The sequence below is a fragment of the Gobius niger genome, assembly GCF_951799975.1.
Source record: "Gobius niger genome assembly, chromosome: 8".
Classification (NCBI taxonomy): Eukaryota; Metazoa; Chordata; class Actinopteri; order Gobiiformes; family Gobiidae; genus Gobius; species Gobius niger.
In genome coordinates, this window is record NC_136859.1 from 32,551,988 (window position 1) to 32,624,076 (window position 72,089).

General features: G+C 40.8%; 4 protein-coding genes and 1 long non-coding RNA gene across 5 annotated transcripts in view; 3 read left to right on the forward strand and 2 right to left on the reverse strand.

The window, feature by feature from the left end:
* Window positions 1–6,963: 6,963 nt before the first annotated feature.
* Window positions 6,964–10,069, reverse strand: LOC306967058 (cathepsin S-like; the record flags this gene model as incomplete). Its single annotated transcript, XM_079561961.1, has 7 exons — window positions 9,947–10,069; window positions 9,564–9,686; window positions 8,282–8,431; window positions 7,974–8,201; window positions 7,732–7,888; window positions 7,167–7,275; window positions 6,964–7,060 (listed from the first exon to the last, which is right to left on the reverse strand). Exons 1-7 carry the CDS (start codon window positions 10,064–10,066, stop codon window positions 6,964–6,966), a joined length of 984 nt encoding a protein of 327 aa, XP_079418087.1. The 5' UTR covers window positions 10,067–10,069.
* An 8,139-nt stretch (window positions 10,070–18,208) lies between these two features.
* On the reverse strand, window positions 18,209–23,301 carry LOC306967089. The gene is made up of 3 exons (XR_013793154.1): window positions 23,268–23,301; window positions 23,064–23,186; window positions 18,209–18,567 (listed from the first exon to the last, which is right to left on the reverse strand). It is a non-coding gene; the product is annotated as an uncharacterized lncRNA (long non-coding RNA).
* An 8,080-nt stretch (window positions 23,302–31,381) lies between these two features.
* On the forward strand, window positions 31,382–32,851 carry LOC306967085 (protein CTLA-2-beta-like). Its single transcript, XM_079561994.1, has 3 exons — window positions 31,382–31,455; window positions 31,537–31,659; window positions 32,495–32,851. The coding sequence occupies exons 1-3, from the start codon at window positions 31,387–31,389 to the stop codon at window positions 32,567–32,569; spliced, it is 267 nt and encodes an 88-aa protein (XP_079418120.1). The 5' UTR covers window positions 31,382–31,386; the 3' UTR covers window positions 32,570–32,851.
* A 20,342-nt stretch (window positions 32,852–53,193) lies between these two features.
* Window positions 53,194–56,192, forward strand: LOC306967084 (protein CTLA-2-alpha-like). Its single transcript, XM_079561993.1, has 4 exons — window positions 53,194–53,247; window positions 54,710–54,777; window positions 54,859–54,981; window positions 55,857–56,192. Exons 1-4 carry the CDS (start codon window positions 53,232–53,234, stop codon window positions 55,929–55,931), a joined length of 282 nt encoding a protein of 93 aa, XP_079418119.1. The 5' UTR covers window positions 53,194–53,231; the 3' UTR covers window positions 55,932–56,192.
* A 5,691-nt stretch (window positions 56,193–61,883) lies between these two features.
* LOC306967057 (cathepsin S-like) overlaps window positions 61,884–72,089 on the forward strand; it is a 15,479-nt gene continuing 5,273 nt past the window's right edge. The window contains exons 1-2 of the mRNA XM_079561960.1: window positions 61,884–62,006; window positions 62,267–62,389. Of these exons, the coding sequence (XP_079418086.1) occupies window positions 61,887–62,006; window positions 62,267–62,389 (243 nt within the window). The 5' untranslated portion in view covers window positions 61,884–61,886. The remainder of the gene's footprint in view (window positions 62,007–62,266; window positions 62,390–72,089) is intronic.

Sequence of the window (72,089 nt, forward strand, 5' to 3'; positions counted from 1 at the left end):
TCACCCGTCGATTATCACCCGTGGCTTATCACCCGTCGCTTATCCCCCGTCGCTTATCCCCCGTCGCTTATCCCCCGTCGATTATCCCCCAACGCTTATCCCCCGTCGCTTTTCCCCCGTCGCTTATCCCTCGTCGCTTATCCCCCGTCGCTTATCACCCATGGCTTATCATCCGTCGCTTATCACCCATCGCTTTTCACCCGTCGCTTATCCCTCGTCGCTTATCACCCATCGCTTATCACCCATCGCTTTTCACCCGTCGCTTATCCCTTGTCGCTTATCCCTCGTCGCTTATCCCTCGTCGCTTATCACCCGTCGCTTATAACCCGTCGCTTATCCCTTGTCGCTTATCCCTTGTTGCTTATCCCCCGTCGCTTATCCCTCGTCGCTTATCACCCGTCGCTTATAACCCGTTGCTTATCCCTTGTCGCTTATCCCTTGTCGCTTATCCCTTGTTGCTTATCCCCGTCGCTTATCACCCGTCGCTTATCCCTCGTCGCTTATAACCCGTCGCTTATCCCTTGTCGCTTATCCCTTGTCGCTTATCCCTCGTCGCTTATCACCCGTCGCTTATCCCTCGTCGCTTATCACCCGTCGCTTATCACCCGTCGCTTATCCCTTGTCGCTTATCACCCGTCGCTTATCCCTTGTCGCTTATCCCCCGTCGCTTATCACCCGTCGCTTATCCCCCGTCGCTTATCCCCCGTCGCTTATCACCCGTCGCTCATCACCCGTCGCTCATCACCCGTCGCTCATCACCCGTCGCTTATCCCTTGTCGCTTATCACCCGTCGCTCATCACCCGTCGCTCATCACCCGTCGCTTATCACCCGTCGCTCATCACCCGTCGCTTATCCCTTGTCGCTTATCCCTCGTCGCTTATCACCCGTCGCTTATCACCCGTCGCTTATCCCTTGTCGCTTATCCCCCGTCGCTTATCACCCGTCGCTTATCCCCCGTCGCTTATCCCTTGTCGCTTATCACCCGTCGCTTATCCCCCGTCGCTTATCCCCCGTCGCTTATCCCCCGTCGCTTATCCCCCGTCGCTTATCCCGACTAAAATATTTGTTCATAATTTTAGTCAAAGTAATATTGTGGCTGATTAAAATGAGACTAAAACTAAATAAAACATGTTGTCAAAATGAACACGAGGTGGCTGAAGTGTCTTGCCCATGGACACAGTGACAGTAGTGCAGTAGATGGTCCATGCAGTAATAGACAGTGTAGAAGGAGTACTTTCTTTGAATATTTGCTTTGATATTTGCAGCAGGATCACATAAGTGTCCCTCGGGCTCTAAACCATCCCATGGCTGCTGGATTCAACCAACTCTCAGTGAGTGTCGACCACAGCCATTCAAAGCCTCGCATCACAAATCACAACACAGGGACTTCAAAAGTCACAACTAAAAGGTGTTTGAGATTATCGTGAGTGGCGAGAATTGATCAAATCCTTATTTAGTTATTCTTTATTTTTCTCTGTTCCTCTTGTTGTGCAGCTTGTTACACTTTGTACCCCTCCCTTGTTCCACTTTATTAAACCTTACAATGGAACAATAGGGAAGGGTTATGTCTTATTACATTATGTACAACCAAAGTATTAATACACATCATTCCATTGTAGCCTGTAGGTACAAGTTATTACACAGTGTTACAGACAGGGGCGGACTGGGACTGAAAAACAGCCCTGGACTCTGACTAGCCTGGCCCAAATTAGCGTAATTGTGACTTCCACAAATACATATTTTAACCTCTTACCACCCGCCTTAACCGAGTGCATTTTCGACTTTTTATTATTTATTTTTTTATTGGTATCATCAGCAAAAAGAACGGGAAATGTGGTCATAGAAACAGAAGCAAAGTCATTAATATAAATAATAAATAATAATGGTCCCAAAATTGAACCTTGTGGCACACCATACTCCACGGAATTCCTTTTAGATTCATATTTTTTTTATACTGGGCTTTACCCAAATCTATAAGCTTCTCAACTGGAGAGCAACAATGTAGCGCCTCCTTTGAAAGCTAAGACCTACAAAAGTGACGGAAACTTTTTGTCACGTCATTTTTGTCATTATTTTTCTATGATTTTTTGTTGTGTCTTTCTCATGTTTTTGTTGCCTTTTCATCACATTTTTGTCACTTTTTTGTTGCTTTTCCAGCACATTTTTGTTTTGTTTTCATCCTCTATTTCTCGCTATTTTGATGCTTTTCTTTTTAGCTTTTAGATTTGGGTAAAGCTCAGTTGAGGTGGGACTGGTGGCCCTTAGAGCCAGTGGCCCTTCTGTGCTCTTCCAGAATGGACACATGGCCAGTCCGCCCCTGGTTACAGACGACATTACATTGTACTCAATGTGGCAGGTACAATGTGTCAAGGGTAGGGCTGCAACTAACGATTATTTTGGTAATCGATTAATCTACCATTCATTTTTGCGATTAATCGATGAATCGCTTGACTGTGAAAGGTGCATGGAAATGGTATTTTTTCAATTTTTTTATCACATAGAGCTAAAGTGGCGCCGCTTGAAAACATGTTGATGGAGTAAACTTAAAGTAAACATTTGTAGGAGGCTCTTTGTGCTAATTCTGCTTTCTGATTGGACGAGACATAGATAGCTGTTTATGAAATTTACAATGTACAAAACACTGCAGACCCTAACTTTAAAAACAAAGTAGAAATACACAAAGACGTTGACTTTAACTGTAACTAGGGATGCGCCGATACCGCTTTTTCTAAAACCGATACGAGAACGAGTACTTTCATTTAAGTACTTGCCGATACCGAACACCGATACAAGTACAAGGCATTTTCCTCAGAATACTTTTTGAAGTGATGGTTTATAGACTGACTTTTTCACAGCAGATTGGTTAGGTTTGAATTTTTGTAGCTTTACTTTCAGCTTCCAAATATTCCAGTACTATTTTAGAGGACTGCTGCTGTAGATTCTACTTTTACTCCACAAAGATTCATCCTAAAATCTACGTGAATTAACCTCTTAACCCAGGACTTAACCAAGCACGTTTTCTCCAGTTTGACTTTACCCAAATCTAAAAACTAGCAACAAAAGAACAACTGACAAAAAAAATGACAACACAGCAACAACACAAAGAGCAGTTCAGCATTCAAAAGGTAAAAGTGTTTTTGTGCTTTTATTTATATTTTTACTTTTCGCCAATATTTATGAAAGACCAAAATCCTTCCTTTCACTGCTCCAGAGAATATGGTAAATAGTCGCAACTTATATAGTGCTTTTCCACCTACATCAGGCACTCAAAGCGCTTTAGAGGAACAAGGAACCAATCACCCATTCATACACCAGTGCACACAGCCACTGGAGGCAAGGTGGGTGACGTGTCTTGCCAAAGGACACAATGACAGCGTGCATCTACAGGAGGCGGGATTCGAACCCCCAACCTTCAGATCATGAGACAACCCGCTCTACCATCTGCTGCCATCCACTGTCGCCTACCAAAAAACCACATATTTCTGTCGATTACTTTGCACTTTTATTCTCAAAGAGGCTCCACTGAGATTAAGAATCGCTTTTATCAATCTTTTAAATATAACTGAGCAAAATGTTTCATAAACACCTCACAGGAAAACAGGATTTTGGATTATTTATTGGAATATTTCACAAAACACATAGTGCACTTTTTAAAGATTATATTTAAATTGTTTTAAGCTGATGTTGGTCAAGTAAGGATTAAACAACTCGGAGCCGTGCATTAGACGGTTATAATGCACGACGCGGAGTCAAGAACACCACGACGCGCAGCGGAGTGGTGTTACTCCGCGAAGTTCTGAGTTGCAGTTCTCTCTGCAGAACAGAAGGCTGAGGTTCTTTAGGTCATGCTGTGGTTTCATCATAAAATATAAAGTGGTTGAGCCGTGTGTAAAAAGCATGTCCACTTCTCATCTAACCCCCGCCTTCACCACGCACATTTTCTCCAGTTTCAGCCAAAAATGAAAAATCTAAAAAGCTTCTCGACTGAGGAGTGTCCAGACTATGGGCCAGTGTCGCGCCTCCTTTCAAAGCGAAGACCTGCAAAACTGAAAACTAAGCTTCTTCCTTGTCCTTGTTATCACGTTATAGTCATCGCCGTCGCATTTTTTAAATCATGTTTTCTTTGCTTGTTAGTCTCTTTTTTGTCACATTTTCATAGCTTTCCATGTTTTGTTTTGTTTCTCCATGATTAAACACCAAAAACGTGCTGAAAACACAACCACAAAACTTGACAATCATAACGAGGAAGAAGCTTAAATCAGTTTTGTAGGTCTTAGCTTTCAAATGAGGGTGGTTACCCCGGCCTTTATAGTCTGTGAGCTCCAGTTGAGAAGCTTTTGGACTTGGGAAAAGCCAAACTAGAGAAAATGGTTAAGGCGGGTGTGAAGGAGTCATAACTCACGAAAGCCTGAGGGGGGAAAACTCTTCCCAACGAGTATTCATTGTAAAGCTGTGCATAATGAGCCAGTTCATGGGGCCCCTTGTCGACTCTGCAGGCATGTGGACCTCTGTGCCAATAACGGCTTCGAGAGTGTCGCACTTTGCAACAGTTTAAATTTAACTTAAAGAAATCAGGTGGTCAGATTTGTCATCACGAGCACAAATCTTTATAATCATGGTGTTTTAATCTCTTAACGCTCACCTGACCCACTACATTTTCTCCAGTTCGGCGTTACCCAAATCTAAAAGCTTCTTGGAAAAAGCATCAAATTAGTGACAAAAACAATATACAACGCAAACCACAAAAGTCCATCCATCCATCCATCCATCCATCCATCCATCATCCATCCATCCATCCATCCATCCATCCAACCATCCATCCAACCATCCATCCATCCATCCATCCATCCATCCATCCATCCATCCATCCATCCAACCATCCATCCAACCATCCATCCATCCATCCATCCATCCATCCATCCATCCATCCATCCAACCATCCATCCATCCATCCATCCATCCAACCATCCAACCATCCATCCATCCATCCAACCATCCATCCATCCATCCATCCATCCATCCATCCATCCATCCATCCAACCATCCATCCATCCAACCATCCATCCATCCATCCATCCATCCATCCATCCATCCATCCATCCAACCATCCATCCATCCAACCATCCATCCATCCATCCATCCAACCATCCATCCATCCATCCATCCAACCATCCATCCATCCATCCATCCATCCATCCATCCATCCATCCATCCAACCATCCATCCATCCATCCATCCAACCATCCATCCATCCATCCATCCATCCATCCATCCATCCATCCATCCATCCATCCATCCATCCATCCATCCATCCAACCATCCATCCATCCATCCATCCATCCATCCATCCATCCATCCATCCATCCAACCATCCATCCATCCATCCATCCATCCATCCATCCATCCATCCATCCATCCATCCATCCATCCATCCAACCATCCATCCATCCATCCATCCATCCATCCATCCATCCATCCATCCAACCATCCATCCATCCATCCATCCAACCATCCCATCCATCCATCCAACCATCCATCCAACCATCCATCCATCCATCCATCCATCCATCCATCCATCCATCCATCCATCCATCCATCCATTTTCTTCCACTTGTCCGTTGCCGGGTAAATCCCACTGCACCAGCCTCTATGGCTCCTCCTGCAGGTGGTTGGTCCACGGCAGGACGGCCTCATGATTCTGGGCCTGTTGGTCTCTCATAAGGGGCTTCTGAACCGCTCTTTGTCTGACCCGTCACCTATAGGACCTTTTTGCCATGCGAGACCCAGAGCTCCCAGGATCTCTCAGGCGCTCAAACCCCTCCACCATGTTAAGGTAGCGGCTCCGGGAGGGGACCACAAAAGTTAGACAAGGAATTTGTTATCATTGTCATTATTATGCACACACTGAATAATGGCATGATCTTTTTCATCATAAATGGCGCAACAGCTCATTGCCTGGAAGTGTGAAAGGCGTGACCGGTTTCTGGAACAGCGTTATGTTAGATGTTGGGACATGTGAGTAAACCAGGGGTGTGATTGTTGAGCTATTTCCTTAACAAAAGCTGAATTGTCTATTATTTATTCATTTGTTTGACAGGGACACTGCCCGACAAATGTGTTGCACAGACAATGCAAAAATAAAGCCACAAAATACCAACAAAAACCAAGATCAGTTTAGATTAATTTTGTCGCTTTCAAATGAGACGTTACACCGTCCTATCGGCTGTAAGCATCAGTCAAGGTTTAAGGTTTGGGTAAAAGTCGAACTGGAGTAAATGCACTCTGTGAAGGTGGGATATTTTATCTGTATTTTATATTTTGTTATAGACCTAAGTAAGAATGCTCATTGTGCACTGTATAAACCGCCTCTGAACAGGGACGACTGATGAACATGCAGTGTCCCTGTCAAACAAATAAATAAATAATTAATTCCGCTTTTATATAAAAAATAAAAGACTCAACAATCCCCCATTTCCCCTGTGTGAAGCTTATTTGTTCATACTTGCCGGCAAAAGGGAAAACACCATGACTATTCTATCAAAACTGAAACATTTTAATATTGTATTTAATGCCAGATCAAGGCTGTAGAAAAACCCAAACCTTCTGAAATGATGTTTTATAATTCAACAGAAAGAATGTAGTAAAAAGATTATTTAACCAAGACAATTTTGATGCAAATATGTTTTAATGATCAGACACAAATCAACTTTAAATGAACAGAGGTTAATGCACAACTTAATGATTTATAACCTGAGCAAAGGAAATAATTGGAATAAACGAAAATGTGAAGAAGCAGGAGCAGCACTTACAGTATCAAATGTTCCTCAAACACATGACACTGTAAATTCATATTCATAAAACTGTTGTATTTGCTGTGTTTCGTTTATTTTAGTGATTGAGAGACATTTTTAAAAGACAATGTGATTCATTTTGAACACTAAAGCCAGGGACTGGGCTTGTGTTTACTGAGGATAAACTGAATGCAAGGAGATGCCGCACATTTGACCCTGGTTGCGCGCCAGCCTCATGTAGCCGCTTTCTCCCCATCCAGTTCCCCAACTAGAGAAAGAGAAAGCAGAAGAAAAACACTGTTAACAATACAATCAGAAAAATAACATTTTATTTAACTTATGTGAAATCTAATAATGTTGCTTGTGTTCTTCACCTGTTTTTGATCAGCCAGTAGTCCAGTCCAGTAGCTTGATCTTTGCCATAACCCACGAGCAGCACTGCATGGTTTTGTCCCTGTCCACAATTCCTATTGTAATACACACCTGAAAAGAAATAAATGTGAAATTACATGTAAAGTCTAGTCTGACTATGCGGCTTTACTGGACAACGGCATATCTGAAGTAGCTTAACAGTGTTGTGTTGATGTTCCTTGACATTTACTTCCAGGGCAAAGACAGCATGTGCACAAACTTTGATTGGGTTAGGCTGGTCCATATTGCTCTAGTCTGACTACAGTCGGCCGCAGGAGGTTGCTGATTGGCTTAGGGGAAAGGCGGATCCCACCCTCCTAATGGAACCTGCTGTGTTGGGATTTGGCAGTTCATGTAACCGCGATGACTGTTGCAAAAAGCTCTAAATCGCTGCAATTGTGTTATTTTACATTATGAACAATACCAAACCTTTCAATGTCTCTATTACTCTAAACATTATTGTTGATTTTGCACATAACATTTAATATTGTATATCACATTTCTGCTGACTCACAATCTGCTACTCACCAGATGTGTAATGGGAAATGGTTGTTGAATCAATGAGAACTGATATTGGTCCAATAGTGGCGACTGCCTGCTGAAGAGAGAGCTCATCCTTTGGCACAAAACTGTATGAGGAACAGGAAGCTGCGGAATATATGGGATTGTAGCGACAAGGACCATCCTAAAGAAGTAGTGAGAATGATCCAGATGTGATTTTCACAGACAAACAGGCGATTGTGACAATGTAAATAAAAACATGTTCTCACCACTCCCTGATAAGGGTAGGAAGCTTCTGAGTCAATGCCTTTATTCTTTATGATATACGTAAAAGAATTGTGCATCCATCCACCTTTACATCCAACATTTCCATATTGAAGTGTACAGTCCACCAGGTTCTGGGGGCTGAGGTCCACCAGTCTCCCTGTGGTCTTTGCCCACAGACCCTCCAGAGCTCCAGCTGCACTGAAGGCCCAGCACGATCGACACGTACTGCCCTGAGCATTCATACAGATCAGATCGAAAGTGACACCTGTACCTTTTATGCAAACAAAGTCACATGACAAGATGTTTTTACCTGATTTTTGACACTGGTCACATATCCAGATTGTCTCCAGTCCACACTGTCTGGTAAAGCCACATCTGTTTCTTCGAGAGGGGTTGGGGTCATTTGGAAGTCTTCAGGAAGCTTCAGGGGGGCAATGATTTGCAATTTTTCATCCTCAGTCTAGAGTGAAGAGAAAACATCATTAAAACATGTCGCTAAACCATTCATAATTGATGTTAGGTTTGAATGTACGCCTATGGCTCCACTCATACAGGGTTTGAAAGTATAATTTCAAGTCCAAGTGGAAGAATCAGAACAAGCCATGTGAGGGACGGAGACGGTGAAGGTCAGTTGATGTTTAGGCTTGTGTGTGTGCACCTTACCTTGTGGTGATTGGTTGGTGTACTAAGCATGGCCTGTAAAAACTCTGTGGGCGGTCCGCGCGCACTAGACGCCGCTGTGTGGTTGCGGTGGCTGCTCCGCTCAGTCGCGTGGTCCTTTGTGTGGACACGCTGGTGTGCAAACTATGTCGTAATAAGTTCTGGACCAACTGTAGAGACTGGCCTCGGATCTCTTTGGGATTTCTCTCCTCTCGCTATCCCAGAGCGTGCACTCTTTCAGCGGCAGCCAGTGAGCGGGCCGGAGTGAAGGCTGCTGCCCCTAGTCCTATGTAAAAGAAACTCCATGGGTGGAAAGTAACCCCACTCAAGCTGGCATGTGGCACAAGTGAGGAACGTTCAGGCGCCTTGGCTTCCCCCACGTGTGCTTGTATGGGACTAGTTCTGGTTCAAAATTGACTTTTAAAGTATACTTTTTCCTGTTTTGGTTTGTAATATTTATTTTTAACGTTTTACTTTGGTTACCTGTTACTTCCTTAGCATGTTTTGTTAACCTCTGTGTTGCATGGTGTGCATTCTTTGTTTACATATTTTGCCTTGTTTATTTTGTTTTCCAGTTTGAGATTTGTTTTTTTGCTATTTGTTTTTAAATTATCTCTCAGCCTAATTAAATTATTCATGAATAAATTGACCTATATTTTTGTATCTGCTGTCTCATACTAATGTCCAGACCTCGTGCAGACTTACTTTAACTTATTCCAAATTATAAAGGATTTCAGAAGTGTCAGTAGGTCCTGTAGCCACACCTCCAGGTGGCGTTGTTGAGCGATAGCTGTCTAAATTTAAATGTAGTGCCAAGAATTAAAACAACCCATTCAGTCACACATGCAACCGTATTCATCAACCAGTGGTTGGTCACGTCACTTAAATTTGGTCAGTGACATGTGACAAATGAGACAGAGACAGTGCATTACCAGGTCCGACAGGTGGTTGACCCCCAGAGTGTAGGTGTGAAGGCCCAGAGACGCCTCCAGGTTGTGATGGTTGATGTGATTCAGGTTTTTCTCAAACAATCCTCTGCGGCCGAGCTCCTCCACCTAAACAACATTTACAATTATGTATTAATGACTCAATACACGTGAGCAACACAATGAATATTTACTAATAAAACCAGAGAATTCAAATATATACTTTTCAAAGAGGTATAATAATAGATACTACATGTAGCTTTCTCATGTTGTAGTAAGTTGTATTACAGAGTTTCACCTGTAGAACTGGAGTGTTAAATCGTGATCTAAAATGTTTACTATTCTGATAATTAATCTTGTCTTGTCCTGTTCTTTCTTACTACACAAACCTCATTCTGGTATTTCTTGTGGTGAGTCGTCTTCCACAGGTCCCACTGCTTGTCCAGTCTGGAGTCAAACTCAGCCCAAACTGTGGCACAGAGAACAGCCAGCAGAGAGGCTCCCAGCATCAGGCCTGTGACAGAAGAGGAGTCAGTGACATCAGACACTGCCTGATCAAAAAAAAAAAAAAAAAAACTTGGTTGGATCGCCTTTAGCTTTGATTAGACGCCCACATTTGCTGTGGCATTTTCATTGAGATCTTGCATTGATGGTGGGAGAGTGTGATCACTGTGCTAAGCCCTCTCTAGCACATCTCAAAGAATGTCAATAGGGTTTAGATCTGGACTCTGAGGGGGCCAATCCATCTCATGCTCCCTGAACCACTCTTTCACAATGTGAGCCCCATGAATGCTGGCATTGTCGTCTTGGAACATGCCCGTGCCATCAGGGAAGTGATGGTGTGCTGTTCAAACACGCTCATGTTCTGGAGGCGTGTGTGCAACACGTGCTGACTTTTTTCATGGCTCTGCAGCCACTGCTCACTTTTTTTTGTGTGTGTGGTGAATCTATGATTTGCTTTATTAACATTTAAACAATTTCATTTTATATTTTATACAAACATTTAAGCAAATTGCACTTGTTCATGGACTGATAACAATAATACTAATAATAATAATAATAATAATAATAATAATACTAATACTAATAATAATAATAATAATAATAATAATAATAATAATAATAATAATAATAATTTAAAAAAAAATAAAGATGCTTTGTCTACTCCCCTGCTAGCAAAACATGAACCTCTAATTCTGCCTCAACAGAGCTGTCGGAGAAAATGGGGCTCTTACCTTTCCTTGTGGAGGTCATCGTTGAAGTTTTGAGTACAGGTGTAGTTTTGAGGTTTATATATCCCACCACGGCGTCACATGGGCCGGTTTGAAATTCTTTGGAACCTTCATCAATGATCAGCGCCCGCCTGACTCACAGGGAGCGGCTTCATTTGAGTTTCGGACTCACCTTGACTCTAGACGACTTACATTGTATGCACTAAATTGAGGTTAAATTTTAACAACAAACTGATAACAATGTCCTTTGTGAAATAAAGTTCATCCAGGGTGGCAGGGAAAGTTTTAAACTCTTGGTTCAGTTTTGGCAATGTGGATGAAAGATCTTGAATAAACTGGACAAATTTAAAACATCTTCAAATTGTTCACCCACTGCACTGAAGCCAGAGGTGACCGCATAGGCGCCGATTTATGTTCTTCCCAGTGGTTGTCCAGTCAAGAAAAAAAAAAAAAGAGTCGAAGTCGAGATCGAACCAGCAGTCTCGCGATTGGGCCCCCGGCCATGTGAGCCCTGCGCTCCACCCGCCGCAAACGCATGTTTATCAATTGTATCCTGAAAAACTGAAACATGTGGGAATTAATTAACTCAAAGAAATGGTTGAAAGACAAATCAGGTAATTTGGAGAAAATTGTAAAGTCTGAGATTGTAATTTTAAAGCTTACTAAGGAGCTCTTCCTTCTAGAGGCCATAAGCGCAACTGCGGGTGTAGTAGCAAGTTACGATTTGTTAACTTATTAATTGTCTTGAAGAGTAAATACTACGCTGACAGGAAAGGCGAAGGGAGAGAGGGTTACTGTGCATCCAATTATACAATGGAAATATTTTTTTTCACTCAAACTTGGCTGTAAATACTGTTTAAAGTGACGTTAGCCCGCAGTTAGCTTTGCCCGTTAGCATGTTAGCTTCTTTTTCGTGATTCCATTAGTGTGTATTGGTTGCTCCGGACCGGTGGCAGTCAAGTTACAAACATGGTTTTCTGTCCAGAGACACCAGGGGGAGATGAAAGACCCTCCAATCATCCCATAAACACTTGTATTACCCCCACAGGGACTACGAAAAGGATTTATTCAGATAAACACGTTACTTTGTACTGCTTTAACTGAGGGGGAAAAAAAATCAACCCACTTCAATTTGCCCACCAGCAAAACAAGGGTGTGGAGGACGCTACACTCTTCTGACAGAACACTACAAGCACCTTGACAAAACTGCCTGGCCAGCCAAATGCTGCCATCAGAGTTTTTACAGATTACTCAAAAATACGTGAATGTGCCAAGGCAACACTTCAGGTATTTTTTTTAATGAGGGAATGACATAATAACATGATGTAAAGCTTGAAAAAGTCGATTTTGCATAATACCCCCCCTTTAAGACGACACATGAAGATCTTACTTTCAAGATCTGAAATTGCGTTGGTGCCATGTCATCGGTCTGACAACCCATTAGTCCGACGGCTCATTCTAAAAATGTACCATTGAGTGGAGGTGCCGTTGTGTTGTTGATTAGAGAGACATACAACCACTGGTCCGGACCTTAAAGGAGCTATATCATGCTATTTTAGCCATTCCAAAGTTAAGTATAGGCATTTATATGATATATTGTACCTCTACCATTATGGAGCACTCATTTTTGTGATAAATATAAGTGTTTTCTGGAGGTATTTTTCAAACCCGGAAGACACAACGCTTCGATTCAGTTAACTCCGCCCCCTCTCTCCGCACATACTTTACCGTAATATAAATAAACAGCAATAAGTGAAATTGCTTCACGATGCAGTTATAAGGAGTTGACATCTGCAACACAGCTTCATAAATGGCTAACACACATGCTAATATGCTAACACACAAGCTAACCCGCGTTTGGATTGACTCACCGCTCTGGTCCATCGCTGTTTACATTGTGGGACTTGCGTTGGTTATAAAAGTTAATCCACTTTGGTTCTGGCGAAGGTTCACCAAACATCCATCAGTGACAGTCACAGAAAAACAATATTTTGGCTGATAGTCGCTGAATCCCAGAGAAAAAAACAGCTGAGTGGCCTCTTCCTGAAAAAGGTTGAATAAACTCCGTAGCCAAACGCGCTTCTTTTTCTCCGTGACATTATCGTTAGGTAAGAATAAAGAACAGGTGTGTCCAGAAATAATGAAAACGCTGTTTTACAAATTAAAATCAGGCCGTAAGCATAGAATTAAGACACAACATTACAGACGTTGAGCACTTCCGTTCCGCTGTTACGACACAACTGAACACTCAGTCTTTCACCAGGAGAGGGCGGAGCAGCTGCTCAGAGAGCAGGATTCAGGAGGATTGTGGAGAGCTGCGTGAATGAAGCCACAAACCACTCTGGGGGTGTTTTTGATGAGGAATTAGCATAACAACATGGCTAAAAGCTCCAAAAGGTCGATTTTGCAGGATATAGGACCTTTAAGACCAAGTGACTTTTATTTTTACGGCAAAGAAACAAATCTGGTAATGAAATATACTGAAACCTTCAAGCACACGTTAAGTTTTTATAATGGCATGTAAATGTTTTTTCTAATGAACTCTGTCAAAGTTACGTAACGCCGAATTTACACCAGGAGCTATTACTGGATGTGACGTACGCGGCACGTGATACACGTGCATTTTCGAAAGCGCAAATTTACACATACGGTGTGAATACTTGAAAAAATACTTTTAAGGTGTCAACATTAATTAGCTTGTCTTATATTGTTAAAGTAGACAAAATATGGATTTTATTGACCTCACAAGGGAGAAATTCCGTAGAACAGAGGGTGTTTGAACACTGGCATGAGCCACTTGTTTACACAAAGTTGCTTCAGGTTAATATTTAAATGAATGACTTTATCTATCTCTCAGTATCCGGCCTGCAACAACAGAGGAGTCGGTGAGGGCTTTGAGTGACGTTAGTCATTGTGGCTCTACCATCTGAGCCTCATCTATCTTCATGTATCACCAAACATCTTGTTTGAATCAATTCACTTTAAGTTAAGAACGTCAGCGTCATACGTAGACACTGTCCCCTGTAACCAGCCTGCACCAACAAAGATGTAGGTGAGAAGCCCACCACTGCACCACATGGGGCGGTTTGAGATTCTTTGGAACCTTCATGAATGCTCAGTTCCTGCCTGACTCACGGGGAGTGGCTTCAAGTGAATTCCAGACAGAGATCAACTGAATTCTAGAGAATAGGCATGTCACACACTAAAGGTCAGCACAGACTCGAAAGACTAGACTCCAGTCGCTGGAAATCAAACATGTTTGACTTTCAAGCCCAATGTTGGAAGCACAGGAGAAGTGTGACTGATTATATTTATTTGTTTTAATTTGTTATCATTATGGATCACAGCTTGTAAAAACCCCAAACAAAACATCTCAGAAAATTTGAATATTTTGAAAATGGACTGTAAGCCATTCAACCTGGATAGACTCAAACAGACAAAAACAGCGATTAGGAAGATTTATTGGCATGTACATTAGTTTTGCCGATCAGACCCCGGTGGTAACATCGATGTATGAAAGTCAGTATGGATGAACAGCTTGGGGTTAGGGATGTCTTCCCCCCGGAGCCTGGACACTGGTGGTTGTATGGAGACCCGTGAAGATGCAGCAGGGAGAAGCCGTGGACGGAAGAGGTGGAGACGGGGCGGAGGTGGGTCGCAGCACAGCTAGGAAGCGAACGAACCATGAATGCTGGAGAGGGCGATGACTGGCTGCTGTGGAGGTGCTGCTTTTACGCTGATGGACATGTCACTTTGCATGTCACAAGTCTATAATATTAGTTTCACATTTTAAGTTGTATTGCAGAAATAAATTAGTCTGGCTAACGCCAATTCATTTTTTCGTAGGAGAGGTGTGGTTTATCATGCGTCTGCACGTAGCACAGCCAATCGTATCATCGTATCCGATGACGTATGACGCACCCGCTGTAAACTTTCGAGCTAAACTATTTAGAACACGGCCTAAAACTTGATCGAAAAATAGCATCGCGTCTGCTGCTGTCATGTTTGATCTGTAAATAAACTTTTTTTTTTTTTAAATCCGTAAATAAACTACAAGCTTCCGTATATCGAATAGCTCGTCATCGTCTTGCCGTCCCTCCTCGTTCTGTGATTGGTTCCCAAATCCACTCGAAATTTCGGCCATGGTCCCCAGGCTGCTGTGCAGTTCCAAATGATTCGAGCGCACACAGCAGTCTGGCGTTAGCCAGGTTAGAAATAAATGACCTTTTGAAAGATATTCTGATTTAACGAGTTTCAGCCGTATGTCTCCCAAAATTCTTTTATTTTAAGATCTGTAAAAAAGACATTGGATAGAAAAATGGCTCTGTGATGACAACCGAATGTCACAATATGCTGACTGCGACTTCTTAAACTCCGCTTCTGTTACTTTTGTCACAGCCCCAGATTTCTTGCACAATGATTTCACACAACTTCAAAAGTTCTCCAGAAATCGACTACGCCTTTCACACCTCCTGGCAATGAGTAACAGCCTGTTGCTCTGAATTGTTGTGACATTCATGTCATTTCACTTTTAGTGTATGTGCATTGAAATTGTTTTCGGACTCCTCATCAAAAGTGACCACATGTTATTTTTTTTATTGGTTTATTTGCTCGGGACAGTGCATGTTAATGAACATACATGGGTCTCATGCATGTAAACACGCCACACCGGATTGTAGTCATGGGCTAGTTTCCATCCGTCGTCCCCCATGTGCACTCTCTAACACACTCTCATTCATTCTGGTTGGGGAAACCGGAGTACCCGGAGGAAACCTACGCAGAAAACAGTTCTACTTAGCTGTACGTATGCCAACTGAACTCTTTGCTTTTAAACCCACTTTGATTTATAATACATGATGCATTAATAATATCTGAGGCAAATATTTATTGATAGCTTTACTTGTATATGTTTTATATTTACTTAAACACTGTCCTCCATGCTTCCACTCTTCCTCATACTCAATACAATAGCAAGGCAGCATGGCTTTAGAAGCGCATAGCTTTCTAATGTTATTTTTTATAACAACAATGAACTGTGTGGGAATGGTTACAATAAAGAGTCACACGGTGAAGGGATTATTGATGCTGATGTTTTAATGATCAAATGAGAAAAGAAGTAAAACAAGAGCAAAAAGATACTTCATCAAAATCATTGTTATAATTCCACCAAAATAACAGTTACATGTCCTGCGGACAGTCAAACCACATGACATTTTTGGTTCTTGGACAGAATTTTCCTAGAATGTTTTTTTATGTTAAGATTTTGAATGTACTAAGATTACCCATATCAAGGCTTCTTTAAATTAAATATTGAACTATTTTACTTAACATCTATGTCACTGATCTATTTGCTACATGTTTATAGTATGCTATTTTAAACACATATGATTATACATCACTACTTATACTACTTAATGTGATCAAAGCAAGATAATAGTGAAGAAAAATATGTATTTGGATCATTAAGGTGAGACACTGCAGGTGAATAGGGAAAAAAATTATATTTACTGATATCAATTTGAAACTGTTGCTGTCGATCACTGGCATAAACGTGAAAAAAAAAATACATTGCAAGTTTTCTGTCATTTTATCTTGTCATATAAGAACAAGGTGTTTTATGCCTAAAAATGCCCCAAATTTCCCATCTTTTCAGTGACGAAATACGGATAGAGCTACATTCAAATTTATGGTTTAATTTTATTGATAAATGAGTTGCCAAGACTTTCTCAGAGCAGATTTTGGATTTCTTGTTTAGTTTTAAAATAAGCTGTTTTTAGTGGAAAAATTTGTCAAAATTAAATTTTTGCCTTATTTTTTGACATTCAAAACTCAGTAAATGGGGCCAGGGATTAGATAATAAAAAATCCCTCTGAAAAAAATCTTCCAAATATTTTTCAGTCCAAGGCTGGAAAATGTGAAGTCTTTAGGTCCGACTGACGTGGAAATAGTGTCGCCACAATGACAGAAAAATGTGTTTTGAGAAAAATGCCCTTGAAATTGTGTTCTCCCATATAAGTCTATGGGGGAACATTGAATCAGCGCAATATTTAAACATGTTATTGTGAAGATTAGGCATATTTTTGGTTTCCGGGTGAAAGCTTATATGTTCAGAGACCAATTTGGCCCAAAACCTGAAAACTGAAAAAATTGAGTTTTGCCTGTAGTGTCTCCCCTTAAGGCATGTTGTTTGTTGGTTTGGTGTTTACATGGGGAAGACTGAATACAAAGAGATGCCGCACATTTGATTCTTGTTGCGTGCGATCCGCATGTTCTCCCCAGTCTGATCCCCAACTAGAGAGGACAAAAGAAGTTAGTATTACCATCTGCCACCATCTACAGTATACTGAATTAAACATATGCATGTAGTGATTACAGAGAATATAAACAAAGCCACGAGTCACTCTGATGTCTTTCAAAAGGAGAAACATGTTGATCTGAAATTGATGTGAGTACAAGTACTTTCATTTGAGTACTCATCGATACTGAATACCAATATGAGTGTATATAGACTTCATTCAGATCATTTTTTACTGAATATCGCTTCATTATCACTTTTTTTCCAAGGCTTAAAGTGATAGTCTGGAAGTCTATTCTTAGTGCCTCATGAATTTTGTTCACCTCAGCTCCAAAGAAATGAGTCTTCTCCGTCTCCCCCTGGTGGATTTCTAATGCATGTTCCTCATGTAAAAAACAACAACCCACAGTTTGCAGGTCAGACCCTATGACGCTTTTATCTTTTTCGACTCAGTAGGTTGGAATTTTGTAGCTTTACTTTCAGCCTCCAAATATTCCAGTACTATTTTAGAGGACTGCTGCTGTAGATTCTACTTTCACTCCACAAAGATTCATCATAAAATCTACGTAAATTAACCTCTTAACCCCGGCCTAAACCGAGCACATTTTCTCCAGTTTGACTTTACCCAAATCTAAAAACTTTTTGAACAAAGGCGTCAAAATAGCAACAAAAACAAGGGTGAAAATGCAGTAAAGGAGCAAAGCAAAAGCAATAAAAATGCCACAAAAGAACAATGGGAGAAAAAAAAAGTTAAAAAAAAAGTTACAACACGAAGAAAAAGATCAGTTTTGTAGGTCTTAGCTTTCAAATGAGGCGTTACTCTGGCCTAGAGTCTTTGACGTTTTAGATTTGGGCAAAGCTGAGCTGAAGAAAATGACTCGGTTAAAAGGTTAAAAGGAATAAAAAAGTGTTTTTTTGCTTTTATTTATATTTTTATATTTTTACTTGTCACCAATATTTATAAAAGACAAAAATCCTTCCTATCACTACTCTAGAAAACACCACATATTTCTGTCGATTACTTTGCACTTTTATTCTCAAAGAGGCTCCACTGAGATAAAGAATCGCTTTTATCAATCTTTTAAATATAACTGAGCAAAATGTTTCATAAACACCTCACAGGAAAACAGGATTTTGGATTATTTATTGGAATATTTCACAAAACACATAGTGCACTTTTTAATGATTATATTTATAGTGTTTTAAGCTGATGTTGGTCAATGGACAACATTTGCTAATTCGTGCTAAAATTAATCTTTCAATCTCAAAATTCTATTGTGATTCTGTGTGAATGTTTTTGTAATACTTTTGTGTAACAGAGCTCGTGCAGTCAGTGGAAAACATATACGGTGGTTATGTTTCCCAGTTGTCCATTCACAGAGGGGACCTTGCAGCTGTTCCTCTCAGTTCAATAACTACTGCACAATCCTTCTTTTGGAGGATGAGACGGACGAAGTCCCCCACAACCCAGTTCTTCTGACTTCTGCAAAAGCACAAAAACAAAGAGTTTACTGGTTGCAAACTGACTTTTCTTTACATTTTTGTTGTGCCTTTTCTGCTACTACTCTGATCACAACATTACCATCGAATAACATAATCGTGGTGGAAGAAACAAATATTCCGGCCGGCACTTACAATTTCATCCTCACACAATAATCTAAAGCAGTGGTTCCAAACGTTTTAGAGCCGTGCACCCCCTGAAGCTTTGGGGGACCAATCGCTCACCCCCGTCTCACCTCCGATACATATAATATCTTATTATACCTTTATTACAGTGAACTCAAGCAGGTTTTCCACATTTCATATTTTTTGCTCGTCTGGGTGATGGGCTGTGAAGAATTTGTTTGCCAAATGAATTACAAAAGTATTAAATGAAAATGTATTTTTTTATTGTTTTGAATACGAGGCTGTTAGTGTGGGGGTGTTTTGCTTTGTCCCAGTGACCGGCTCGTTCTGAACATCAGACACTGGTTTGGAGCTGGAGTCTGTGTTCTGGCCCTGCCCCCTTTTCCTTCTCCTTCCCCTCACTCCTCACTCCTCACTCTTCGCTCCTGGGATCAGAATGAGAGGGAAACTCCTGTTAGCGCACAGGCTCCTCTCTTTTTTTTTACTTTGAGCCATTTGACTTTCATTTTATCTTTTCATACAGTGTGGCTGCTCAACATGGAGTCGGCTGAAGCTTAGAAGTGTCTTCTCCATGTTCAATTCAATATACATTTATCTATTATAGAAAACGCTATCTCAATGGCCGCCGCCTGGGCGCCGCCATGTTTATTTCCCATACCGACTTTGAAGCTAAGCAGGGACGGGCCTGGTTAGGACTGGGATGGGAGACCGTTTGGGAACACCAGAAAGCCGCGGTGCTGCGGTGCTGCTGTCCGAGGACAACCCACCGACACAAAAACGCGAGTGCACGAGATCTGACTGCCGTGCGTGTGCGCGCATTCAACCAGGGCGCTGTGTGTGTGCGCGCGTTTGTGTGTGTGCGCGTGTGAGCGTCCGTGCGTGTATGTGTGCGCGCGTGCATCCAAACAGGGCTGTGTGCGCGTGCGTGCGTGCGTGTGTGTGTGTGTGTGTGTGTGCGTGCGCAGGCGTGTATGTGTGTGCGCGCGCGCATCCAAACAGGCCGCTGTGTGCCATCGTCACTCACCCTAAACTGCAGCTGTAGACGCTCCGCACAGGTACAGGTACATCCTCCAAAACACATCTGCGTGTCTTTGTTTAAGTCTCTCCTGCCCAAAACCTGCTCCAACACGAGCCTCTAATCAAACGCGCTGCTCCGACTGATTTATCGTCCGTGTGAGTGAAAGCGAAAATGAAACTACAACTTAACGAGCGCATGGTCTGCACTGCGTAGTTTTTTTCTTTTTTTTTCCTTTGCTGCTGGACCATTTGTTTTCTATTTTGCTTTCACGTATTGTGAGCCCAGAGGTACATTTTATTCTAAAGCAGCTTTGAAAGCATTGCCCATTTTAGTGTAAGGTTATAAATACTGTCTAACAACTATCATTAGGCTATTTCAGTTCTAAACCTACTCATTATTTGTTTTATTGTACACTACCGTGATGCACCAAGCCACGGGTCCTGCACCGTGACCCAAACCGTTACAGCTCAACCCCTCATATTTATCCATAATTATTCCACTGTCTCTTGAATTCTATTCCCTGAGTTTAGCATATAACATAGCATATTGTCGTTGTAGTTAATAAGAAAGGAGCATGGGTGCATCAAACACTCCAATTGCTGTTTGTTTGAAATTATTTTTTGCCTTCATTATTTTAAACATTTGTCGTGGCCATAGTTTTTGGAATGGGTTGGGAACCACTGTTCTACAGCTGAACTGTGTGACGGGTTGGACATTTCTTTGTAATCACTCATAATCTCAGAATATCAAATGTGGAGACTAGCGAGGCCCGGCCGAAGGCCGGGTCTCAGCTAGTAACATAATAAATGATAAGGTCTAGAATCTAGATTACATTGACTTGAGATACAAGCAAGTCCTTCCTGAGCTGAACAGATGCAGATTTTTAACGATACAATCATCAGTTTCAGAGCAAACTTTGCCATGAAGAGTATTAAATGCATAAAACAGCAGCTTGGTACATTTGTTATAGATGTTTGTAATGAACACTTGATAGGACGAAGTGGTATACTATAAAGAATCACTAAGTCATTAATCTTACTTTTGAAGATGATAATTGGAGATTAATCACAGGTTTACACTGTAGTTCTTTCTGGTATAGGTTCCAATACCAATCTAACGTTGCTTCTAATTATTAAATTTAAAATAATTGACATTTTCATCACGCGTTTGACTTGCGTAGGCATATTTGACTCTATGATAATTCTCTTTTGGTCCTGCTATTTCACTGTTGTCATGAAGAAATTGCAACTCGATCAAACTTTGGCGCGGTTCATGTTAAAGGCGCTGCTGTTGCTCTGCGGGGACTTTTACGGCTTTCGAGGTTCAGTTCTGGACTGGACGGCATTAAGGTCCAGAATAAGCACATCCACGTCTGAAATAGAAAGCTTGTATATCGCCTTGTAAATCCCTTGTGGGGGGTTTAACAGATCAATTTCTATCAGGCAATAGGCAACAAATGATACTAAACATGACATGAAAGTTACTGCAACCAAAACACATGGACATTTTGTGCAACAAGTCGGTCAATCCAAGTAAGTACAAATCCGTTGGCAACAAAACATGAGGGAATCATCTAAAGCAGGTGTCTGACATGCGGCCCGGGGGCCAAATGCGGCCCACGAGGTAATTTTTTGCGGCCCGCTGGTAAATTGCATTAAACACGTTAGAACTACATTTCCCATGAGGCACCGCGCGGTAGCGCCAATGCTGCTGCGGACGCGAGAATGTCAACATCAGACGGGGCAGGAGATGCGGCGCTTCTGCAGACGACTTATCAACTTTATTCAACAGAGAAACGGACTAAAAGCAGCGACTGTGAGAGAGGAGCTTCTGAAACAGGTGGAGACGTCAGAACGCGAGGGAGAACCTTCCGTTGTTCAGCTAAACATGTGCTGGAAAAGTTAGAGCAGCAGCAGTACAAAAAGCACCTTTACCATATTTACCTTTAGGACGTTGCAAAGCGAACACATTGTATTAGTGTTTAAAAGCGTCACAACAGTAAAGTGAGGAGCCTTTTCTCTCAGAGCTACATTATCAGGTCAATGAATTTAATCTTTATTAAGGACACATGTGCGAACACATGATCCATTAAAAATAGAGAAAATGGAAATGTATTAAAATACTAATTACAGCAACATTGACAGTAAAAAATATAAGCCCCATTAGGGATGGGTGATACCACATTTTTTGGCATCGATACGATACCGATACTTTTAGGGTCTTTTTTGTCGATACCGATGCCGATACCGATACTGGTCATTTCATATGGGTGAATGTATTTCAATCAATATACATTTCTAAAACTGGTTGTTTTATATAATTAATTGGTCAATTTAAATTATATTACTTTAACTGGTTAATTAAACAATGTTAATGTGAAATTAAATACATAAACAACATTTAAAACTAACACTTAAATGACAAACAGAACCTAAACCAGAATGGTATGACTGGCTCAGTTCAATCCTTTGCTGTTGTGACTGTTTTGGCTCAGAACAAAGAAATAAATCATCCTTTTGTGTTGATGATTGCTGCCCCGCCTTCCTTTTACATATGCAAATTAGTATTGATACTTTTTTTTTAAAGTAGACGTTTTGTATCGATATATCGATACTATGGTATCGATCCGGCCATCCCGAAGCCCCATCAGTTCTCTGTCGGTCACAAAAAGGCCTGAGGTCAGTGACTCCACATTATTTCCATAAGGTGAATCTGAGCTGATCTCAGACACACCAGAGTCTGGAAAATGGCATTTGGAAAGTGTCCAAGTCGACACATTCATCCATGTATTTATTATCTGACAGGGTCATTGAAAATGAACACAGCACAAAACAAGTTTGAAGCTGATGCTTTTTGCTGGTGCTCATGATCAGCTCCAGTCCCTGGTCGGGCTTTTCTAAACTAAATTAAAATGACATGTGTTGTACATTTTGCATTTCTCTAACAGGCTCACAGACAGAAACTGGACCTGACTCCTGACAGATCACTGATGCCCTGAACCAAAATGGGATTAATCACAAAAAAACTAATTGTCTAAGTCTGTAATTTCAAATTTAGAAGCTCAGCAAATGTTTGGCTGATTGGAAGAAGCTTAAAAATGTGCAGATAGGTAATGTACAGTCTATTTTAAGTTATATTATAGCAAACAATCAAAAGTTGCTAAATCATAATTGACTTAATATAAAAGTTTTCGTCTATTGCGGCCCCCGACCAACACTGGGTTCGCATTTTTGGTCCCCTGTCCAAATGAGTTTGAGACCCCTGATCTAAAGAAATACCTGAATGGCAGTGCAGGACTTTAGGTATAGGTAACCATAGTTAGGTCCCTTATTTACCCTGTCAGTGAACTGGTTGACCCCCTTCCACCAGGTATGCTTGCCCTCATCTGCCTCCTTGTTGTGGATCTTGATCTCCTTCAGTTTCTTCTCCCATAGATCTCTGCGCATCTTGTCCTCCTCCTGATACAAACGCAGTGTAAATCCAGCCAGAATAAACCAAATATTCACCCACGTCGTTTAAATATGTGATATGGCACTGACCGGGTCGTAAACTCTATTGAACTTCGCCTTGTATTTTTTCCATCGAGCGTCCATGTCAGCCATTTTATCTGAGTAAGACACAAACACAGATCGATTTGGAGCTTTGGTTTTGGTTAGTTGGAAAGTGTCCTTCTTCTAACAGAAGAAGAAGAAGAAGGAGAGTACACGACATTACCGCCACTTACTGGGCTGGAGTGCGAGTCATTAAGTATGGTCAGAGGGAAACTCATGCTGAATCAGAAGACACGGATCATGCTTTAAAATTCTATAAAACAACTTAGTATCTAATAAATAACGCAAAAGCTCTTTCCTAACTGTTTTACTGCCATCTCCAAGAAGATTACAAATTGACAGCACCTTTTTCTCTTTATCCAGAACTGAACACAGTCCACTCCTCCGCTCTGCACACTGATGACCCTCCACTAACACATGTTTAACCGTTTCAGGCTGGCCACAACCATCACACAACCCTGACTGCTGTTTCCCAATCCTCCAGAGAGAATAATTCAGGCCTGTGTGACCAATCCTCAATCGCGACGTAACAATTTCTTCCCTGCGCTTTCCATCTACAGTTTTCTTATGTGCAACTCTCGCTTGGATATTATACAGATGTCGTCCGGTATCACTAAAATCCCAACACTCCTGCCACAACTGTAACATTTTGGAATTAATGAGCGACTTCTGCGCGACTAAGTGGGACATGAATATTAATCTCTTCTAACCTTAGTGCCTGTTTAGCCAATATATCAGCTTCCTCATTCCCGTCCACACCAACATGGGCAGGAACCCAAATGAAGCAAACCTTTACATTTTTGTTAGTTAAAGGAATAGGCCACCGTTTTTACATACTAGGATATGTTCTTACCTAACCTTAGACGTGTTAATATATCCCCGTCTGGTCTTTGTCCGTGCGCTCTGTCATGCAAACGGAGCACATACGCAGCCTCTCCCACATGTCACATAGCTCCAAAAAAGCTCACGATAGAAGCTACCAAGCTCTTCCATGTCGATTTTATAAGCAAATAAAAAGGGGGACTATATTGTGAGGCGTAATGATACGAGGAGTAAAACGTCCGCGCAGTAACTCCTAAAGACTTCCCCCGCTCACTTCCGTCAATAACCTTTAGGAGTTAGGAGATCATTACGCCTCACAATATAGTCCCCCTTTTTATCTGCTTATGAAATCGACATGCTACATTTCTGTGTAATTATACTTCGCATGAAAACACTTCACGTAACTTTATTTAAATAGGGAACACGTGGAAGAGCTTGGTAGCTTCTATCGTGAGCTTTTTTGGCGCTATATGACATGTGGGAGAGGCTGCGTATGTGCTCCGTTTGCGTGACAGAGCGGACGGACAAAGACCAGACGGGGATATATTAACTCGGCTAAAGTGAGGTAAGAACATATCTCAGTATGTAAAAACGGTGGCCTATTCCTTTAACTGCAACAGTATGTAGTACACTTTATTCAATATATCCATTCTACAGGACCTTCCTGTTTTAATGCTCAATAGAACCGCTTGGCTGTCTGATGCAATCACCGCTTTCCTCAACCCTTCACCACAACTACCAATACAGTTCAGTGCTAGCGCAATTGCGACTAACTTCGTGTACTCTCCTCCGTCGTAGCGCTGAAATGAATGGCTTATCTTAGTTTTAGCCTGGTGCAAATGAACACACGCGCCCTTAGCTTCCTTCCTCGGCGAATAAAACAATCACGGACACGAACAAGGGCGAGAGCATCTACCTTGCTTTAGACCAGGGGTGCCCTGGACTTTTTGTCTCCGAGGGCCAAAATGAAAAAGTGCCTGTGGGTCGCGGGCCAAACACGGCGATGTCAAGCGTGAAACATATAACTGCAAATAATAACAGTTACTTTATTTTCTTTTTTGGTAGACCTTTGCATTTAATTCAATCTATGCAATTAACCTCTTAACTCCCGTCTGAACCGAGAGGATCTTTTTCCATCATTTTTTTGCTGGGTATTCAACTCATTTTTGTAACTTTTATGTCATTATTTTGTCATTTTTGTCGCATTTTTGCCACTTTTTCATCAATTTTTCGTCACTTTTTTGTCACATTTCCATCATTGTTTTTGTCTCAGTTTTGTTGCTATTTTCACAGCTTTTTTCCAGAAGCTTTAGGACTGGGCTAAAGCCAAACTGGAGAAAATGTGCTCGGTTCAGGTGGGAGTTAAGGGGTTAAACATGCTACAAAAGCCTAGTTTTAGTAGAACAATTATCAATCAATTATTGTAGCAATATAGAGCAAAATCATTCATTTCTTTAAGTCAAAGAAAATGCCATATTTTATCATTTTGAAAGTGTCAGTTCAGCATAAATTCTTTTATAAGTCATAGATGTCAACGTTTTTTGCAAAAAAAAAAGGTGGAAAAATGGGAAAGTTGATGCTACGACGCTCTGTGATTGATAAACACCAAGACACCAGAACAGTGTTTCCCAAACTTTGCGAAAGGAGTGAAACAGCGCCCCCAGTTTGACGCTGGTGGACAAAAAGTGAACTGCATCCATATTTGCCATTGAGAATGAACGGGAGAGAGAGTTATTAACCAGATGCGGCGCAAAAGTAGATCACCCTCTGGCGGGCCAAGCTAATTGTTCCGGCGGGCCAAATTACTTTGGGCACCCCTGCTTTAGACCCATAGCTCACGCACATGAGAGAAGAATAACTTGTGGCGTAGTTTGTTTGGAACGCCCCAGACTGCAGCCGCACGCGCTCAGCTACGCATGCGCACATGGTTGTTGTATCTTCCGCTCTCTGTTGTCGTTTTTGGCTTTCTTCTTCTTCGAATGCTTTACGGCAGGCTGTGCGCTAACAAAGCGTCATGCTGCCCTCTCCTGTTCAATGGAATCACTTCACTTTATATTCGTGCATAGAGGTTGGCGGAGAGAAGATCTCACAACAGCCAGGGCCGTGGGAAGATATTTTGGCTAGGGGGTGCTGAGGGACAAGGTTGCCCCCCCAAAAACGCTATTTCGTTGCTTATTTCCTATTTATTTAACCCCTTAACTCCCAGCTGAACCGAGCACATTTCCTCCAGTTTGGCTTTACCCCAATCCAAAAGCTTCTGGAAAAAAAGGTGTGAAAATAGCGACAGCACTGAGACGAAAACAATGATGAAGATGTGACAAGAAAGTGAGAAAACTTGGACAAAAAATGAAAAAAAATGAAGAAAAAAAAATGACAAAAAATGACCAAAAAAATTACAAAAAATTTACAAAAAATGACAAAAAAAAGACCAAAAATATGACAAAAATGTGACAAAAAATGACAAAAAAATGACAAAAAAATGGACAAAAAATGACAAAAAAATGACAGAAATATGACCAAAAATGACCAAAGAAAATGACAATAAATTTCCAAAAATGAGTTGAATACCCCCCCTCAAAAAAAATTGAAAAAAATCTGATGACGTGAGGAAAAAGATCCATTGAGATGAGTTTTGTAGATCTTCGCTTTCAGATAAGGTGCTACAATGGCCTACAGGATTTGGGTAAAGCTGAACTGGAGAAAATGCTCTCGGTTCAGGCGGGAGTAAAGAGGTTAATATTGCTTGTAATGCATAGACGATCCACCAGGGGAGTGCTGTAGCGCCCTCAGCACCCTGGGTTTCCACGGCCTTGACAACAGCCCTATCAATTAACCACGAATTTGTCCTTGGCGATCAGCAACAGGGAAACGATCACGGCCGCCGCGATGCCCGCCGCACTCGTCTGTCGGTCTCGAATAGTAATAAGAAGACTGTTCCAGCTGGTTCACCCTGTCACAGAATTGTTTTGTCCAACTTCCTTTAATGCTGTTCCTGGAACTTTTTTTTTCAAATCACATTTATTTATTTTTTATTCAATAAACGCCTAAAATCCCCATCTAACAGTAAATTAACCCCCATATGGTCCGGACCTTGACAATTATTTTGGACCTCAGTACATTTTAACACAATTTGCAAACATTTCAGGCAAACATAGCAAAAAGTTAAAACGAAATGAAGCTATGTTTACTCTCGGCTGTGTTTATTTGTAAAACTGGCTTGCAGGCGAGTGGAGACATGATCCCCGTAGTAGTAAAATCAAACTTGGAAGTCTAAAATATCTCACCAAATACAGACAGATAAGTAAAATATCCCTTGATCATCCATTTATATGTAACAAAAATACTACTATTTTCAAACATTTAGTCATCAGATTATCCTTAGATTATTCTTCAGAAAATGTCTTTGGCTCGCGCTCAGTTGTGTGGATTTTTTTCTGTTTTTCCGTTGCACCTTTTTTTTTTTTGACCCAGCTCACTGGTTTAGTATTCATAGATGTCAGTCACTACAAACCTTTTGCCCTGAGTCACCCCTGAAGTTAGTCACTATACAGTTTGTAGGAGCCTTTGTGTTTGTGCCATGTTAAATTCTCTCATGTCATGTTTGAAAAATGAATTATGACAAATTGACTTTATGTTCGATCTCTTTTCTTTTCTTGGATGTTGTGTTGCAATAGGACATGACTTTGGCTTCTTTAGAACTACAGTTACCACCATGTGATATTTTGTTTTGTGTAGCTGGGTGGAGTTCCTGTGTGGGCTGTCCTACAGTCATGAGTCATGTGGTCACGACTGCTGAGAGTGATTTGATTAGTTCATCATTACTCCCCACCGACAAACAAGTCAGCTTTCACACAGTCCGTTCTGATCACAAGACCTAAACCACAGAAGAAGACACAAAGGTAAATATGCTTCTTTTTTCTTTGATTTCCTACTGAATTCACTGCTACGTTATGGGGCACAGCTAACCAGGCAAATTAGTTGCAAATGCAGTTTTTTTTTCTCCTTTTTTTTTAAAATAACACATGTATACAATTCATGTCATACAAAAACAATTCATGAATGACCATCAGGGTACACATACTGAAACCAGGAAATAAAGACCTTGGATCGAGCAGTATGTTGGGCAGATTTGTGGGGTTTTAGAATTTCAGCATCTAAAAGTAGTTATATGATCTTTGGTCTGGAAAAAGAAAATGCCCCAAATGACTTTGTATTTATGTGGAAACCAGTTGGAAAAGGTAAAGGTTCGTGTGGATGTGGATGGATGAGGCTAACCTGGAAAAGACTGCTGGCAAATGTGAAAAAGTTATTAATGTACTTCGTAGTTTGACTGGGGAGCTTGGTTTATATGATTCATAGAGCAGTGATGAGATCAACATTGGATTATTGTTGTTTTGTATTTGGTGCTGCAGATGAAACTGTATTAAAAAAGCTGGACAGAGTTCAAGCGAAAGCCCTAAGGGTTTGCAGTAGAGTTTTTAGAACCACACCCATACCTGCGCTGGTTGACATGGGGGAAACATCTTTAAAAATTATAAGCTGGGACTCCTGTACTGGGCCAGACTAGCAGGACTTCAGCATAATTCTGTGGCCAAGTCCCTCTTGGAGGACTGTTGGGAATGTGTAGAGGGAGGGAAAAGCACGTTTTGTGAGGTCTGTCAGTTGTCAAGTAAGGTGGGCTTGGAGAATGGGAATGTTGCATCAGTGTGGTCCCCTTTTCCATTCGGGCTTTTGCCAGAACCAGAGGTCCAATTGGACCTGCTGGGGCTGGACAAGAGTTGTGTTTGTGTCCATATAAATGAGTTTGTGGTTCTTAATAACATATTTACAGATGGGTTTAAGGATCCGGCTCGGGAAAAGCAGCTTTTGGAGTTTACATTACGAATAATGAAATAGGTAGCGTTCACGATTTAGAATGTGATGATGTCATAATGTCAGATGGAGGGCAGGGCCAATGCAACTCTATGGGAGAAATGCAGTTTTTGGAAGAAATCTCCAAAACGAAAATTGACAAATGTTTTTCCTCTTCAGTATTTGATCGTGATTGGATTCACAAACCTGTGATATTATTTTTTTGTCTGAAAGTCCTTTCTATTAGACAACATCACGCTCATGTTTTCACATATTGTCACCACTTTTGACATTTTTTAGAGATAATAATTAGACATTAGCTCATATGTGCCGGCAGAGGAGACAATGAACTTTGTGACAGTTTTTGTTTCATGTGGATTCCTCCAGTCATGACTGAGATATGAGCCAAAAAACAAAGACATAAAAATATGCATTTTGTCAGTTACCACCGTTACCATAGTTACCATCAGTTGACCTCCACCTCAATGTTAAACTATAGGCTCTTTAGAAAGTTGTGATGTCACGTGAACGCCACCTATTGGAAAAAGTATGCGAGTATCTGATCGTGTTCAATACTGGGCTGTAGATTGGATTGAGCAAAATCAGCCTGAAACGGCGTACATTTATTCTGATTCTATGGCTGCCTTACAGGAAATTTCTGATGTATTTTTTCCATCTTTTTTTTTTTTTTTTGGGGGGGGGGGGTGTATTTAACTCATTTTTGTAACTTTTTTGTCATTTTTTTGTCTTTTTTTGTTGTTGTCATTTTTTGTCTTTTTTTTGTCACATTTTTTTTGTCATTTTATTGTAAGTTTTTGTCACATTTTTGTATTTTTTTGTCACATTTTTGTATTTTTTTTGTCACATTTTTGTCACATTTTTTGTCTTTTTTTGGTCTTTTTTGTCATTTTATTGCAAGTTTTTGTCATTTTTTCGTCACATTTTTTCGTCACTTTTTTGTCAAAGTTTTCTCACTTTTTGGTTACATCTTCATCATTGTTTTTGTCTCAGTTCTGTCGCTATTTTCACACCTTTTTTTCCAGAAGCTTTTGGATTGGGGGTAAAGTCAAACTGGAGAAAATGTGCTCGGTTCAGGTGGGAGTTAAGACTGGGGCATTGTGGGCTTTCTTATCATTTAAAGCAGGGGTTCTCAACCTGGGGGTCGGGACCCACTAGGGGGTCGCGAGACAAATTTGGGGGGTCGCCAGAGCATATAGATAAAATATATATTTTAATATTATTATTATGGTGTCGTAGCATACATGCTATTTTACCAGGGTGCCATTATTTGTTCTAAATCTAAGTTATATAGGTTAACCTCTAAACTCCCGAGAGGATCTTTTTCCTCACGTCATCAGATTTTTTTTCCATCATTTTTTTGTTGGGTATTAATTTTTAGTAACTTTTTCATCATTTTTTTGTCATTTTTTGTCACATTTTTTTCATTTTTTCATCAATTTTTTGTAATTTTTTAGTCACATTTTTGTCAATTTTTCTCACTTTTCTGTCACATTTCCATCATTATTTTTCGTCTCAGTTTTGTTGCTATTTTCACAGCTTTTTTCCAGAAGCTTTTGGATTGGGGTAAAGTCAAACTGGAGAAAATGTGCTCGGTTCAGGCGGGAGTTAAGGGGTTAATGTCCCTGTTTTTCCCATGGTCTGAACCGGGTGGGGGTCACGATCCTAGTTAACTGTTATAATGGGGGTCGCGGCTCCGAAAGGTTGAGAACCACTGATTTAAAGAACTTACAACCCTTGGACTTACAGTGTTTTCAATAAAAATCGATGTTTTCGCCTAGGACACATTCGTGGTTAATTGATACGGCTGTTGTGAGATCTTCTCTCCACCAACCCCTATGCTAACCTGGCTAACGCCGTGCTGCTGTGTGCGCTCCAATCATTTCGAACTGCACTTGTGATTTTAGTCTGGTGTTAGCCAGGCTACCTCTATGCAAGAATATAAAGTGAAGTGATTCCATTGAACAGGAGAGGGCAGCATGACGCTTTGTTAGCGTACAGCCTGCCGTAAAGCATTCGAAGAAGAAGAAAGCCAAAACGACAACAGAGAGCGGAAGATACAACACCGTGTGCGCATGCGTAGCTGAGCGCGTGCGGCTGCAGTCTAGGGCGTTCCAAACAAACTACGCCACAAGTTATTCATCTCTCATGTGCGTGAGTTATGAGTCTAAAGCAACGTAGTATGCACTCGAACACACCCTTGTTCGTGTCCATGATTGTTTTATTTGCCGAGGAAGGAAGCTAAGGGCGCGTGTGTTCATTTGCACCAGGCTAAAACTAAAGTAAGCTATTCATTTCAGCGCTACGACGGAGGAGAGTACGCGACATGTCATCCTCAAACTAACCAAAACCAAAGCTCCAAATCGATCTGTTTATCGTGTAACAAGTTTCTGTGTTTGTGTCTTACTCAGATAAAATGGCTGATCAAGACATGGACGCTCAATGGGAAGAATACAAGGCGAAGTTCGATAAAGTTTACGAGCCGGTCAGTGCCATATCACATATTTAAGCGACGTGGTTGAATATTTGGTTTATTCTGGCTGGATTTACACTGCGTTTGTATCAGGAGGAGGACAAGATGCGCAGAGATCTATGGGAGAAGACACTGAAGGAGATCGAGATCCACAACAAGGAGGCAGATGAGGGCAAGCATACCTGGTGGAAGGGGGTCAACCAGTTCACTGACAAGGTAAAGAAGGGACCTAACTATGGTAACCTATACCTAAAGTCCTGCACTGCCATTCAGGTATTTCTTTAGATGATCCCTTCATGTTATGTTGCCAACGGGTTTGTACTTACTTGGATTGACATACTCGCTGCATAAAATGCATAAAATTGCAGTAACTTTCATGTTTAGTATCACCTATTGCTAACCTATTGTGTGTTTTTCAAATGAAATGGTTCTACGGCTGCCAAGTTATGTCACTTATGTGCAATGTGTATCTTCACAACAACAAAGAAACAATTGTATATCGCAACCTGACAGAAATTGATCTGTTAAACCACACGCAAGGGATGTACAAGGTAATATACAAGCTTTCTATTTCAGACGTGGATGTGCTTATTCTGGACCTTAATGCCGTCCAGTCCAGAACTGAACCTCGAAAGCCGTAAAAGTCCCCGCAGAGCAACAGCAGCGCCTTTAACATGAACCGCGCCAAAGTTTGATCGAGTTGCAATTTCTTTATGACAACAGTGAAATAGCAGGACCAAAAGAGAATTACAATAGAGTAATAAGATATTATATGTATCACAGTGTTTTCAATCATGTCAAAGACGGGGGGGTGCGATTGGTCCCCCAAAGCTTCAGGGGGTACACGGCTCTAAAACGCTTGGAACCACTGCTTTAGATTATTGTGTGAAGATGAAATTGTAAGTGCCGGCCGGAATATTTGTTTCTTCCACCACGATTATGTTATTCGATGGTAATGTTGTGATCAATGTAGTAGCAGAAAAGGCACAACAAAAATGTAAAGAAAAGTCAGTTTGCAACCAGTTAACTCTTCGTTTTTGTGCTTTTGCAGAGGCCAGAAGAAGTGTGTTGTGGGGGACTTCGTCCGTGTCATCCTCCAAACCAAGGAGACGCCGGTGGTCATTGAACTGAGAGGAACAGCTGCAAGGTCCCCTCTGTGAATGGACAACTGGGAAACATAACCACCGTATATATGTTTTCCACTGACTGCACCAGCTCTGTTACACAAAAGTATTACAAAAACATTCACACAGAATCACAATAGAATTTTGAGATTGAAAGATTAATTTTAGCACGAATTAGCAAATGTTGTCCATTGACCAACATCAGCTTAAAACACTATAAATATAATCATTAAAAAGTGCACTGTGTTTTGTAAAATATTCCAATAAATAATCCAAAATACTGTCTTCCTGTGAGGTGTTTATGAAACATTTTGCTCAGTTATATTTAAAAGATCAATAAAAGTGATTCTTAATCTCAGTGGAGCCTCTTTGAGAATAAAAGTGCAAAGTAATCGACAGAAATATGTGGTGTTTTCTAGAGTAGTGACAGGAAGGATTTTTGTCTTTTATAAATATTGGTGACAAGTAAAAATATAAAAATATAAATAAAAGCAAAAAAACACTTTTTTATTCCTTTTAACCTTTTAACCGAGTCATTTTCTTCAGCTCAGCTTTGCCCAAATCTAAAACGTCAAAGACTAGGCCAGAGTAACGCCTCATTTGAAAGCTAAGACCTACAAAACTGATCTTTTTCTTCGTGTTGTAACTTTTTTTTAAACTTTTTTTCCCATTGTTCTTTTGTGGCATTGTTATTGCTTTTGTTTTGCTCCTTTACTGCATTTTCACCCTTGTTCAAAAAGTTTTTAGATTTGGGTAAAGTCAAACTGGAGAAAATGTGCTCGGTTAAGGCCGGGGTTAAGAGGTTAATTCACGTAGATTTTATGATGAATCTTTGTGGAGTAAAAGTAGAATCTACAGCAGCAGTCCTCTAAAATAGTACTGGAATATTTAGAAGCTGAATGTAAAGCTACAAAATTCAAACCTACTGAGTCGAAAAAGATAAAAGCGTCATAGGGTCTGACCTGCAAACTGTGGGTTGTGTTTTTTTACATGAGGAACATGCATTAGAAATCCACCAGGGGGAGACAGAGAAGACTCATTTGTTTGGAGCTGATGTGAACAAACTTCATTAGGCAAGGAGTCTATCATTAGCTACTGAAATGAATGCAAGACTTTATTGATGTAATGTTGTATTTATCTTGCACATAAAGCAGTAAAATTCTAGCCTATTCATTACACAGAAGATGCTTTGTCCTGAAGACCAAGCGAAAAATGAGAGGCGACTGCTCGTCATCCACAACTATGGAATGCACTTGAACCGAATGCAGTGTAACAAAACTGATCTTTTTCCTCGCTTTGTTGTCGTCACCTTTTTCACACTTTCTTATCTCATTTTTGCTCCTTTTTGTTTTCTTTGTCACTTTTTGGCTGCACTTTTGTGGCTTTTTTGTGACTTTTTCATCCCTGTTTTCTTCTTGTTTTTGTAGCTATTTTGACGTTTTTTTTTGCAATAAACTTTTATATTTGGGTAAAGCCAAACTGGAGAAAATATGCTCAGGTCAGGTGGGGGTTAAAAGGTTTAACACATTTTATTACTTTGTAAATCTTGCCTTAAAGCACACTTTTGTATGTTAGCATAGTGAAGTTGGCCCCGCACACACCGATAGTGTGCCATTCCCTGCAAAGTGGTGTCAATGGTTGATAGTTTGATCAATAACTCTAAAGCAGTGATTCCCAACCTATGGTTTGGAAGCTTCACAAAGTGGTCCTAAAGCTTCCTGCAAAAGAATTCCAAACTAAGCTACTAAGTTGATCAAAATGTAATGAAAGGTGTGTTTTAAATGTGTTTTTTCTTTCAGTGTGTTCTTGAATATCTTTATATATCTATCTATCTCTAAAAAAAACAACTCTAAAACCGAGCATGCTCATTTTGTGTGCGCCACGTTGTTTTTTTGGCTCTACAGATAAAGTTTGAGTGGATTTCAGGAATTGTATACAGCTATTCTATTGATCTGAAAGTGTACACATCAGTTAAAGGGACTATACATGTTCCAACCATGCCCTAATGTGTAGAATGAGCTCAGACCTATATTCACCACAACTGCCTCTAAAATCCTGCACTGTCGCTCAAAAAGGTGTTAATTCGGGTCTGAAATGCCGTCATGCAGGAGCTTAATATAGAAGCTGCAGTTACACGTATGACCTGAGGTGGCAGTAGTGAGTATAAAATGGCTAACTTGCGTCTAGCCCCTTTAACGCCCAAGTTTTAAAACAATATCCAATATGTGGTGATATAATTTTATTGTCAATTCATGAGAATCGAAAGCAGCGTTGTATCAGTGCCTGGGGTTTGCTTTTGCTTATATTATCCAAGAAAATGCTCTTACAGTGTCAGCGTCGATAAAACTTCCTTATCTTAAGATGAAACATTTGGCACCAGACACTCGGCCGCATGTTGTTGACATTAACTTCAGCCCTATCGCTTTAACTTCATGTATGTATGTATGTATGTATGTATGCACGTATACATATATACATACACACACACATACACACACACATACATACACACACATGGTTTAGTTTTGAGTAGTCCGACTTTATTACTCTTTTTTTTTTTAAGCCTCAGAATGCTCGACGATAATAAAACTTTTAAGTTTAGGTCCAATTCTATTCTATTCAAGCAGTTATGATAATGAAATTCTCATTTATTTGTCCCCCCCCCCAAAAATGTATATGTTTAATGGCAGTGGGAGTGTTTACGGTGAATAAACAACATAATAACATGCCTGCGATCAAAATTGTTAATGAGTAATGTTTCAGCACTGAGCACTCATGTTCATTTCTTTGGTTGGTCCTTCTTTGAATCTGTTGCCATTTTCATACTGCCCCATATTTTACCACCATTACCATATTTATATAGACATATACACGAACAGCACATGTAAAAATAAACTGTTTTCTTCTTGTTTGTTTGTCTTGTAGGTTTGGTCAGTACATTAGCAAACCTTTTTTATGGCCTGAATTTAAATATTAACCTGAGCACTTAATGAACACAATTCAACTGTGATAGATAGAGCAGATGGAGTGAACCCAAGATTATGTCCCAATACAAGCAGTGCCAGGGTTCAGATGCCTCCCTCGTGTGCTTTTATAAGCTGTTTTTTTCTACTTATAATAATAATAATAATACATTTTATTTATATTGCACTTTACATTTCAACAAAACCTCAAAGTGCTACAACAGAAGAATAAAATCAGATAAAAACAAAAAGAACATTCACATAGTAAGACAAAGCAGCAAACAAACACATTAGTCAGAATAGGCCTTTTTAAATAAATGTGTTTTCAGGCCTTTTTTCAAGGCCTCAACACTCTGGGGAGGCCTCAGGGACTCTGGCAGGGCGTTCCAGAGTCTTTGGGCAACTGCCTTAAAGGCCCTGTCTCCCATTGTGGAGAGCCTGGTCACGGGCTGGTGAAGGGTGTGGGTGAAAGTGGACCGTAGGCGCCTTGTGGTGGTGTGTGGAGCAACTAGCTCAGTGAGGTCTGCCGGGGCTGTTCCATGGACACACTGGTATGTGAGGAGGCAGATTTTGTAGTGGATTCTGTAATGGATGGGCAGCCATTGAAGGGACCGGAGGACGGGGGTGGTGTGGTCATATTTGCGCCTCCTCGTCAGGATCCTGGGTGCAAAGTTCTGGATGTGCTGGAGCTTCAGCAGGCTCTTACCAGGGATCCCGACGAGGAGGGCATTGCAGTAATCCAGCCTGGAGGAGACAAAGGCATGTACCAATTTCTCAGCGTCTGATTGTGAGAGGGAGGGGCGGAGTTTGGCAATGTTTCGTAGGTGATGGAAGGACACTTTGCAGAGGTGGCGGATATGGTTCTCAAATGAAAGATGAGGATCAAATCTGACCCCTAGGTTTGTAACGGAGGAGGAAAGGGGAATGTTATGGCTTGAGACATGAATATTGGATATGGTGGATGACTGGATTTGGTGCCAGGTGCCAATCAGGATGGCTTCAGTTTTGCTGCTATTTAACTTGAGGAAGTTTTTAGTCATCCATGCCTTTATCTCCTCCAGGCAGGTGTGGAGTGCAGACGGTGGGACTGAGGAGGATGTAGAGTCAATTTTCATGTACAGCTTCGTATCATCAGTGTAACAGTGAAAAGAGACTTGGTGGTTTTTGATGACCTGGCCTAGGGGGAGATGTAGATAGTAAAAAGGACCGGCCCAAGGACCGATCCTTGAGGGACCCCACAGGTGACTGTGTGGGGCAACGATCTAGCCTCCCCCAGGGCAACATACTCCTCTCTTCCTGCGAGGTATGAGCGGAACCAGTCAAGGGTAGTATCAGTGAGGCCAACAACCGACTGGAGCCAATGGAGCAGGATGTGATGGTCCACGGTGTCAAAAGCAGCCGACAGATCCAGGAGGACCAGGAGGGATTGTGAGCCATGATCTGCAGCCATCAGTAAATCATTTGTTACTCTCACCAAGGCAGTCTCTGTGCTGTGTGCTGACCGGAAACCAGATTGGATTTTTTTGTACAGATTATGTGTTTGAAGATGATGATGAAGCTGAGCTGCAACAGCCTACTCCAGGACCTTGGATAAAAAAATTCAGGATCAAATGAGGGTTTTTTCAATTGGGGATGAATGACAGCAGTTTTAAGAGCAGGCGGGACTTCACCAGATTTTAATGAATGATTTATTACAGCAGTAATAAATGGACTGATGAAATAATTACAGTATCACATACCTTTTATCGTGCAGTATGAATATATACTGTTCAGAACCAATGACTACATTAGTACATACAAATGTATAATAATGCTTGTTAAAGGTTCCACCACCTCCCAAATCCCACTTTAACCACTGCATATATGTGCCTCTTGAAAGTACTAATACACCTTAAACGTTTGCACATTTTGTCATGTTTACAACCATGAACATAAAGATTTATTTTGATTTTTTTTAATGAAAGCAACAGACAAGTAACGGATAACTGTAAAGTGAACACAAAATGATACATGATTCTGTTATTTTTCAAAAAATATAAAAGTGAAAAGTGGGGCGTGCATAAGTATTCATACATCATGAATGAATACTTTGTGGAACCCCCTTTTACTGCAATAACAGCAGCAAGTCTTTTGGGATTTGACTCTACAAGATTTGCACATGTAGAGACTGACATTTCAGTCTATTCCTCTTTACAAAACCTGGTGTCGCCTCGGGGTCCCCCAAAACAGCTGGAGGAGGTGTGCGTGGATCGGGAAGTCTGGGCATCTCTGCTGAGACTCCTGATTCTCACCCTGGACACAGACTGGAGTGTTATGGCATTTTAGTATTTAGTTAGTTAAATTACACTGGCGTCCTGTCTTGGGTCCCCTGCTGGGCCTTTGACTAAACCAGGTAGAGAGACCGGCCTTTCCTGGACCCCAGACGAGGCCCTCGCACCTTTAGACAAAGGTCCCAAATGGCCCATCTCCCCAACAGCAAAAGATCTCCTTCTGCCTCCAAACGCCACCATGATTTCATTACCATGCAAAGTGCCTTTTGGTGGCTGCATTAACATCTCCAACTGTATTACCATTTCTCTGTGTTTCTGGGCTTCCCTTTGTTGTGTATGACCCCTGTCCTGCTGCTCTGTCTGTGGCACTCACCTATAAAGGTAGTGCCAGGGCTGAGCAGAGTAGAGCTTACCATGATCTCCGCGGTCTGTGTAACCCTCTCCGCAAATGCATTTGTGTAATAAACTTCACATGTTGACTAGACAAACTTCTCTTAAGCTTTATTAAGCAAGAAAATCCACAACAGTGAATACCCCTCTCCCCTCAGGCAGGAGGCTACGGTCCATTCAGACCCATATCTCCCTACGCCATCAGACTCATGAACATATCATATTTTGTGTTAATCTACTTCATGCATTCCCTTATAGTATTTATAGTTGTATAGTTGTTTATTTAATCTATTTTAATTACATGTTTTATGTTGCATGATTGAACCAAAGAAAATTCCTAGTTTGTGAACCTGTTCACTGACAATGGCAATCAAACCAACTCTGTACTGCCGCCTCTGGCTTCAGTGCAGTGGGTGAAAAAATTCCAAAACAAAATATCCCAAATCCCCTTTGTAAAGTAAAAAAGAAAAAAAATCTAATCTTTGGAACTCTCCACCCACATGAACCAGGCCAGCTGGGCCAAAAGACTTTTATTATCAAAGTGATGACATTGCCTTGCTATCAGTTCGCTATTAAAACGTAACTGCTTTGATAGTGTGTGCCATTGCGCCTATGCTCTAGAGTCTCAAACCGCCCCGTGGGACGCTGTGAGGGGCTGTATAAGCCTCAAAACTACACGTCCATTCAAAACTCCAATGATGACCTCCTCCAGGAAAGGTAAGAACACACTGGTGATGTCTTTTCACCTACATCTTTGTGTGCACGGCCTGGCTACAGGGGACAGTGTTAATGTTTTAGCATCAGCTGATGCAACACTACGTTTTTGGCCCCGTCTATGGGAAACTCCATGATTATAATTTACTCATGATTATTTGACCGAGATGGAGTTTTTCGCATCTGCACTGGCACTTGATACGACACTGACGTTCCTAACTTAAAGTGAATTGATTCAAACAGTTGCTCAGATTGTAGATCGGAGATGATTAGCAATCACTCAAAGCCCTCTCTGACTCCTCTTCTGTCACAGGCCTGATGCTGGGAGCCTCTCTGCTGGCTGTTCTCTGTGCCACAGTTTGGGCTGAGTTTGACTCCACACTGGACCAGGAGTGGGATCTGTGGAAGACGACTCACCACAAGAAATACCAGAATGAGGTTTGAGTAGTAAGAAAGAACAGAATGATTTGTTAATGTTAGTTGTTACTCACATGTTACTGAAGTTATGGGGTATGAAGTAATTAGTTTTAATACCCCTAAGACAGCTGTGTGTATATTTGAAGTAATCGATAATTCATTCATGTCTAGGAGGAGGAGCTGGGTCGCAGAGCATTGTGGGAGAAAAACCTGAATCACATCAACCATCACAACCTGGAGGCGTCTCTGGGCCTTCACACCTACACTCTGGGGGTCAACCACCTGTCGGACCTGGTAATGCACTGTCTCTGCTCATCTTGTTATTTATTCCCTGTTAAGAACTTCAGTGCATCTCTGACTCTTCTTTACTGTTATTTTATTAGTTCATGCTTTAATGTTAATTTAGATTATTATGAATGATTTAGCTAAATGTTTAAAGTATTTATTTCTGCTTCACTCTAGACTGAGGATGAAATGTTGCAACTCTATGCCCCCATGAAGCTTCCAGAAAACTTTGAGATGATACCAACTCCTCTCAATGTCACAGATAGGGCTTTACCAGTCAGTGTGGACTGGAGAAAATCTGGATATGTGACCAGTGTCAAATATCAGGTAAAAACATTGTGTAATGTCACTTTGTTTGGCTTTATATCTGAACATAATGATTGTGCAGGGATTTTGTCATTCGGGCTGGGCCTTCAGTGCAGCTGGAGCTCTGGAGGGTCAGTGGGCAAAGACCAAAGGGAAACTGGTGGACCTCAGTCCCCAGAACCTGATGGACTGTTCAAGGTCATATGGTAATGATGGATGTTCAGGTGGATGGATGCATCATGCTTTTGAGTATGTCCTGAACAATAAGGGCATTGCATCTGACGCTTCCTACTATTATGATGGCTTGGTAAGAACACCTTTTATGTACATAGTAAACTGCTGAGTCTGTGAAAGGGGCTATAGATCATTCTGTTTGTTGTGTCTTCTTGTTTAGGATGCCACTTGTCGCTACAACCCTGACAAGTCAGCAGCGACCTGTTCTACATACCACCTTGTGATGCCGGATGAATATTCACTTCAGCATGCAGTCGCCGCTTTTGGACCAATATCAGTAGCCATTAATGAAAGAGACATTAGAGGCTATTCGTATGGTGAGTAGAGTGGGAGGAAAAAGTAAGTACTCCATGTAGGAATTTCTCACATTTCTGCCTAAATTGGTCATAAAATGTGCTGTTCTTTATTAAAATCATAGGAATGAGTAAACAGTGTCTGCTTGAACTAATGTTACCCAAACATTTACATGTCATCATATTTTTATTGGCCATAACATGTAAACATTCACAGGAGAGGGAGGAATAATTAAGTGAACCCCCTGGATCTCACTGAACTGCAGCGGTTTTGTAAAGAGGAACGGTCTAAGATTCATCCTGATCGTTGTGAGCGTCTAATGTGCAACTACAGAAAAGCGGTTATTGCTGCAAAAGAAGGATCAGCAGCTATTTAATACAAGGGTTCACTTACTTATTCTACGCTGTTGTGAATGTCTCAGGTCTTTCTGCAAAGTATTTTGCATTAGTATTAGTATATTAGATATTAGTAGTTTTGTGATTGGAAACACACCTCTGTGAGTATGAGTGAGCGTGAAAACAGTAAAATTCATAGAATGGCTATAATCGCTTACACTAATGAGTCAGCTGAATGCATAGTGGTGGATTCTGAGCCGAAAAGACAATTCTGCCAATATTTAAGTGTAAGTGTTGATTATTCTATTTATTAAAGGTTATAAACAGCATATTATGTGTGCTGATAGCTCAGGGGCCTATGGGTGGGTTAAGTCGGCCCACTGCACCCATTCAAGAAAATACAGTGACTACTATTCAACTTTGGTTTCATCAGTCCACTGAATACTTTGAAGGTGAACACTGTCGTTGTATCCTTGGGCAAGACACTTCAGCCACCTTGCCCCCAGTGTCTGTGCACATTGGTGTATGAATGAGAGAGTGAATGGGTGAATGCTTCCTTACTGTAAAGCACTTGGGGGACTGATGAAGGTAGAAAAGTTGAGCTCATTTAGCATCCAAGAGCTCAACCAAAGTTGAATAGTTTGGGAGGAACACACAACATTATGTGTGGGGGAAAAATGGAAGAGTGCATGAACATCAAATCCCTATGCTCACTGTGAAGTCTGGTACAGGAGAACCATGGTGTGGGGCTGTCTTGCTGCCTCAGGGCCTGGACAATGTGCTGTCATCAATAGAAAAATGAATTCACAAGTTTATCAAGATATCTGGCAGACCTGAAACATTCACAACAGCGTGGAATAAGTAAGTGATCCAGGATGAATCTTGGACCATTCCTCTATACAAAACTGCTGCAGTTCAGTGAGCTTCAGGTGTACTCACTTATTCCTCCTTCTCCTGTCAATGTTTACATGTTATGGCCAAAAAAAATATGATAACATGTAAATGTTTGGGTGGCATTAGTTTATTAATAATAATAATAATAATAATAATAATAACAATAATAATAATAATAATAATAATAATAATAATAATAACAATAATAATAATAATAATAATAATAATAACAATAATAAAAATAATAATAATAATAATAATAATAATAATAATAATAATAATAACAATAATAATAATAATAGTTATTATTATTATAATGCATTAGTCTAATATAGAGCTTTTCCAGAAGCTCAAAGTCTCTGTAAAATGTTGTGCATTATTCATTCACTCCATACTCGGTGGTGGTAAGCTACAATTGCAGACACAGCTGCCCTGTGGTAGGCTGGCGGAAGCAAGGCACCCAGTCTGTGCCATTGGCCCCTCAGACCACTACCAACCCCTCACTCACTCACTACATTCACCCAGACTTCCTGGTGTTACCAAACGGTACCGACCAGGCCCCTGCCTGCTTAGCTTCCGAGATCTGACAGGATCAGGCAGTGCAAAGGCGGTGGGACCATAGTTCAAGCAGACACTGTTTATTCATTCTTATGATTTTATCAATCAATAAAAAATGTTTTTATAGCACTTTACAACGACTCCAGGAAGACCAAAGTGCTTCACAGAAAGATAAAAACAAGATCAGACCACATTTTATGAGTTGGACATTGATCATCAATACATTATGAAGACATGTTGCTAATACTATATGTTTAGTTCTATATTTTTTGTGTTTTTGGAACATGCGCTGTAGCAACTTTGGGTCAGAAAGTTGTCAATGAAAGGGTTAACATTATGAGAGTTACAATATTTGTATATGTATGGAAAGAGGAGAGTGAGACCTTCACAATAAAATAAAAAAGTAAAAAGTAATATTGTTCCTTCATGGAGCTGTCTAAAGTTTCAAGCACATTTTTTTGTCAAAGCTCCCTTTACGTGAGTATTTCTTTCTTATGAGTTTTTACAATTATTTTAGATCACCAAAAAATACACCCCCTGGGGAAATTTCACTCAATTGGCTTTAAAAATGTAGGAGTTATGCAAAAAATGACAGTCCAAAAGCACAAAAATGTGCTTGGGTGTAATTAAGGGTTAACAAGCTTACCGCCACTACGTATGGAGTGAAAGAAAAGCGCTATGTAAAACAATCTTTTCTTTATTTTCAGGAGTGTATAACAATCCATCGTGTTCCAAGGAGGTAAACCATGGAATGCTGCTCGTAGGTTATGGCACAGATCAAGCTACTGGACTGGACTACTGGCTGATCAAAAACAGGTGAGAGATTTCCACTAAGCCCCAACACGAGTTTGAACACATTATCTGTAATCACCAAATGCACAAGTTTACTTTTTTTTTTTTACAGTAAATGGTAGCAGATGGTTTTGTAAACTTATCTTTTCTTTGACTTTCATCCCTTTCCAGTCGGGGATCACATTGGGGAGAAAGTGGCTACATCAGACTGGCACGCAACAAGAATCAAATGTGCGGCATCTCTTCGTATGCAGTCTTCCCCTTAGTCAACACGGCAACAAAACAATGGCTTCATGTCTCTAAATTAATCTTAATCTTTAAATCCTCTTTAATTGCATTGTGTTGGCGTATCATTACATAAATCTATAGCTGTGTTTAAAATGTCTTTAAAAGAAGATACTCCACAAGCATATGCCAAAAATGTTTTTTATGAATGTAAACTCACTGTGTATCATTTGATTAATTAAGAAGAGGGACATTTAATTACTGTTGTTTCTTCACTTTTGGTTAGATTATGATGTTTTAAGACTTTGAATGAATGAATTGACTCTTCTTTCCTTCCTTCTGATGCTACTTCTTTACTTTATGAATGCAGAATACATGTCATTATGGCAACAGTTTAAAAAACAGAAGCCAAACGAGTGGCAAGTCTGCATTTCTGTTATTTTATCTGACACCCAGTCTAGAATGTTGAGAGTTCTGTTTAGAAATGACACATGCATACTGTACCATCCCTACTTTTCTGATTAGTGTTTGTTCATTAAAGCACATCAGTGTAAACAATGCTCTGCTGTGTTGCTGTGTTATGATCTTTTTCTTTGCGGCTTTGACTGTGACAGAAACATTACAAACGGGAGGGATGACTAACTGGAGCTTTCATTATTATATTTTATCTATATCTGCATTGCCGAGTCAGAGCTTCGTATTGATGCATATGTAGCGGACAGCAGGGGGCTCCCTCCCAAAACTATTGGGTGAGGCTGCTTCCTGCCTAATGACGGAAGCGGCCTCTTTAAATCTCCCCCGCGCCTGGCACTCACTCTCGACTGCTGCTGGCTGGTGACAGGTGCGTTTTTAACTTCTCCTCTCGCTTTTAGTATTTTTAATGTTCATTTATCTTTCTGGTTTTAGAGCTTGTTATAATGAACTCCGGTGGCGGCTATTTTCCCCCGTTTTTATACCAGTTTTAAGGTGGGACAAGCGTTTAATATTTTGTTTACATTTATTATCTTTCGGTTTTAACGTTGTTCCCCTTTTAATTGCAGGTTTTAGCCTGCTACTGTTTTGTTTAGAGTTTGTTTTAGGGTTTGGTTGCATTTGAGTTTGTCTTTGTAGCCTTTTAAACCCTTTTAGCTCTGCTCCAGTTTTGTATAGCAGTCCCTGGGTCTTTTAGTCTTTAGATTTCAGTTCCCTTTGATGTGCTTGAGTGGGGGAGTTGGCCCGTTTTCTTTGTTTTGCACTTGGGATTTTTGTTATTTAGTGTGTGTGTGTTTGTGGGGAGCACTTTCCGTTTTGTTTGGGGTGGGGCTACCCCCTCTCAAGCCATCCAAGTTTGGTTATTTTTCTAACGTTTGTTGTGTTTCAGATTTCCTTTGGTGCTGGCCCAGGGGCTGCAAGGTTTTATTGTAATTTTGCACTTTTTAACATTGGCCATTCTTAATATAAATTTTAATCATAATAATAAATACTTTTAATATCGTACTCCTGGTCCTTTTAAATAAACTTTTAATTACATATTTTAAAAGCACTGTCTCTGCCTGTTTTTACAAATCCTTATCTGCGTGTCCTTTGGTTTTATCCTGGTTTTATCTTTGGGTTAATTCTGTTTTTAAAGTACCTCAGGTCACACATATCTTTGCTCAGTGTTTAATCCTGCTTTATAACGTAGGTTATAGCTGCAGAATCTGCGTCTCACGAAGACTGCAACAGATTGTAAACCATAAAACCATGCACTTTTGCACAAATGCAACCACTAATATATTGCTGTAACTCTTTATAATAATAATAATAATATCCATCCATCCATCCATCCATCCATCCATCCATTTTCTTCCACTTGTCCATTTCCGGGTCGTGGGGGCAGCTGTTGGAGCTGCCCAAATCACATTGCACCAGCCCCTTTCAGGTGGTGGATCCACAGAAGGACGGCCTCATGGTTCTAACCGGGCCTGTTGGTCTCTCATATGGAGCTTCTGAACCGCTCTTTGTCTGACCCGTCACCGAGGACCTGTTTGTCCTGGGAGACCCTACCAGGGGCACGAAGCCCCCGACAACAGAGCTCCGGGATGATTCAGGTTCTCAAACCCCTCCACCACGTTAAGGTGTCGGTTCCAGGAGGGGACAATAATAATAATACATTTGTATAGCAATTTTCTAAACAACCGTTACAAAGTACTTCACAGAAAAACATAATAAAATCTATAAAAAAAATACATGAATAAAATTACACCAAGCAGAATTAATAACAATTACCTGATTGCCTTACAATATAAAAATGTCTTCAGCAACGATTTAAATGAATTAAAATTATTAGCTTGCTGTATATAAAACCAGAGCCCTTTTTTCCTATAGGCAAACTATGCAAGTTGCGTAGGGCCCCGCATCTCAGTCAAACCAGGGGCGGACTGGGACTAAAACATGGCCCTGGACTCTGACCAGCCCGGCCCAAGTTAGTGTAAACACACGCGTCCACAAAGACATATTTTGACATCAATTTATAATAGGCCTAATTTTTATTGCGCGATTGCTGTGTCACCAATTTTTTTGCTGCTTCACTGTGCAATTGCAAGGCCGGGTAGCAGCACCCCCTTGCAGGCCGGTGGCCCTCAAGCCAGCAGCCCTTCTGTGCTCCTCCAGAATGGACCTATGGCCAGTCCGCCCCTGTGTTACACTGATTAGTCAAGGCATTGTTACGCACCGTTCTCATGCGCGCAGTTAGTTCACTCTAAAAAGTCATCCAACAGAGTTGCAATGACTTTAATAATTGTGTCAATGGAAGTAGAAAATGTGCATTGTTTGTAACAGCTCAAATTGATGTGCTTTAGTTGTGATTTTAATCTTTAGCTTCACTCAAAAACTCAAGATGTTGAATTAGGTTAAAATATACCCTTGTTCAGAGGGACATTTTCTCATTAAAACAACTATAGTGAAAATCTAGTTGCACTGACGCAAATAAGCACTCCCACAACTAAATTTTTTGGGTCGGCACCTGGCGCAACCCACTGGACACGTCTGGGCACGTCCAAAACAGGGCACGTGGCTGCACTGTCCTTGACCTGTCTGGCTTCTTCACAAAGGAGGAAAAAACATTGTTAAGCTACGTTTTTAAGGTAAGGCATTTAACACAAAAGAATTGTTTTGAACTAGTGTCAGGTCTCTGTCTGGTTTTCGTTTTCCAAGTTTCCTGGACAACGTGGAATCACAACATTACAATCAGAATGATGTTTCCCGCACACTGGGGGCGACAGATGGACCCCCTGTGTCCGTTTGGATATCCGTCACCTCTCCACAATCAGCAATTAAAACAACATGAAACGAGAGAATGGTTGTCGGATAAAATGTGTATTTAAAAAGTTAAAAAGTCAGATTAATACAAAACCAATTCAGAGCTGGAGTCCTGAAACCACAGTGCGGCGCCAGCAGAAGAGATGAAAAAGAGAGCCGACCAGGTCTCGTGATGTAGAACACAGAGACAAGGAGTGGATCATGCCAGTCTGGTACTGGGGGGTTCAGTCTCTTACATATTTATACCCTCTATGCTTTTACAGTGTTACTAGTGGTCAGTGGGTGGGTAATTTCCCTCAGACCGTAAATCTGGTTTAAACTAGCTCTGCAGGTGTAAGGTAAGCGGATGCAAGTGTCTCAGTCTGCTCTTCATGACCATATTTGGTTGCATCTTGACCCTCGGCTCTGTGCTCAGTACCTTTCCACTAAGTTGTTTTTTTCTGAAACTGTGAACTTTTAGCATTCGTATCACATCCCCATATGGTCATCCTGAGCAGACTGATAAGGCAGTGTCTGGTGCAAATACTAATACAAAAGAGTAGATGAATTCAAATATCTTGGAGTAGTTGTAGACTCCCATCTTAAATTCGGAGCTCATGTAAAGAAAATAACTAAGACTGTTAGGATTAATTTGAATTGTTTTCGTTTAATAAGATCTTGCCTGTCAATCAGTGCAGCCAAGTTGTACTTTCACGCAATGATCCTGTCTCATTTTTCATACTGTCTCACTGTGTGGGGCCAAGCTAACCAGTCCACTATGAAAGGTGTGATCTCTCTGTACAAACAAGCTTTAAAAGTGCTTGACAAAAAGCCCATGATGTGGCACTATTGCAGAATTCAAGAGAAGCATAATCTTTTAAGTTTTGAACATTTTAAGAAGTACTCTTTTGTTAAATTTGTTTTTAAAGGAATAGGCCACCGTTTTTACATACTAAGATATGTTCTTACCTCACTTTAGTCGAGTTAATATATCCCCGTCTGGTCTTTGTCCGTGCGCTCTGCCAGGCAAACGGAGCACATACGCAGCCTCTCCCACATGTCACATAGCTCCGAAAAAGCTCACGATAGAAGCTACCAAGCTCTTCCACGTGTTCCCTATTTAAATAAAGTTACGTGAAGTGTTTTCATGCGAAGTATATTTACCCAGAAATGTAGCATGTCGATTTTATAAGCAAATAAAAAGGGGGACTATATTGTGAGGCGTAATGATACGAGGAGCACAGCGTCCGCGCAGTAACTCCTAAAGACTTCCCCCGCTCACTTCCGTCAATAACCTTTAGGAGTTACTGCGCGGACGTTTTACTCCTCGTATCATTACGCCTCACAATATAGTCCCCCTTTTTATTTGCTTATAAAATCGACATGCTACATTTCTGGGTAAATATACTTCGCATGAAAACACTTCACGTAACTTTATTTAAATAGGGAACACGTGGAAGAGCTTGGTAGCTTCTATCGTGAGCTTTTTCGGAGCTATATGACATGTGGGAGAGGCTGCGTATGTGCTCCGTTTGCGTGACAGAGCGCACGGACAAAGACCAGACGGGGATATATTTACACGTCTAAAGTGAGGTAAGAACATATCTTAGTATGTAAAAACGGTGGCCTATTCCTTTAAATGTGTCAAAAACCTCGCTCCCGATATCGCTGCAGGAATGATCGAAACATGTGCAGCTCACGGGATCGTCACAAGGACAGACGGCGTTTGCGGTACAAGGGCCACAGATCTGGAACACTTCACCTGCTGATCTGAAAACTTTAACAGACCTGAGCGAGTTTAAAAGTAAAGTTAAACAGTGGCTCAAACTGAATCAAACTTGTGGACACAGCAGAAGTTTATAAAATTTTATTGCAAACTTTTTTTAAATTGTATTATTTGTAATGTAATTTTGTACTGTATTATTTGTAATGATTTATGTAAATGTTAATATTTTATGTCTTAGGGACCAGGTCTGCGAACTAGCTTTGAGCTATACGGCCTATGAACATGGCATCGGTTATTGTAACAATGCTTCTTGTTCTGTCCCTATCAAATAAACATATGAATAAAAAATAAAAAAATATGATTCCTAACACTAGTGATATGAGCAGCATGCCTATTAAGTTAGTTGGTTTTCCATTAAAACATGTGCAACTGCAGAATTCATTTGAAACTTGTTCATCAGACTTGTTGCATATTAAAAACTTTTTTTTCCTCTTTTTGCTCCAATAGATTTTTTTTGGCCTGTCTTAGCAAGGAAACCAATGCTGTTTGTAACATTCTGCAACATTTTTTTTTTCAAAATGGACTGGATCTGCAACGTCTGCTGTGAAGGCCTGCACTATTCAATCCATCACAGGTAATTCATTTTTATTTTTTCACTTTTTTCTTTACACATTTGTTGTTGTTTCATTTTTAGATATTTCATGTCTATCACTTTGTATTTATTAGGATGTATTGGTCAAGTCTTGCATATTGCAATACATTACCTTTATTGATTTATTTTTACCCTTTTAACTGTGATAATATTTTGTGTTTGTTTGTATAGCTGAATGAAGAATTAAAAAAAAAAAAAGTATGGAGTCCACATTTATGGCACAGCTGGATCTTTGTTCGTTGAAGCTATTGGAACTGGGATCATGGTTTGGAGGAGCGACTAAAGAGAAAATAAGGAAAATTAAAGACTCACATTTTCAGGTAACAATTTTAAATATACTTTTGTAAAAAAAAAAAAATCTGACTAATTCTGACTTGCTTTCTTTTTCAGTGCAATATCATTGATGCTTGTCCAGAGGCAGCCATTCGCTCAAGTACACAATACATGCAGTTTGTCAAATAATATGTTTGTGATAATTTCTTTGTAAAATGCAACTAAAAATGTTAGAATGCAAGATAAATTGATGTTAAGCTAACTTAAAAATATTGTAAATAACAAAGAAATTCACGTTGTTTTGTTCATTTTAAAATGGGTTTCATTTGTGGTACAATATCAATGGAAGCAACTCAAATAAGTAAGCAATCTACTCAAAAATGTAAATCAATGCAGATATTTATTGAGTAAGTATTCAGTTAATAAAAGGTTTCACTGTTGAGAAAATCAAGTTACCTCAAATAGAAAGAAGCAATCAGTTGAAGACAATTTCAATTCAGTTGATACAACACAAAAAGACCAATGGAGAGGGTTGCCTCAATTTTTCTCGTTGAGTTAAGTCATTACTTTTTAGAGTGTTACAGTAACTCTGGTTCTCTGAACGTGCACAGTCTAAAACGGGTCGGGCGACTCACAGGCTAATTCTCAGTGGTCACTCAGAAATAACCGTCAGGTGCAGGATTCAGTTCGTTTTAAATCAGCGTTTCCCAAACTGACGTGAGAGAATGGGACCATTTGCCATTTACCATTTTAAAAAGTTGGGAAATAGACTAGTAGTCGTCCTAAATCCCAGTCCCACAGTGGCTTAGTGGTTAGTGGTTCTCACACAGAGGGACGGGGCCTGAATTGAGGTCATTATTTTCCACTTCTGCCCTGCACTACTGCACAGTGGAACTGTTTTTGTCCGTAAATGGATTAGCTCTTCGTCTAATAACCATGGGATGCGAACTGTTGTGCCCTGTGTGGATTTTTGCTTAGGGCCCCAGAAGGGCCAGCACTCTGTATAAAACATATATATTTAGCTTCTATAAAAAATAGATTTGGACAAGTAGTACTTTATTTTCAATGAGTTATCCTATTATAAAATAGATTAAGGTTCACACACACACCTGCATTCACACCCATTCACCCCAGCAAAAAAATGTGTTTCTTGAGAGCTAATGAAACAAGTGAATTTCTCCATTCTCTTATCATATTTCTATACATAATGTCAATTAAGTTTTTGATAACAAATCGCAATACAAAAGTCACAGGACAAATATAAACAAGGAGCAAGTCAAAGAAGAAGGACAGCAGCAACCAGGCCCATATAAATAGAGGTTAGTTTAAGAAGAATGATTTACTTTCCTGGCAAAAAAAAAGTCTTGTAAGGTTCGAAGTCTCAGTGCTGTTTCATTCTGTTTGAACACTGACCTCTTGTGGACTAATTTATTATTGTGACTTCTCATAAACACGACTTAAGCACCAACAAAAACATGTGGAAGAGAAGTTTCAAACAGACGTGTGTCAGTTTTATTATTTGCAGCTTGATATTGATGTTTGAATGATCAAATCAATCATAGGCCGATAAATAAGACTCATTTTTGTAACTTTTTTTTATTTCATTCATTCCTCGCCTGGTCAGCCATCCATATTAGTATGTCTTCAAAAGCAGGACTTTGTAAAGAATAGGAAAAGCGCTTATTCTGGCAGGCTGACAGCCTGACACAGACACTTTCTCCACATGAACGTGGTTAAATGGGAAATGCAGAACATTTATTTATGACTAATGATTTTCATCGCTATGAGGCTCACCCCTCCTAAGATATGACTGTAAACTTTACTGGGAGTGGGTACGTCTCCATGGAGATCTGACGACAGGCAGTAGAATTTGAGATTTAAGCATGTTAGGTTCTCATCCAAGTCCATTCTTTCATTACACACTGCATTAACAGCATGTTCTGTGTCATTAGGAGCATGTTTTGTTTTGCTGCAACAGTATAGTCCAAAATGTTACGCAGTGTACCTTTAAGTTTATTATAAATGTTTCATCTGAAGTGAAGGCGGTCAATCTAATACTCTTACTAAATATTCTTGTGAGGCAGTTCTGTACATCAGACCAAAAAGTGCCGACAAAAGGACATTTCACAAATAAATGTTCAATACTTTCACCATCATCTTGACAAAAGGAGCAATTGTTACTGACATCTTTTAAAAAACGACAAATATAATCAACAACACATCTTTAAACAGTTCCGACTGATTACAGGAAGTGACGTTTCATGAAAACCTTCAAAATAAAATGTCCGCTGCAACTACAGTTACCACCATGTGGTATTTTGTTTTGTGTAGCTGGGTGGAGTTCCTGTGTGGGCTGTCCTACAGTCATGAGTCATGTGGTCACGACTGCTGAGAGTGATTTGATTAGTTCATCATTACTCCCCACCGACAAACAAGTCAGCTTTCACACAGTCCGTTCTGATCACAAGACCTAAACCACAGAAGAAGACACAGGCAGGCACAAATATGCTTCTTCTTCTTTGATTTCCTACTGAATTCACTGCTATGTTATGGGGCACAGCTAACCAATTAGTTGCAAATGCAGTTTTTTCTCCTTTTTTTTTAATAACACATATATACAATTCATGTCATACAAAAACAATTCATGCATGACCATCAGGGTACACATACTGAAACCAGAAAAAAAAGAGATTTGTGGGGTTTTACAATTTCAGCATCTGCAAGTACCCAATCCAACTATAACTGTACATGAGAAAGTGCTACAAAATGTGACAGAATACAAATACTTAGGTCTCGTTCTCGACTCCACTCTTAGCTTCAATAAACATATTAAAAACGGATGTGACTGGAGCAGGTTAGAAAATATTACATGAGACGTAACGACTTCACAGGAGGAAACTCCGTGTTCATATCGGTGGATGTTTTTGTCTTGAGGCTAACGGTTAACAAAATAAAAAGCACAAAGTTTTGAACGAGCCTGCGCCAAAAAGAATCGTCCTGTTAGTAGTTTAAATAATGTTTACTTGTTTACATGTTATATCATCATTTTTCAACACTAGCCTGTAGCTCTAGATAAAAGCTCCGCCCCTTACGACCGCTGGCGTTTCCTTTGGGGCAGATTCACTGTGAACATGATGTTTGTAACACGTTGCTGTGACTCCATCAGTAACTCGTTGTCCTTAACCAGATCCTGAGCTTCTCTGTATTTGTATGAAACCTGCTTATTGTGAATGTAAACGATCAGCGACAGGAAGTCCAGCGTCTGGCTGACTGTCCAGGAAGACGTCACGTGGGGGCATTTTATAAACCAACTAGCACTTGTAATGTGAAAACAATATTCTGTGAACACAACAAAGCATCCTTCCAAACATGTTCTGAATACTTGTGATTTTGTATTATTCATTGAGTTTAGCAGATCATCTTTCTGACTTCTTCCAAATGCTAGTGCTCCTTGACATGCTTTAACATGTGTGTGCAGTGAACTGAAACAGTATTTTCATCATTATTCTTTGCACGATTTCAGGAAGGAGGAACTCATGCAAAAACTGTGAACATTTGCTAACAAGTTCCTGTACAAAATGAGCGTTGTATTGAATGGTTTGCACATGGATCCCTTTATTTTGTGACTTTTTGTCAAAGTCACAAAAAGACTTTCTGCAAACATACATCTGCCACTGAATTTGTGTATAGTATCTATGGTTGTCCTTTAATGCTAAGGATCCCTGACTCAGAAAAAGTCTTGTCAGATTTATCTGCTTCTTCAGCATTTTGTTTTCATTTGGGCTGTTGTGAGATCTTCTCTCCACCAACCTCTATGCAAGAATATAAAGTGAAGTGATTCCATTGAACAGGAGAGGGCAGCATGACGCTTTGTTAGCGCACAGCCTGCCGTAAAGCATTCGAAGAAGAAGAAAAAAAGCCAAAACGACAACAGAGAGCAGAAGATACAACATCCGTGTGCGCATGCGTAGCTGAGCGCGTGCGGCTGCTGTCTGGGGCGTTCCCATAGATCTATCATAATAACGGGCGTTCCAAACAAACTACGCCACAAGTTATTCTTCTCTCATGTGCGTGAGCTATGGGTCTAAAGCAAGGTAGATGCTCTCACCCTTGTTCGTGTCCGTGATTGTTTTATTTGCCGAGGAAGGAAGCTCAGGGCGCGCGTGTTCATTTGCACCAGGCTAAAACTAAGATGAGCTCTTCATTTCAGCGCTACGACGGAGGAGAGGACCAGTGGCGGCTGGTGATGTGAACACCACAATTATATTATAGAAGATACTTATAAACATTGTTTTTAACTTAAAAAAGAAAGTTATCTTTAGGGCATTTAATATGATTATTTTATGTAGAATATATTCAAAACTTATTGTTTAGTTTTATTCAACTAAAAAATAAATAATTTCTGACTAAAGTGTAACGATAGTCACTATACATGTGTGTGTTGTGCACCACTGATTTGTGTTTTGTACCAACAGAACCAGAACAAAGGCAGGAGGTGTTTCCTCTTTGATTTCATGTACAGTTTTAGTCCCAGACCTGCTGTGGTTTCATTATGAGCCTCAGAGCCACAGGTTTAAACCCGTATAAACCGACAGACAGATGATCCGCTCAGAAATAATGTGCAGCTCACGTTGTGAAGAGAGTCCTCCTCCTCCTGTAGCACCTGGAGCTCCTCCTGTAGCACCTGGAGCTCCTCCTGTAGCACCTGGAGCTCCACCTCTGTTTCCCTCAGTGAATGAATGACGTTCCCCTCTCCTGTCGTAGCTCCTCCTCACGGTCCTGAATCTTCTCTCCATCAAATGTCCAAGTCCTGGGACATAACTGTCCAAGTCAGCGAGGGTTGTCCCAAAGTGTGAGATAAACCAGCAGCAGCTAAAGCAGACGAGCTAGTTAGCATCGTCATGCTACCTCGAGGAAAGTCCGTTTAGACGTGACTTCTGACTGAAGAAAGTTGTCCCAAGTCCATTAGTTTGACTAAGTCCTTTCACCTCCTCTCAGGAAACAACACGAAGCTTCTCCGTCTCCCAAATGAGAAGTTTTTCCTCCGATCGTCCGTGAGCTCAGAGCTGCTCCAACAACGAGCTCCTCGTGTTTGTTTACAGGAGACGCTTCCTCGTCTTTCACCTGTTAAATAGATTTATAGATGTATTATTGCGCGTCTCTGATTGGTTGAATTAATGATATTTGGTGAGGTTTTTATACCATGGTAGAGCGCCATTGGTTAGATGTTTGGGGCGCTGTTCCTCACCGCCCCGAGCACAAAACTACACATTTATGATGCTGTTACAGCGGTTACAGCACAAGATGAACCAGGCAGACAAAATGACACACTCCTTCACCTCCGCTCCCCCACACGCCAGTGTTAAAAAACACCTGTACATAAGAAAGTTATGATTTTGCTAAACTTAAAACTTTTTATTTTATTTCAAAATTGATAGGAGGGGCGGCGCCCACCGCCCATAATGGACCAGCCGCCACTGGAGAGTACACGACCTGTCATCCTCAAACTAACCAAAACCAAAGCTCCAAATCCATCTGTGTTTGTGTCTTACTCAGATAAAATGGCTGACATGGACGCTCGATGGAAAAAATACAAGGCGAAGTTCAATAGAGTTTACGAGCCGGTCAGTGCCATATCACATATTTAAGCAACATGGTTGAATATTTGGTTTATTCTGGCTGGATTTACACTGCGTTTGTATCAGGAGGAGGACAAGATGCGCAGAGATCTATGGGAGAAGAAACTGAAGGAGATCGAGATCCACAACAAGGAGGCAGATGAGGGCAAGCATACCTGGTGGAAGGGGGTCAACCAGTTCACTGACAGGGTAAATAACTAACTATGGTAACCTATACCTAAAGTCCTCCATTTGGTTGTACTCCAAATCCAAGGCTTTAGATCAGGGGTCTCAAACTCATTTGGACAGGGGGCCAAAAATGCGAACACAGTGTTGGTCGGGGCCGCAACAGACGAAGCCTTTTATATTAAGTCAATTATGATTAAGCAACTTTTGATTGTTTGCTATAATATAGCTTAAAACACACTGTATATTACCTATCTGCACATTTTTAAGCTTCTAGACGTTTCCAATCAGCCAAACATTTGCTGAGCTTCTAAATTTGAAATTACAAACTTAGACAATTAGTTTTTTTGTAATTAATCCCATTTTGGTTCAGGGCATCAGTGATCTTTCAGGAGTCAGGTCCAGTTTCTGTCTGTGAGCCTGTTAGAGAAATGCAAAATGTACAACAAATGCCATTTTAATTTAGTGCAGAAAAGCCCGACCAGGGACTGGAGCTGATCATGAGCACCAGCAAAAAGCATCAGCTTCAAACTTGTTTTGTGCTGTGTTCATTTTCAATGACCCTGTCAGATAATAAATACATGGATGAATGTGTCGACTTGGACACTTTCCAAATGCCATTTTCCAGACTCTGGAGTGTCTGAGATCAGCTCAGATTCACCTCATGGAAATAATATGGAGTCACTGACCTCAGGCCTTTTTGTGACCCCGACGCGAAGCGAAAGGGTCTTGTCTCGCCCTGAAATTGTAAGTGCCGGCCGGAATATTTGTTTCTTCCACTACGATTATGTTATTCGATGGTAATGTTGTGATCAAAGTAGTAGCAGAAAAGGCACAACAAAAATGTAAAGAAAAGTCAGTTTGCAACCAGTAAACTCTTTGTTTTTGTGCTTTTGCAGAAGTCAGAAGAACTGGGTTGTGGGGGACTTTGTCCGTCTCATCCTCCAGAAGAAGGATTGTGCAGTAGTTATTGAACTGAGAGGAACAGCTGCAAGGTCCCCTCTGTGAATGGACAACTGGGAAACAAAACCACCGTATATGTTTTCCACTGACTGCACGAGCTCTGTTACACAAAAGTATTACAAAAACATTCACACAGAATCACAATAGAATTTTGAGATTGAAAGATTAATTTTAGCACGAATTAGCAAATGTTGTCCATTGACCAACATCAGCTTAAAACACTATAAATATAATCATTAAAAAGTGCACTATGTGTTTTGTGAAATATTCCAATAAATAATCCAAAATCCTGTTTTCCTGTGAGGTGTTTATGAAACATTTTGCTCAGTTATATTTAAAAGATCGATAAAAGCGATTCTTTATCTCAGTGGAGCCTCTTTGAGAATAAAAGTGCAAAGTAATCAACAGAAATATGTGGTGTTTTCTAGAGTAGTGATAGGAAGGATTTTTGTCTTTTATAAATATTGGTGACAAGTAAAAATATAAAAATATAAATAAAAGCAAAAAAACACTTTTATTCCTTTTAACCTCTTAACCGAGTCATTTTCTTCAGCTCAGCTTTGCCCAAATCTAAAACGTCACAGACTCTAGGCCAGAGTAACGCCTCATTTGAAAGCTAAGACCTACAAAACTGATCTGTTTCTTCGTGTTGTAACTTTTTTTTAAACTTTTTTTTTCTCCTATTGTTCTTTTGTGGCATTTTTATTGCTTTTGTTTTGCTCCTTTACTGCATTTTCACCCTTGTTTTTGTTGCTATTTTGACGCCTTTGTTCAAGAAGTTTTTAGATTTGGGTAAAGTTAAACTGGAGAAAATGTGCTCGGTTTAGGCCGGGGTTAAGAGGTTAATTCACATAGATTTTATGATGAATCTTTGTGGAGTGAAAGTAGACTCTACAGCAGCAGTCCTCTGAAATAGTACTGGAATATTTGGAGGCTGAAAGTAAAGCTACAAAATTCCAACCTACTGAGTCGAAAAAGATAAAAGCGTCATAGGGTCTGACCTGCAAACTGTGGGTTGTGTTTTTTACATGAGGAACATGCATTAGAAATCCACCAGGGGGAGACAGAGAAGACTCATTTCTTTGGAGCTGAGGTGAACAAAATTCATGAGGCACTAAGAATAGACTTCCAGACTATCACTTTAAGCCTTGGAAAAAAAGTGATAATGAAGCGATATTCAGTAAAAAATGATCTGAATGAAGTCTATATACACTCATATTGGTATTCAGTATTGATGAGTACTCAAATGAAAGTACTTGTACTCGTATCAATTTCAGATCAACATGTTTCTCCTTTTGAAAGACATCAGAGTGACTCGTGGCTTTGTTTATATTCTCTGTAATCACTAAATGCATATGTTTAATTCAGTATACAGTAGATGGTGGCAGATGGTGATACTAACTTCTTTTGTCCTCTCTAGTTGGGGATCAGGCTAACAAGAATCAAATGTGCGGCATCTCTTTGTATTCAGTCTTCCCCATGTAAACACCAAACCAACAAACAAAAGGCCTTAATGATTCAAATACATATTTTTCTTCACTATAATCTTTTTATCTTGCTTTGATCACATTAAGTTGAAAGTATAGTATAGTATAAGTAGTGATGTATAATCATATGTGTTTAAAATAGCATCAGTGACATAGATGTTAAATAAAATACTTCAAATATTTAATTTAAAGAAGCCTTGATATGGGTAATCTTAGTACATTCGAAATCTTTAATTGGTACATAAAAAATATTCTATGAAAATTCTGTCCAAGAACCAAAAATGCCATGTGGTTTGACTGTCCGCAGGATTTATGAAATATATAATTTCTGCATATTTGCAAAAAAAAAAATTATTTAATTGAAAATTACATTTTGACTTTTCAGTTTATCATTTGTTTGAGAAAGTGGACATGTAAGTGTTATTTTGGTGGAATTATAACAATGATCTTGATGAAGTATCTTTTTGCTCTTGTTTTACTTCTTTTCTCTTTTGATCATTAAAACTTCAGCATCAATAATCCCTTCACCGTGTGACTCTTTATTGTAACCATTCCCATACAGTTCATTGTTGTTATAAAAAATAACATTAGAAAGTTATGCGCTTCTAAAGCCATGCTGCCTTGCTATTGTATTGAGTATGAGGAAGAGTGGAAGCAGGAGCACAGTGTTTAAGTAAATATAAAACATATACAAGTAAAGCTATCAATAAATATTTGCTTAATATATTTTTAATGCATCATGTATTATAAATCAAAGTGGGTTTAAAAGCAAAGAGTTCAGTTGGCATACGTACAGCTAAGTAGAACTGTTTTCTGCGTAGGTTTCCTCCGGGTACTCCGGTTTCCTCCGGGTACTCCGGTTTCCCCAACCAGAATGAATGAGAGTATGTTTGAGAGTGCACATGGGGGACGACGGATGGAAACTAGCCCATGACTACAATCCGGTGTGGCGTGTTTACATGGATGAGACCCATGTATGTTCATTAACATGCACTGTCCCAAGCAAATAAACCAATAAAAAAAATAACATGTGGTCACTTTTGATGAGGAGTCCGAAAACAATTTCAATGCACATACAACAATTCCGAGCAACAGGCTGTTACTCATTGCCAGGGGGTGTGAAACGCGTGGTCGATTTCTGGAGAACCGTTGCAGTTGTGTGAAATCATTGTGCAAGAAATCTGGGGCTGTGACAAAAATAACAGAAGCGGAGTTTAAGAAGTCGCAGTCAGCGTATTGCGACATTCGGTTGTCATCACAGAGCCATTTTTCTATCCAATGTCTTTTTTACAGATCTTAAAATAACAGAATTTTGGGAGACATACGGCTGAAACTCCTTATATCAGAATATCTTTCAAAAGGTCATTTATTTCTGCAATACAACTTAAAATGTGAAACTAATATTATAGACTTGTGACATGCAAAGTGACATGTCCATCAACGTAAAAGCAGCACCTCCACAGCAGCCAGTCATCGCCCTCTCCAGCAATCACGGTTCATTCGCTTCCTAGCTGTGCTGCGACCCACCTCCGCCCCGTCTCCACCTCTTCCATCCACGGCTTCTCCCTGATGCACCTTCATGGGTCTCCATACCACCACCAGTGACCATGCTCCGGGGGAAGACATCCCTAACTCCAAGCTGTTCATCCACACTGACTTTCATACATCCATGTTACCACCGGGGTCTGATCGGCAAAACTAATATACACGTCAATAAATCTTCCTAATCGTTGTTTTTGTCTGTTTGGCTTACAGTCCATTCAAATTTTTCCAAATGTTTTATTTGGGGTTCTTACAAGCTGTGATCCATAATGATAACAAATTAAAACAAATAAATATAATCAGCCACACTTCTCCTGTGCTTCCAACATTGGGCTTAAAAGTCAAACATGTTTGATTTCCAGCGACTGGAGTCTAGTCTTTCGAGTCTGTGCTGACCTTTAGTGTGTGACATGCCTATTCTCTAGAATTCAGTTGACCTCTGTCTGGACTTCACTTGAAGCCACTCCCCGTGAGTCAGGCAGGAACTGAGCATTCATGAAGGTTCCAAAGAATCTCAAACCGCCCCATGTGGTGCAGTGGTGGGCTTCTCACCTACATCTTTGTTGGTGCAGGCTGGCTACAGGGCACAGTGTCTACGTATGACACTGACGTTCTTAACTTAAAGTGAATTGATTCAAACAAGTTAGATACATTAAGATGTTTGGTGATACATGAAGATAGATGAGGCTCAGATGGTAGAGCCACAATGACTAACGTCACTCAAAGCCCTCACCGACTCCTCTGTTGTTGCAGGCCGGATGCTGAGAGATAGATAAAGTCATTCATTTAAATATTAACCTGAAGCAACTTTGTGTAAACAAGTGGCTCATGCCAGTGTTCAAATACCCTCTGTTCTACGGAATTTCTCCCTTGTGAGGTCAATAAAATCCATATTTTGTCTACTTTAACAATATAAGACAAGCTAATTAATGTTGACACCTTAAAAGTATTTTTTCAAGTATTCACACCCCTTCACCTTTCCACATTTTGTCATTTTACAGCCTCATTCCAAAATGTATTGAAAAAATATTTTTTGTTTCCCCCTCAATCTATAAACAATACTCTATAATGACAAAGTGGAAAAATAGGGTTTTTGATACCAAACTGAGATCACATGCACGTAAGTATTCACACCCTTTGCTATGACACTCAAAACTGAGCTCAGGAGCATCTTTTTCCCACTGAGACTCCACTTGTGCCAAATCTCATTTTCTGGACCTCATTCAAAAGGTCCCACAGCTGACAGTGCACGTCAGAGCAGAAACTAAGCCGGGAAGTCAAAGGTCAAAGGTGTGTCGACCTCCGAGACGTCGAGGCACAGTTCTGAGGAAGGACCCGAGCAGCCCGGGGAGAACAGCCTTGGCCAGGGTCAGGTCTGGGTACAGTACTTTATTGCTTCTACTTGAGTAATATCAAAACAGAACTTTTTTTCTTCTACTTGAGTAAAATGATTTATTCTTACTTGAGTCAGTATTTTGGCTACTCTACCCACCTTTGACTCTGACAGGGCTCCAGATGGACAACATCTCCATCTCGGCCTTTCTGGTGGAGTCATGGTCATCTGTAAAAGGCCCAGGACAGCCCGCTTGGAGTTTGTCAAAAGGCACCGAACGACTCTCAGAACATGAGAAATAAGAGTCTCTGATCTGATGAAACCAAGACAGAAGTATTTGGCCTGAACGCCAAGGAGGAATCCACTTCTGGGAGCCGCTTTGCTCCAAGTCTAGATGTTATTGACCTTTCATTTAACCAGAATAGTCCCACTGAGATGAAGAATCTCTTTTTCAGGGGAGTCCTGGCCCCAGAGGGGAATCTATTGTACATGTTTTTAGCGGTAGGGAAACCAGAGTACCCGGAGGAAACCTACGCAGGCAAACTCCACACAGAAAGGAAAGTATATTTACACAGAAATGTAGCATGTTGATTTTATAAGCAGATAAAAAGGGGGACTATATTGTGAGGCGTAATGATACGAGGAGCAAAACGTCCGCGCAGTAACTCCTAGGTTATTGACGGAAGTGAGCGGGGGAAGTCTTTAGGAGTTACTGCTACTCCTGAGTATACTTCGCATGAAAACACTTCACGTAACTTTATTTAAATAGGGAACACGTGGAAGAGCTTGGTAGCTTCTATCGTGAGCTTATTTGGAGCTATGTGACATGTGGGAGAGGCTGCGTATGTGCTCCGTTTGCCTGGCAGAGCGCACGGACAAAGACCAGACGGGGATATATTAACTCGGCTAAAAAGAGGTAAGAGCATATCTCAGTATGTAAAAACGGTGGCCTAAGACAATTGGAGGTGAGGGGTGTGTGGGGGGGGGGGGGGGGGGGGGGGTGCTGTGAGGTGAGGGGATGGATCTATTATAAAAAAACATGTGAGGGAGGTGGTCTTCTTCTACAGTCTGCTTGTGTGGCGCACACAGTGGCGCATCTAGAGGAGCAATTTGCTTAAATGTTTGTATAAAATATAAAATGAAATTGTTTAAATGTTAACAAAGCAAATCATAGATTCACCACAAAAAAAAAATGAGCAGTGGCTGCAGAGCCATGAAAAAAGTCAGCACGTGTTGCACACACGCCTCCAGAACATGAGCGTGTTTGAACAGCACACCATCACTTCCCTGATGGCACGGGCATGTTCCAAGACGACAATGCCAGCATTCATGGGGCTCACAGTGTGAAAGAGTGGTTCAGGGAGCATGAGATGGATTGGCCCCCTCAGAGTCCAGATCTAAACCCTATTGACATTCTGTGAGATGTGCTGGAGAGGGCTTAGCACAGTGATCACACTCTCCCACCATCAATACAAGTTCTCAATAAAATTGCCACAGCAAATGTGGGCGTCTAATCAAAGCTAAAGGCGATCCAACCAAGTATTTTTTTTATTTTTGATCAGGCAGTGTCTGGTGTCACTGACTCCTCTTCTGTCACAGGCCTGATGCTGGGAGCCTCTCTGCTGGCTGTTCTCTGTGCCACAGTTTGGGCTGAGTTTGACTCCAGACTGGACAAGCAGTGGGACCTGTGGAAGAAGACTCACCACAAGAAATACCAGAATGAGGTTTGTGTAGTAAGAAAGTACAGGACAAGACAAGATTAATTATCAGAATAGTAAACATTTTAGATCACGATTTAACACTCCAGTTCTACAGGTGAAACTCTGTAATACAACTTACTACAACATGAGAAAGCTACATGTAGTATCTATTATTATACCTCTTTGAAAAGTATATATTTGAATTCTCTGGTTTTATTAGTAAATATTCATTGTGTTGCTCACGTGTATTAAGTCATTAATACATAATTGTAAATGTTGTTTAGGTGGAGGAGCTCGGCCGCAGAGGATTGTTTGAGAAAAACCTAAATCACATCAACCATCACAACCTGGAGGCGTCTCTGGGCCTTCACACCTACACTCTGGGGGTCAACCACCTGTCCGACCTGGTAATGCACTGTCTCTGTCTCATTTGTCACATGTCACTGACCAAATGGAAGTGACGTGACCAACCACTGGTTGATGAATATGGTTGCATGTGTGACTGAATGGGTTGTTTTAATTCTTGGCACTACATTTAAATTTAGACAGCTATCGCTCAACAACGCCACCTGGAGGTGTGGCTCCAGGACCTACTGACACTTCTGAAATCCTTTATCATTTGGAATAAGTTAAAGTCAGTCTGCACGAGGTCTGGACATTAGTATGAGACAGCAGATACAAAAATATAGGTCAATTTATTCATGAATAATTTAATTAGGCTGAGAGATAATTTAAAAACAAATAGCAAAAAAACAAATCTCAAACTGGAAAACAAAATAAACAAGGCACAATATGTAAACAAAGAATGCACACCATGCAACACAGAGATTAACAAAACATGCTAAGGAAGTAACAGGTAACCAAAGTAAAACGTTAAACATAAATATAACACACCAAAACAGGAAAAAGTATACTTTAAAAGTCAATTTTGAACCATAACTAGTCCCATACAAGCACACGTGGGGGAAGCCAAGGCGCCTGAACGTTCCTCACTTGTGCCACATGCCAGCTTGAGTGGGGTTACTTTCCACCCATGGAGTTTCTTTTACATAAGACTAGGGGCAGCAGCCTTCACTCCGGCCCGCTCACTGGCTGCCGCTGAAAGAGTGCACGTTCTGGGATAGCGAGAGGAGAGAAATCCCAAAGAGATCCGGCCAGTCTCTACAGTTGGTCCAGAACTTATTACGACATAGTTTGCACACCAGCGTGTCCACACAAAAGACCACGCGACTGAGCGGAGCAGCCACCGCAACCACACAGCGGCGTCTAGTGCGCGCGGACCGCCCACAGAGTTTTTACAGGCCATGCTTAGTACACCAACCAATCACCACAAGGTAAGGTGCACAGACACAAGCCTAAACATCAACTGACCTTCACCGTCTCCGTCCCTCACATGGCTTGTTCTGATTCTTGCACTTGGACTTGAAATTATACTTTCAAACCCTGTATGAGTGGAGCCATAGGCGTAAATTCAAACCTAACATCAATTATGAATGGTTTAGCGAAATGTTTTAACGTCGTTTTCCCTTCACTCTAGACTGAGGATGAAAAATTGCAAATCGTTGCCCCCTTGAAGCTTCCTGAAGACTTCCAAATGACCCCAACCCCTCTCGAAGAAACAGATGTGGCTTTACCAGCCAGTGTGGACTGGAGACAATCTGGATATGTGACCAGTGTCAAAAATCAGGTAAAAACATTTTGTATTGTGACTTTGTTTACATAAAAGGTACAGGTCTCACTTTCGATCTGATCTGTATGAATGCTCAGGGCAGTACGTGTCGATCGTGCTGGGCCTTCAGTGCAGCTGGAGCTCTGGAGGGTCTGTGGGCAAAGACCACAGGGAGACTGGTGGACCTCAGCGCCCAGAACCTGGTGGACTGTACACTTCAATATGGAAATGTTGGATGTAGAGGTGGATGGATGCACAATTCTTTTAAGTATATCATCAAGAATAAAGGCATTGACTCAGAAGCTTCCTACCCTTATCAGGGAGTGGTGAGAACATGTTTTTATTTACATTGTCACAATCGCCTGTTTGTCTGTGAAAATCACATCTGGATCATTCTCACTACTTCTTTAGGATGGTCCTTGTCGCTACAATCCCAAATATTCCGCAGCTTCCTGTTCGTCATACAGTTTTGTCCCAAAGGATGAGCTCTCTCTTCAGCAGGCAGTCGCCACTAAAGGACCAATATCAGTTCTCATTGATTCAACAACGATTTCACATTACACATCTGGTGAGTAGCAGATTGTGAGTCAGCAGAAATGTGATATACAATATTAAATATTATGTGCAAAATCAACAATAATGTTTAGACTAATCGAGACATTGAAAGGTTTGGTATTGTTCATAATGTAAAATAACACAATTGCAGCGATTTAGAGCTTTTTGCAACAATCATCGCGGTTACATGAACTGCCAAATCCCAACACAGCAGGTTCCTTTAGGAGGGTGGGATCCGCCTTCCCCCTAAGCCAATCAGCAACCTCCTGCGGCCGACTGTAGTCAGACTAGAGCAATATGGACCAGCCTAACCGAGTCAAAGTTTGTGCACATGCTGTCTGTGCCCTGGAAGTTAAATGTCAAGCTTTACATCATGTGTTTATGTCATTCCCTCATTAAAAACATGCCTGAAGTGTTGTCTTGGCACATTCACGTGTTTTTGAGTCATCTGTAAAAACTCTGATGGCGGCCATTTTAGGGACAGGTTTGCTTGAGTCCTCCTAGGAACGCCCCCACCTCCTGGAGACGCCTCCGAGCTTTCGTCACCAGCCGAGTAACCAACCACTGCTCCTCAGCAGAACCCCCTCCCCACTGATGCCACAGACAGAGTGTGGAGGGGGCGTGTCGGAAAGAGTCTGAGGTTCTTAAAGAGACAGAGGCCTATTTCAAGACATTCACTAAAGTCATTTTGAAAGAGCAATTTTATACAAGGCAGTTATTCTAATTTACTGCATTTACAGACCAACAGAAGGTTTGGTCATCATTTTAGTGTGATATAGACTGGTGCTATGTGATTGAAAAAAGCATAATACCCCCCTTTAAGCTACTTCGGATATGCCGTTGTCCAGTAAAGCCGCATAGTCAGACTAGACTTTACATGTAATTTCACATTTATTTCTTTTCAGGTGTGTATTTCAATAAGAATTGTGGACATGGACAAAACCATGCAGTGCTGGTCGTGGGTTATGGCACAGATCAAGCTACTGGACTGGACTACTGGCTGATCAAAAACAGGTGAAGAACACAAGCAACATTATTAGATTTCACATAAGTTAAATAAAATGTTATTTTTTCTGATTGTATTGTCTTTTTTTTCTCTAGTTGGGGAACTGGATGGGGAGAAAGCGGCTACATGAGGCTGGCGCGCAACAAGGGTCAAATGTGCGGCATCTCCTTGCATTCAGTTTATCCTCAGTAAACACACGCCCAGTCTCTGGCTTTATTGTTCAAAATGAATCACATTGTCTTTTAAAAATGTCTCTAAATCACTAAAATAAACGAAACACAGCAAATACGACAGTTTTATGAATATGAATTTACAGTGTCAGGTGTTTGAGGAACATTTGATACTGTAAGTGCTGCTCCTGCTTCTTGTTTATTAAAATTATTTCCTTTGCTCAGATTATAAATCATTGAGTTGTGCATTAACCTCTGTTCATTTAAAGTTGATTTGTGTCTGATCATTAAAGCATATTTGCATCAAAATTGTCTTGGTTAAATAATCTTTTTACTACATTCTTTCTGTTGAATTATGAAACATCATTTCAGAAGGTTTGGGTTTTTTCTACAGCCTTGATCTGGCATTAAATACAATAGTAAAATGTTTCAGTTTTGATAGAATAGTCATGGTGTTTTTCCACACAGTTTTGTGGTGACATTTTTGAATGCTATACTGCCTTTTGCCCGCAAGTATGAACAAATAAGCTTCACACAGGGGAAATGGGGGATTGTTGAGTCTTTTATTTTTTATATAAAAGCGGAATTAATTATTTATTTATTTGTTTGACAGGGACACTGCATGTTCATCTGTCGTCCCTGTTCAGAGGCGGTTTATACAGTGCACAATGAGCATTCTTACTTAGGTCTATAACAAAATATAAAATACAGATAAAATATCCCACCTTCACAGAGTGCATTTACTCCAGTTCGACTTTTACCCAAATCTTAAACCTTGACTGATGCTTACAGCCGATAGGACGGTGTAACGCCTCATTTGAAAGCGACAAAATTCATCTAAACTGATCTTGGTTTTTGTTGGTATTTTGTGGCTTCATTTTTGCATTGTCTGTGCAACACATTTGTCGGGCAGACAATAGACAATTCAGCTTTTGTTAAGGAAATGGCTCAACAATCACACCCCTGGTTTACTCACGTGTCCCAACATCTAACACAACGCTGTTCCAGAAACCGGTCACGCCTTTCACTCTTCCAGGCAATGAGCTGTTGCGCCATTTATGATGAAAAAGATCATGCCATTATTCAGTGTGTGCATAATAATGACAATGATAACAAATTCCTTGTCTAACTTTTGTGGTCCCCTCCCAGAACCGCTACCTTAACATGGTGGAGGGGTTTGAGCGCCTGAGTGATCCTGGGAGCTCTGGGTGTCGCATGGCAAACAGGTCCTATAGGTGACGGGTCAGACAAAGAGCGGTTCAGAAGCCCCTTATGAGAGACCAACAGGCCCAGAATCATGAGGCCGTCCTCCCGTGGACCAACCACCTGCAGGAGGAGCCATAGAGGCTGGTGCAGTGGGATTTACCCGGCAACGGACAAGTGGAAGAAAATGGATGGATGGATGGATGGATGATGGATGGATGGATGGATGGATGGATGGATGGATGGATGGATGGATGGATGGATGGATGGATGGATGGTTGGATGGATGGATGGATGATGGATGGATGGATGGATGGATGGATGGATGGATGGATGGATGGATGGATGGATGGTTGGATGGATGGATGGATGATGGATGGATGGATGGATGGATGGATGGATGGATGGATGGATGGATGGATGGATGGTTGGATGGATGGATGGATGATGGATGGATGGATGGATGGATGGATGGATGGATGGATGGATGGATGGATGGATGGATGGATGGATGGATGGATGAACTTTTGTGGTTTGCGTTGTGTATTGTTTTTGTCACTATTTTGACGCTTTTTCCAAGAAGCTTTTAGATTTGGATAATGCCGAACTGGAGAAAATGTAGTGGGTCGGGTGGGGGGTTAAGAGATTAAAACACCATGATTATAAAGATTTGTGCTCGTGATGACAAATCTGACCACCTGGTTTCTTTAAGTTAAGTTTAAACTGTTGCAAAGTGCGATACTCTCGAAGCCGTTATTGGCAAAGAGGTCCACATGCCTGCAGAGTCGACAAGGGGCCCCATGAACTGGCTCATTATGCACAGCTTTACAATGAATACTCGTTGGGAAGAGTTTTCCCCCTCAGGCTTTAGTGAGTTCTGACTCCTTAACCTCTTCACACCCGCCTTAACCATTTTCTCTAGTTCGGCTTTTCCCAAGTCCAAAAGCTTCTCAACTGGAGCTCACAGACTATAAAGGCCGGGGTAACCACCCTCATTTGAAAGCTAAGACCTACAAAACTGATATAAGCTTCTTCCTCGTTATGATTGTCAAGTTTTGTGGTTGTGTTTTCAGCACGTTTTTGGTGCTTAATCATGAAGAAACAAAACAAAACATGGCCAGAACGCTACAAGAAAGCAATAAAAACGTGAAGATTTTTTTGAAAGCAATGAAAATGTGACAAAAACGTGATTAAAAAAATGACTATGACGTGATAACAAGGACAAGGAAGAAGCTTAGTTTTCAGTTTTGCAGGTCTTCGCTTTGAAAGGAGGCGCGACACTGGCCCATAGTCTGTGAACTCCTCAGTCGAGAAGCTTTTCGGATTTTTCATTTTTGGCTGAAACTGGAGAAAATGTGCGTGGTGAAGGCGGGGGTTAGAATGAGAAGTGGACATGCTTTTTACACACGGCTCAACCACTTTATATTTTATGATGAAACCACAGCATGACCTAAAGAACCTCAGCCTTCTGTTCTGACAGAGAGAACTGTATTATGGGAGTTGTCAGGTGACCAGCCCCTCGTCGCTCTCCCAAGGCGTGCATGGATGGATGTATTTGACTTCTGGTTTCCATTGAAAGGATTTAATTATAATAATAAGAGCGAACCCCAAAGTTGTATAGAGCTTTTTCTGGACACTCAAAGACGCTTAACAATGGAATACAAAATAGCAGACACAGGCCGTGTCTCAATTCTCAGAGTGCAGACTCTGTACTTGTGAACTCCGGGGTACGGACTTGCGGGTGCAGACTTGGAGAACGGACTTGAGGAGTTCACGAGTGTGGACTCGGCTTTTTCAGCGTTTGGAATGAGTGAACTCGATGACATCACAGGAAGTAGCTCATGAACCTGGGGCTGTGAGCTTTTATAACGTTGAATCACCACATATGAAATTAAAAGGGTGAGACACTGCAGGCCAAGTGGAAAGATGTTTTTAAAAAGATAAATTACAAACTTTTGCCGAAAACAAAAATATAATTTTACATTTTAGCCAATTTCCTAAGTACACAGTTATTCCATACTGAGATATGTTCTTACCTGATCTTCGACGAGTTGATACGTACCTGTTGGGTCTTTGACCAAAGATGTTGTTAGCATTTGGCCTCTCTCAGCAGTGAAGTTAGAAGCGACTAAGCTCTTCCACGGGCACAGACAAAGACCAGACAGGTACGTATCAACTCGTCTAAGCTCAGGTAAGAACATATCTCAGTTTGGAAGAACGGTGGCCTGTTCCTTTAAGAAAGCCTGTTTGAACAGGTTTCGGGGATTTCTATGGTTTCTATGGTGTTTAATCAGAGTGTTCCTGTAACTGTTTTGGCCTGTTCCCCAAATCAGTCTCATCAATTCAAAAGTTTTCCCGAAACTACAAATTTACAAATGAAGTAGATGAGTCTGCTCCTCAAATGTGACTGTGACTCAGGCGGGTGCAGAGCATTCATGATGGTTTCAGGGAATTTCAAACCTCCCCATGTGACGCCGTGCCGGGATATATAAACCTCCAAACTACACCTCTGTTCAAAACTTCAACAATGACCTCCACAAGGAAAGGTAAGAACACACTGGTCTTTTCTCCTACATCTCTGTTCAGGCAGAATTACAGTTCCGTGTTTTTCTAGCATAGACATTGACCAAAAGCATTATTCTTTTCTGGTGCTATTGTGCACTTTCTCCTTCACGCAGAGCTACAGATGAACATTTTGCTTTGGGACATCATTTAGAATGATTTCAATTCATTTTACATACAGTAATAATATATTTGCTACAACCTGTTACCTGCCATCTTAGGGTTAGGTTTAGAGTTAGGGTGACCAAATCTCAGTGACTGGAGACCTTACAGCCTATATGCCAGTGTAGCAGACCGAGGCAGTAGCCCACTTGTTAACTGCATTGGTTTACAGTGATCACAACGCCACTCTGAATTGTGGGTCAGAGAACCCAGTATTGACTTTACCCCACGCTAAGGTCACACAGGTTCGTTGGACTAGGTAGGACAGAGACAGGTTAATAAGAAAATATATTGTTTTTATTACTTTGGATTTAAATATATTTTCAGTTCATTTGAGTTAAGAGCAGGTTACATGAGCGGCGCAAATACAAAACTTGCAGATGGAAATCAAAGAGAACAAAACAGCAGAGAAAACCCATTGCTAGTCAAGTCCTTGCGGAACGGCTGGCGGCCCAGATTCAGCAGCCCCACGTGTCCATCACACCTTTTACCTGGAGTGACGGTCCAGCAATGGATGAGGGGACTGACGAGGGGCGGTGTGAGTCCGAAGCCCTCTGCCCTAACAGACCACTGCTATCAAAGAGGTCTCTGGATTTGGGCTGTGCAGGGTTGCGATGAGGGATCAACATAGCGACGAACAGACTTGCATTTTCTCAGAAGGAAGGAAGGACCCTGTTTGACAAGGTTAAGTTTTAGTTCAACATAAATTCGAAGGCTACATAAGGTTTGTGAAGCGTCCGTAACAACGTACCGTGGGATAAAAGCGAAGCGCTCACATTACGCACACCTGCGCGACACAGGGCTGCGACCCTCCCCCATGGTGACAGCACCCGGAGAGCAGGACGCGCACTGGACCCCGCGCTAAAAACAACCAGGTTTTAAACTAACATACAAATAAAAGTAAAGGATGTTGTCACTTAACTCACCGAAAGCGCTATTGAATTGCTGGCTTTCCGCGCACAAATTCGGCCACTGAAGCGCATGTTTGGCCCCAAAGTAGCCGGCCTAAACAGTGGGTGACGTCAGAGGTGAGAGGTCGGGCTGCGTAACGAACCCTCCTTTTTATAGTGCGCCCTCTCACCTCATCAGCCACTACGTGCAGGAGCGCAAAGGGCTACCCTGTCACACCAGTGTGACACCTCATTTGAAAACCAAGACCTTCTAGTTTCTAAAACTATGTGTAAGATCTGTGTGAGTGAAACACGACTTATATCAGATTTGCCGTTCCTAACCTTCATCGTAATCCTAACCCCAGTCCCCTAATGATGACAAGTAACAGGTTGAGATTACCAATAAAATTAATAGAAAAATAATGACGTTAACCTGCAATATTATTCCAGGCTATAACGCTAACATTGACAAAATGTGGTGTATTCTGTTACCTGTGTTTCCTTCTTGCCAACATTGGATTGTGAAAATGTTTTTCATGTATCTACCCAAAGAGTGCACTGAATTGTCGTCATGGCTGCCTTAAATTTACCTGAAGAAGGAAACTTGATATTCAATAAATTATTCTGTTTACCACTGGGGACAAATTACAACAACAGTTTAAATTGTTGATATGAGGACCAGACATAGGGAGACCAGTTCTATAACTCTGAACACGTGAGCTCAAAAGTGAGGACACATGGCCTACAAAACCAAACCAAAATGTTAGAGCGTTTTTTGATCAGGCAGTGTCTGGTGTCACTGACTCCTCTTCTGTCACAGGCCTGATGCTGGGAGCCTCTCTGCTGGCTGTTCTCTGTGCCACAGTTTGGGCTGAGTTTGACTCCAGACTGGACAAGCAGTGGGACCTGTGGAAGACGACTCACCACAAGAAATACCAGAATGAGGTTTGTGTAGTAAGAAAGTACAGGACAAGACAACATTAATCAGAATAGTGAACATTTTAGATCACAATTTTAGATTTTAATTTTCTTGTAAGTTCCTTTCAAACAAAAATGTGATAGTGCGACACGTCTGAGAGAAAGCTACATGGTGTAGTGTCTAATACCACAAGTAATATTCCCCCGAAGGACTGCTTTTATTCTTGAATATTAGTTGTGTTGCTCACATGTAGTATTGAAGTATTAAATACTTAATTGTAAATGTTATTTAGGTGGAGGAGCTCGGCCGCAGAGGATTGTGGGAGAAAAACCTAAATCACATCAACATCCACAACCTGGAGGCGTCTCTGGGCCTTCACACCTACACTCTGGCCGTCAACCACCTGTCGGACCTGGTAATGCACTGTCTTTGTCTGATTTGTCACATGTCACTGACCAAATGTAAGTGACAAGACCAAGAACTCCAAACCTTTCTTTTTGGTTGTTAAATACAGTTGCAAGTCTGACTAACATCAACTGACTCTCCTTCGCCTCACATGGCTTGTTTTCACTCTTGTGCTGGACTTCAAATCTACTTTGAAACACTGAATGAGTGGGATCAGGTTCAGGTTTACTTTATGAGGACCCGTAGGTAAATTTGTCCTGCAGCATTTGACAGGTTCAGCGTCAGGACAGAACAGTATGATGCAGTAAAACACACGTACACAGGCACGTCCACAAACAAACATTAGCATATTAGCTCACCAAGATACATGGTAGGAAAACCTATTTCAGTGCCACTGTAGCAATAACAATAATAAATACATTAAATATAGCCGCAAAGCGGCGATTATCGGCCCTCGCCGACCGCCCTGCCCAAAGCAAGGGGGAGTTTTGTCTAAAATTACGGTATTGATATTGCCTTTATGTTTGTGTATTTTTAAAGTTTTTTCCCTAGTCTTAGCTTTAGGA

Coding starts and splice junctions, on each gene's coding strand:
- LOC306967084 (XM_079561993.1), top strand. Junction 54,778..54,858: donor TCAATAGAGTTTACGAGCCG/GTCAGTGCCATA, acceptor CGTTTGTATCAG/GAGGAGGACAAGATGCGCAG. Junction 54,982..55,856: donor TCAACCAGTTCACTGACAGG/GTAAATAACTAA, acceptor GTGCTTTTGCAG/AAGTCAGAAGAACTGGGTTG.
- LOC306967085 (XM_079561994.1), top strand. CDS start 31,387: ATGGCTGATCAAGACATGGACGCTCAATGGGAAGAATACAAGGCGAAG. Junction 31,456..31,536: donor TCGATAAAGTTTACGAGCCG/GTCAGTGCCATA, acceptor CGTTTGTATCAG/GAGGAGGACAAGATGCGCAG. Junction 31,660..32,494: donor TCAACCAGTTCACTGACAAG/GTAAAGAAGGGA, acceptor GTGCTTTTGCAG/AGGCCAGAAGAAGTGTGTTG.